The sequence below is a fragment of the Pinus tabuliformis genome, chromosome J (assembly GCF_031772625.1).
Source record: "Pinus tabuliformis cultivar Carrire ecotype Pingquan chromosome J, CPIR1, whole genome shotgun sequence".
NCBI classification, from domain to species: domain Eukaryota; kingdom Viridiplantae; phylum Streptophyta; class Pinopsida; order Pinales; family Pinaceae; genus Pinus; species Pinus tabuliformis.
In genome coordinates this window covers 1,622,353,256-1,622,425,344 of record NC_142295.1, presented here as the reverse complement: position 1 = coordinate 1,622,425,344, position 72,089 = coordinate 1,622,353,256, and the positions used below count along the sequence as shown (strand labels likewise).

General features: G+C 36.5%; 2 pseudogenes; both read right to left on the bottom strand.

The window, feature by feature from the left end:
- Window positions 1-30,729: 30,729 nt before the first annotated feature.
- Window positions 30,730-31,640, bottom strand: LOC149233689 (cell division cycle 20.1, cofactor of APC complex pseudogene; annotated as a pseudogene).
- Window positions 31,641-38,741: 7,101 nt separating this feature from the next.
- Window positions 38,742-46,880, bottom strand: LOC149233688 (cell division cycle 20.2, cofactor of APC complex-like; annotated as a pseudogene).
- Window positions 46,881-72,089: the final 25,209 nt, after the last annotated feature.

The window sequence follows — 72,089 nt, the reverse complement described above, 5'->3', positions numbered from 1 at the left end:
ATTCTCAAGACAATAGTTATGGAGTGATGAGTAGCCAGAGAGGAGATGAGATTGTACTGCGAGCTTTTTAATATGGTCATGATTCCTCTCGCCACTCCTATGACAGAGTTGGCTATGTAACTGTAATATTTAAAGAAGATTTTTTGCATTCGATGAAGGTGAGATGAATCATGTTTTGTTTCTTGAATGAGGAGGATATCAGGTTTATCGACAAGGATTCTATTTTTCAAGATTCTTTTCTTTGCAGGACCATTGCGTCCTCTTCTATACAAAGTAATGCAATTCATTGGTAAAGAGAGGGGTTTACGGCTAGACCCTTTACCTTTCCTTCATTGACGAGCTTGGCTCTCAGTTCTTGAAGAAGCTGACTGGTGGTTTTTCCCCTTATGCGGCTTGGTCCTTTTGGGTTATAACTTCCCACTGATATGTTTTCTATGATGCCTTTAGATGCATTGATGTGAGGTGGAGGATAAACTACGCTATGCTTGAGTTCCTCTTGGAGGAGATAGGCTCCTTCTATTTTTGGAGTTGGTGTTCTGGGATTGACTCCATTCCATTTGTCTTCCATTCCTCTACTATTAATGCTAGGTCTACTCCTTCCAATAATTATTCTATAGCACTTTCCTTTGGGATTTCATCCGTCAATATCTATTCCACTTCTATATCCTCTTGTGAGTTCTCATCTTCCTTATTGCTTTGATTTACACCTCTGTCTTCTTTTTCCCTATTTTCCCTGGTTTGCTTTTCCTTTCTTGCTTCATCACCTATCATGTAATTTGGAAATGACTATTCTTGCAAATTGACTAGGGCATCGATTTGGTTTTGAGTGAAAGCATGTTGTTGTTCCTTCTTTGTGTTGTTTTTCATGCTATTTTTATTTCTTGTATTGACATTGGTGAAGCCCTCGTTGTCCTTTTTCTTACTTTCTTGTTCAACATTTTGAGGGGTTTTGTTTTGAGGACTATCCCTGAAGAGATGTCCATGTATATGGCACTTCCTGCACTGAAAGGGGATGCGTTCGTAATATATGCTTTGGAGCTAGACTTCATCCCTAAAAATTAGTTTTATGTCTTATGGGAGGGCTCCAGAGACATATATATATACACACATATTCTGGCATAGGATACATAGTGTCAGCTTCTGGTGCCTTCAGACATTTTTATGTACTCTCCTAGTTGGTCTCCTATGCCTTTCAAGATCGTAGGATCCAAATAATCTGTATGCAAGGAATAGAGGTGCACCTAGAATGAGACTCTTGTGAAATCCTCCTTCTCTGGAGTGAAGTTTTCTTTCTAGAATCTCATGTGTAGTCTTGTTGAGTTGAAGAAGTAGGGACCTCATTCAAATATCCTGTCTCTATCTTGTAGGAGGTCGAATATTACTGTGAAGAACCCCTTTGAGCCTAGTTGGAGTCTGATTTCACCCCTTGGTCTCCATTTGGTTTGGATCCACCAGTCAACATGGCTTTCTCTGTGGGCCAGATGCCTATGAATGTGCAGATTACTGAAAGTTCTTGCATGTATTCTCTGTAAACAACTACTCCTGAGTCTTGGATTTCCAACTCCGGAATTTTATTGGCTTTTGGGTTACATTTACTCCTTGCTTTTGTTTCTTCTTACTGCACCTAACTCTTTGTAGTGTTAGCTTCTGTTATTGAGGGGATGGAAGAGGTGGTGCCTTTTGTTGAGTGATTTGCAACCTTTTCTCCTTTCTCCTGCCTTATATATTTGTTGTCTAGTTTCTCTCTTGAGGAGTGGGAGGTTGTGCTGGAGGCTAGCTTGGTGAAAAAAGATTGGTGAAAAAAGAGTCTTGGTTTGACAGGTGACCTATTACAATATCCTTAAAGGAGAGAGTGCCATGGCCAACATCCAGCTCCCCCATGGGAGAGGGAGGTGAGGGGGTGTAGTCAGGCCGAGACCTCGGCACACCAATGATGGTCGCCGTGGGAGCCGACGGTCCTGATTAGGTTTCCCCGTCATGGGTACATTTGCGATCATTTCGAAAAGCTTTCACCTCAGTTTGCTTAGAAACATGGTATATATCATTCCTTGCTTGTACCCACTTTTCAGTGGAAGAAAATTTCCATGCACTTTGTGGGAGGTTTACCAACAAACAATAATGGACAAACTACCTGTTAATGGTAGTTGATAGGTTAAACAAGATGTGTTTTCTAATGCCCTGTAAAAATACCATCAATAGGAAAGAAGTAGAAAACATGTTCTCTGGACACGTCTGTGTGCACTTTGGGATACCAAGGAGCATCATTTTAGACAAGGACATGAGATTCCCTAGTTCCTTTTGGACTAAATTGTGAGAGAATATGGACTCAAAGTTGAGAGGTATGTATCATTCCATCAATAGATATATGGGTGAAAATAAGTATTCAACAAGACTTTGGTGTAGCTTTTGAGGTGTTACAATTAGAAGCATCAAAATGCCTTGAATGAAACTATGGGATATATATAACACTCTATAACAAATTAGTTCTCACTTCTCATAGTAATACCCCATTTGAAATTTATTTTGGTTATTTTCCTCCTTCATCTTTGGATGCAGAATATGGACAACAAGGAGGAGTGAGGGAGGGTCTTATAGGGGATGCCTTAGGGTAAAAATATTTTTTTGAGAATATTAGAAAAATCCATATACAAGTATAGGAGACACTGTAGAAGTCACACAAAAAAAATAAGCCGGGCATGATGAATATCTAATAGAGAATTCCTTCAAGGTGGAAGACAGAGTATGGTTACAGTTAAATAAGGAGAGGCTACAAAATCTTGATAATATAATCAAGTCTTTGTAATATGTTACCTTTCAGATATTAGAAAAGGTGGGAGATAATTTTTATATACTCAATCTACTCTCATATATGCACATTTACTCAGTGGTTAATTTAGAGAATCTAAAACTCTATTATGCTTCTATGCTAAATCAAGAAGAGGAATAGGTACTCCGTTCTATAGAAGTTTTACCACAAGTTGCTCAAGTAGATTTGACAGACGATACAATATTATAGAAGAGGTCCATAACTACAAGACATGGGTAGCATGATATTTGGATTATTTGGATTAAAAGGCAACTTCTATTCAAAGCTAAATGGTACACAAGAGAGAAGGTGGAGGAAAATTTTCCTCACCTCATTTAATAGAAGCTTTTGGGGACCAAAATCCTTCCAAAAGGGGAAGTATCATGTCAACTTACATATGTCTTTTAGAAAAACTACAAAAATCCACATTTAAATGTCAATCTAGGGTTCATCTACTATTTCAAGGATATGTGCAAAATATATGTAGGAAATAGATCCCTTTCTACTACCAGTGATTCTAATGGTCATGTAGCTAGAAAATTCATACGCATATTAAATCCAACTCAAGCAATAAAAGATATGAAACCAATGCAATAGAAACTTCAATCAATTATAAGAGAATGCATAGGCTATATATAAAGGAAATTTAGTCTACAAAAGAATTCTTAACATTCATATAAAATAGAGTCGTATCTTAATAGTAATTCAATCTTCGCAAGCAATAACAATTAAACCACACTACAAGTAACAACAATTAAACACCCCACAAGTAACAACAATTACACATTTTGCAAATAACAAAAATTAAACATTCCATAAGTAACAATAATTAAACCACTCCACTCTGTAAGTAGCTACAATTAAACCATTCCACAAGTAACAATAGTTAAACACACTAAAAATAACAAGAAATAAACTACTTTTCAAGTAATATTGGTTAAACCATATTGTAAATAACAAGAAATAAATCAACCTGAAATGTCATTGTAGTAGAATCCCAATTTCAGCAAATCAACCTTCTCAAGATAACAGATGTAAAAAATAAGTTATGGAAATTAACAACTGCTCATAAAATAAAAGTATAAGGAATTACAAAACTCCTATGATAAATCTAAGTAATAAATGAAATTGTAGACCTATGATATTTCTAATTAACAAATGAAATTATAGAACCTCACTGGTGAAGGGGTCCTCCTTCACCAATCAGAGCAACTAAATCTTACCCACAAATTAATGCTTCAGATGATAGAAATTTACATACTTTATTAAAAAAATGATGCAACAATAATTTTATTGTATCATTGTTTGATGATACAACTCCTCTCTCCACTATTTCTTCCCCTAACTTAACACACCCATCCTTCTCTTTTCTCATACATTTATAAAAGGAAAGAGCCGGGGGTGAATTGGAATTAATTACCCCAAATCTGGACTATCAAATTTACAAGATATTGTGTTTTTTGTTTTTGGAAGATATTGTTTACAAAACAAGTGAATATCTGATTAAATTAGATTAATATATTATGAAACCATCTGATGATAGGATGCAAATGTTTCAATTCATAATCAGTTGTTATGTTTGGGACGTAGTCTATCAATGATTGTAATAAGAAATATGTGCCTGAAATAATTGCACATAGCTCCCAATCCATGAAATTTTGCTAGAAATTGCTCACGCGTAACCTAATTGGGAATGTTCTCAAAAAACCCCATGTCACATATTTCTAATACTCATTTTATTTTGTTTGAAAATCACATCCAAATTTTGTCATCTAATTATTCCTAGCACGAGATGTTTGAACTATAGATCATGAGATGGAGCCTAATGGAGTTTATCTAGGTACGATTTAGGTAACAAAAATCCATGTAAGCATCACCAAGAACAAAATCCATGTTTCAGTTTCCTCCCAGAGTTATGTACATATTCCAACATGGAGGTTGGTTAATGTCACTGCATGGGAACCACTGGAACAATACTAGGAAAAACATCATTAGCAAAACCAACAATAATCCTTTCTAATTTGTCAAAAATAAAGGAAAATAATCATATATAAGTACTTTAATATTTGTAAGATTAATGTGGTACATTCACAAAAAATCCTAGCAATATGGGTGATAGATGGGCAAAGTGTTGAGAAACGTAAGTAGTTTTGGTCCTCATAATTGTTGTACTCATTTCAATATGTATCCTATGTAACAAATAATAAAAATAAAAATAAAGTTATTATTATTAAAGCACGGGTTTCATGCTCATTATTGATGGTATTCTGGGTAAAAACATGTTCTTCATGGTTCTAGGATATGTTAGGTCTTAAGATTTATTTTCATTAATAAAAGGAGTCATCATCATGTTTATAATACCCTTTCAGGAAATTTGTAATTGTAAAAATAATTATTTTTTAATCTAGAAAGTATTGGAATCTCCAATAGTACATATCAGCCTTGAGATCATCAAGTCTACCTAAAGGAGGGAATTTGACCCCTTGAGAAGGATATATAAAGAGAAGTTCAACTTCATTTGAAAATACACTCACTCACAAGTTCGATCTACAAGAGAGAGTTTGATCTAAAGCTGAGAAGCTAGGAAGAAGGAGAGAAAATATCTCGAAGAACTTAGAAGGCCAAACTATATTGTATTTGGGTATCTAGGCTCTATCACTCTCACACTTGAAAAATTATGCATTTGTTGGGCTGCAATAGGAGGCCAAAATTGCAGGTTTGATTTGATGGAGGATGAAGTGCATAATCTGTAGCTGGAAGAATGTGTTAACACTCTATAATTCCTCCAGGCTGAGGAGAGGAACACGAAGGTAACCACAAACCACTTGGAAGCTGGAATCCAACCCTTCTAGCTCCAGAGAGGGCTCTCTCTATCCAATTTTAGTCACTTAGATCTTAGGCTAGGTATGATGTTTAGAGGAACATATATTTTAAAGGTTTGTTGGCAGGGGAGAAGATAGATCCATTGGTAAACATGGTCATATAAGTTGATTCTTTTCCAGTGATACGATGAAGAGAAAGAGGGATATTCTACAGGGGAAAGGTGTGGAGTATTTTTGGAGTTTTTTAGTCAAATTCATTGTAGGAGGGTGAGTAGAATATAGGTGGAAATGACATAAATAACATCAAAAAATGTGATGAATTCTAAATGCCATTCAAGAAGAAAAGATAATTTGTTTAGCAAACAAAACCATAACACTGTTAAAGAAACTTCTGAGACAAATATTTGCTTATATAAACATGAAGACCCACATTCAAAGCATGATTGATAACAAAATATAACATACAAAAAAAATAAGCACATCTCCATAGAAACTAACATAGGAATCCCTATAAAATCACACCTTTGTCTTTTCATTCACTGAAAAATATATTAGAAAAATGCAATACACAATGTCTCTTCTTCTAAAACCTGACCAACCCCTTGCTTCATCAAAATTACAACATAAATAGATAAAAAAAAAATCATTACCCACCTCTAGGAACTGAATTCCCTAATAGGAATTTTGTTTCTACTTAATGCAATGAAAATACAACCATTTTTTTGAAAACTAGGAACTGTTTGACCAAGGCTTTCCAAAATTAATTTACATGAAATTCAAAGCCTAAATAGAGCTCCAAGGTCCTTATATGCCTCATAATATTAACCAATATCATAAAAATAATTCACATAGCTTTTAGACATAAAATTCTCGGTCAAAAGGTTGATTATGTGGAAGCTCAACGTCAGCTCTCCACAACCTCCTAGTTCAACAAAAACACAGCATAGAAGTGCAACGAATCAATGGTTGATGTAGCTATGTTCACTCCCTAAGTTGCTTGATGACTGGTACATATGTGAAATGGTCTGGACAACATCAACTTCCCCACTAAAAACCTTCTTTCATCATGCAAAGCTCCCAACTTTTAAAATTCCACCTACATCAAAAGCGCAGTGCTTGTGAAAGTGCAACGAAACCTATCCTCTATGTGTTTTGACCAAAAATGAGGTCTCTGAACAATATGTACAACCTTTTGATGATTCTAACATTCCCTATATATCCCTTTTCAAACCTCCACTCACCAAAAAGATGACAAAATTACTTATTTCCATCAAAACCCTAACCCTAATGCTTGGACAAAATACAAAATTGTTGTTTGAGATGTTATTTTAATCAAAGTTTCATGTTTTCTTGAGTCTAGTTGACTGTACTCTCAAGAAATATTCAAACAGTACATTAACCCCTTATACAACCTCACTCAACCATCATTCTTGGACAAAAAATAAAAAGGCCAAAATTACTTTGATTTACCTATTCTAGCATTCAAAATTTCGCTGCTTGAACCAACAAATCCAACTTACCTCTATCCTTGTCCTGTATCTCCTTCAACTTCTTCTTGGTAGCCCTCAACTCCCTCCTCATGGTAAGGTTTAAAAGTATGTTTCCCCTCATCTATCTTTTTTTTCTTCTCTTCTTGTACTGACTTCTCTTCCCTTCCTGTATATGCAATTTTCTAGCTAAAGACCTAGTGACTCTAGCTGATGGAGCTTCTACCTCTTGAATTTCCTCTCTCACTATATTCTCCTTTCCTTTAAACTTAGTGATAGATGGTGTGGTCTTTTTCACTGGTTCTTCTTCATTAGCCTTAGCTGTCCTTTCTAGAGCAACCTTCTCCAATTCCCATTTATCATGCTGCAATTGGGAAATGTCCAAGTGTGCTTTCTTGAATTGTTCTTGCAATTCCAAAATCGCCTTGTCTCTATAACTTGGAACAATGTCCTCTAGTATAGCCTCTAAAGGTCCAGATGGTTGCTCAAGTGTTTTTTCCAAGGGTAGTTTCTTTGCAGTAGATCTAGTGAGGGGTCTTTTGGGAACCTTCACTACTTCAGGAGAAACATGCAACATTTTTCCTTTCTTCTTTTATGATGAATGAACTAAAACTGAGGACATTTTGACTGAACTTTCAACTGGTTATTGTATATCTTTTTCCACTGATGAGGGTATATCCTTCATACTCAGAGAACTAGTTGGTAAGTCACCTGCCAACTTTGAAAAATCTATAAATGACTGCCATGATTGATTTCTCCTATTTAGTTCCTCCAACACCAACAATTTAGTCAAAGAAAAGTGGAAAAGACTAGGTTCCACTTGGATTTGTTTTCTTTGTACTTTATCTTCCATATTGCTAATGCTTATGAAAAAATAGAAGGGTAAATTCAAAGGACTATTTCCTGTGAAGTGCATCAAAATCCTAAAATGATATTAATAGATCCTCCCAAATATTTCCTAATAGGTAAAGTATCTCTGGATTTCCTTCAAAAGCTTGTTATAGGGCTCAAGCAAGTATTCTCTAGGTACAATGGCTCCATACCCTTTGTTTTCGCATTTGAGTTTCAAGAAATATTTATAATTGGCTATGTCAAGAGCCATGCTCTTGAACCACTACTCTCCTTGTAGAGGAATCTCCACGGTAGCTGAGATAGTGACATCTGGCACTGGAAAAATGAGCCTTCCAAACTTAACATCTAATCCACTAAAGCTCAAGGCAAATTCTTTGGTGAGACATACATTATACCCCTAGATCTTGCAAAAAATCTAATGCAACCAACTTGTTCAAAGGAAACTCTAATTGATGGGTCTAATTTTATCAAAGTGAGGTCTTGAGGTTCAAATCTCACAATATCACCTCCCTTGTGCTTTTTCCTATCTAGGGTTGTCATGATTTTCACAACAAATATGAATTCCAAGGTTCCTTGAATGCAACTTGGTGTATATCAATTAAGTGCAACAAATGAGGTAGAAACGATGAAATGGAGCTTAGATTAAAGTTTTATGACAATTTAGAATTAAATCTATGCGTCAAAAAAACAATCAAGACAACTCATCTCCCAAACCCAAAACAATAGCTAGCGTTTGCTTGGTCATAGTGGCAGAATTAAAAACAAAGACGCAACGCATGGGGGGAAAACATGCTTCTTTGATCTCTAAGGAAATCAACAACCAGGTATGAAGTTTCAAATCATTTGAATGATATGTCAGGATTCAGTATCAAGGTGGAAAACAAACTATGTGTTTTTGGTCGGCGTAAGTGTAGGAATTTACAGGGTAAGTTCCTCAGAAAGAATACCAAAAGGACACCGCTCACAACCAGATCTCAAATCAATACACCAGTATTTTTGACGTGGTTAAAACCCTCAGAGTGCAAGGAGGGAAACAGTCCACGGCCTGTCCCAACGTGGGTACAGACAATTTATTAATCAAAGAATGAAAATTTACATAAGCTTCTCTCATGCACGGATTACCCGAACAATGACCCTCCATGCGCTTTAAATAGAACTCATGGACCAATCGGGTGTCAAGCCACGGATCAAGTGTCGGTAATACCGAGGTGAGAGTGAACCGTCGGATCACTACATATCGTGACCGTCGGATTGTAAGTTACAAAATGTACAACGGTAAAGAAACACACTTTACCTAACTCTAACCTAACTCTATACTAGACCAAGTTGAACTTAACTATATCCTATGTGTCGGAATATCCTAACATCCCCCCTTAAGAACAACTTGGGATAGGATTGAAGGATTTACAAATATGACACAATAGGAGAAGGAAGGAGGCACTAGAGCCTATCCCCCCTTAGTGACAACTTCCTGAACTCCAAGCATATATCGAAGTTTAGTGAACTTCGCCTCTGTGAGAGCCTTTGTGAAGATGTCTGCAACCTGATCATCTGTTGGACAATATTGCACTTCAAGAACATGGTCATGAATGAGCTTTCTGATGAAGTGCATGTGTAGTTCAATGTGTTTGCTGCGCTGATGCTGGACTGGATCTTTGCATAGCTGAATGGCACTTTGATTATCACACCAAAGTGTGGTTGGATGCTGCTGCTCAAAGCCAAACTCTGATAGGATCTGACGAAGCCACAAGGCTTCCTTACTAGCTTCCACGGCACCACGATACTCTGCTTCTGCTGACGAAAGAGAAATGGCAGCCTGTTTCTTACAAGCCCATGTAATAGGTCCTGAACCAAGAGTGAAGACATAACCGGCAGTAGACTTCCGATCATCAAGGTCACCAGCCCAATCAGAATCAGTGAAACCAACTAACAGAGGAGCTGCTTTGGCACTGTAATGAATCCCAAACTGTACTGTACCTCGAACATAACGAAGTATTCTTTTAGCTGCTTTCCAATGACTTTCACGGGGGTTTTGCATAAAACGAGCAACAAGGCCAACAGCAAAGGAAAGATCAGGACGAGTATGGGTTAAATACAAGAGTTTTCCGACAAGTTGACGGTATAAGGTAGCATCAACTTCAGGAGAAGTACAAGAGACTGAAAGTTTGACTCCAGACTGAAAGGGAGAAGGGGCTGGCTTACAGTCTTCCATGTGAAAATGACGAAGAATATCACAAGCATACTTGGACTGGGAAAGGAAAATACCTTCTTGGGATTGCAAGACTTGAAGACCGAGAAAATAGTGTAAGTGTCCTAAGTCTGTCATTTCAAATTTCTTTTTAAGGCTGGACTTCACATGGTTTATAAGGTTGGGATCACTACCAGTAAGAATAAGATCATCAACATAAAGAACAAGGATGATAAGAGAGTTGCCCACTTTCTTGGTGTAGACAGTATTGTCAGAATGACACCTAGAAAAGCCAGATTCTAAAAGAAAGCTATCCATTTTGGCATACCAAGCCCGAGGAGCTTGCTTGAGGCCATAAAGGGATTTCTTAAGTCGACAAACAAGGCTGGAGTCTGTTTGTATGAAGCCAATGGGTTGTTCCATATAGATTTCTTCCTGCAAGTCCCCATGCAAGAAGGCAGATTTAACATCCATTTGATGGACTTCCCATTTTAAAGAGGCAGCAAGGGAAAGAACAAGGCGGATAGAGTTCATTTTGGCAACAGGAGAGAAGGTTTCAGTGTAGTCAATGCCTTCAACCTGTGAAAAGCCCTTAGCAACTAGACGAGCTTTATGTTTATCAACTTTCCCATCTGGTCCATACTTGGTTCTGTAAACCCATTTACATCTAACAAGTTTGCGTCCCTTTGGTAGAGGAACAAGATCCCATGTATCATTTGTCATCAATGAATGATATTCTTCATTCATAGCTGCTTCCCAATGTGGATGGCCTGAAGCTTCTGCAAAAGTGTCAGGATCATGATTTACTGGAGCTTGAGCCAGTAAAGAAGAGGCTCTTTCAAACTGAGAACGTGTACGTCGCTGATCTGTAGGATCACCGGCAAGATCACCTGCTGCATCCCGAGTAGCACGGACCCATCTTGGAAGTTGAGGATCCTGAGAAGGTGGGGGAGGATTATCATCCTCGCTTTCATCATCTGAAGAAGAAATGTTTTCAAAGATAGAAGAGATAGGAAGAGGTGGCACATCCGCCGGACTAGGCTCGCAGGCCGATTTATTTTCATCAAATTTTACATCTCTTCTAATGATAACATTTTTGGACTTAAATGGAATAAGTCTATAACCTTTTACATCTTCAGAATATCCAACAAAAGTACATTTCTCACTCTTAGGTTCTAAAGCTTTATGCTTTTCATCTGGAATATGGGCCCATGCTTCACTTCCAAACACACGAAAGTGACTTACATCTGGTTTAATGGAACTCCAAGCTTCTTCTGGAGTGATATTCTCTAGAACCTTAGTAGGAGTGCGATTGATTATATAATTTGCACAATTAATTGCTTCGGCCCAAAAACTAAGACTGAGTCCTTTAGATTGCAGCATACAATTAGCCATTTCCTTTAAGGTGCGATTTTTCCTTTCAGCTACACCATTTTGTTGTGGAGTGTATGGAACAGTATGTTGCATTTGAATTCCATTTTCGGTGCAAAAGTTGATGAATGTGTTTTTAACATATTCTCCACCATTATCAGTTCTTAGCTTAAGAATTTGATGTCCAGATTGTTTTTCAACAAATGCTTTGAAGGCCAAAAAAGTGTTAAATACTTCGCTCTTGAGTTTTAAGAAGTATACCCAAGTGCGTCTGGAGAAATCATCAATGAAAGTTAAGAAGTACTTGCAGCCAGAGAATGAAGCAACAGGAAGAGGACCACATAAATCACTGTGCACAAGCTGTAAAGGGGCTGAGGCGTGCCAAGAGGCACGTTTGTCAAAACTGTCCCGATGATGTTTTCCGAGTACACATCCGGAACAAACACCATCTTTGCAAGATACCATAGGAAGACCTGTCACCATATTTTCTTTACATAGATGCTGAAGGGAGCGATAGTTTAAGTGACCAAATCGCTCATGCCAAAGTTTGCTCACTTCATCATTATGAGCAACAAATACTGAGGGAAGATGGGATGACCCAAAGTTGTGAAACTTATACAACCTTTTGGAATCATCAGCAAGACCAGTAGCTAGAATCTGTTTAGGATCTTTTAGATCCTTGATTACAACATCATGAGGTGAAAATTCAACAATTTTACCTTCACCTGAATGAGTTATCTGATAGACAGATAGAAGGTTGCAGGATAAGTTTGGAACACATAATACATCATTAAACTGACCATTGTCTAGATGAACAGTTCCAGTCCCTACAACATTAAGAGATCTATCATCACCAACATATATATTTTTGGTGTTACAATCATTTAAAGAAGAAAACATGGCTTGGTTTTTGGCCATGTGACAAGAGGCTCCAGAATCAATGAGCCACTCATGAGAATGAGAAGAAGAAGAAGATACATTTAATGCATAACCAGACTGAGATGATTGACAATGACATGCAGAAAGTGCCATTCCGGAAGTTGAAGTTGAAGTAGGCTCCACATGGATGTTATGTTTCTTCATTGCGGCTTCCAAGGCTTCCATCTTCTTAAAGCATTTAGATTCTAAGTGGCCATCTCGATTACAAAAGTTACAATGTCTATCAGTCTTCTTCCATTTGTTTTTATTGGTCTTATCATTTTGCTGAAATGATCTTTCATCTTGAGGCTGAGTTGGTTTAGGACCATTCCTTTGAGGATATGACTTCTTAGGATTCTTTGAATTTGGTTGCTGCTGGGCGGCTAACGCTTTCGTGGAAGAGTTTCCAAGATTAAGAAGACCAAGGTGTAAGAGTTTTTCTTGTTCTCTTATTAAGGAATCACAAAAGGAGTCAAAGGAAGGGGCTTGTAGTCTTTGCCTTGACAAATGAAAGCTTCCCTTGTAGAATGGAAAGTGGAAACAAATACAGAGTAGGCTGGTCCCAACTTAGTAAGGATGGAATAAATAAGGTTACCATCTTCTTTCTTAACTTTAACACCTTCCAAGAGATATCTAAGGGTCTTGAATTTGGACAAGAAATCTTCAATGCAAGAAAAATTATTAGGATCCAAAGTAAGCAACTCATTTTCAAGTTGATGGGCTCTAATTTCATTTTTAATCCCAAAAACTTTAGCAAGTTTTTCTAATGCTTCATGAGGAGTTTCAATTTCTGCAATGTGGAATCTAAGATCAGGAGAAACAGACATTCCTATCAAACCACGTGCTTGATCTTGTCTATTTTCCCATTTTTCGCCTTGTCTTCATCTTTGGTTTCTTCTCTTGGTCTGTGGCTATTCTGAAGAGACCTTTACTTCTAAGTAAATCTCCCATGTAGGCTACCCATTGGAAGTAGTTAGTGCTGTCAAGAATGACTTGGCATGGACTTTCCATTTTTTGAAAACAACTGAAGCTGAAGATGCTGAAAGTAAGTGGTCCAATGGATAGATCTCGAAAAAATAGGCGGTTTTAAAAAAAACGGCTCTGAAAAAGGCTTCCGGATGAAGAAGTTATGGTTTTTTAAAAAAAAATTGTTGACGTTGCCGGCAAAGTGCGCGAATGTGCGGGAATGAAAAAATCCGCCCCCACAAAATGGAGACTTGAACCCAAGACCTCTACTCTCTTAAAAAGTCTTTGAACCAATTGATCTATACAAAATATTTGAGAGAGAGAGAGAGAGAGAGAGAGAGAGAGAGAGAGAGAGGGGGGGGGGGGGCCTCGATTTGCGTGCTTGCCTTGGGAAGGCTCTTTTCCCCTACAAAACACAAAACACAAAACCCAACACGAATATGCAAAGAAAAACGAACCTTACGGCTCAAAGTTAGCTTTAGCCAAAAAACTAGAATTTTTTTAAAAAAAAAATCTCAAAGTTAGCTTTTACCGAAAAACTAAATATTTTTCTCAATGTTTCTGATTTTCCAAGATCACACTAAGGTGCAGGGAAAAGAGCATACGCATGAGAAAAATCCTTTCTTTCTGTTTCTGATTTGCCCAGATCGCACAGAGTCGCAGGGCAAAGAGCATACGCAGAAATGAAAGGTCCGGGAAAAAAAAGGCTAAATAAACCGAAACCGAAATAAGCAGAGAGAAAATGACAGTAAACTGCAAAAAAAACACTGTATACCTCCCGATCTGAAAAATGACGCAGCTAGGGCTACCGGAAACCTTTTCGCGTGAAACGAAAGGGGTTCCTCACTGAAACAGATGCTCCGAACGCAACAGAGCAGTCCTCTCGGCCCGAAAGCAGTCAGAAACAGCAGATCTAGGAAACGACAGCCGCATGCAGTTCTACCGGCTTCAGATTTGGATCACCAACGGACGCGGCCCTCAAATAGCTCTGATACCATGTAGGAATTTACAGGGTAAGTTCCTCAGAAAGAATACCAAAAGGACACCGCTCACAACCAGATCTCAAATCAATACACCAGTATTTTTGACGTGGTTAAAACCCTCAGAGTGCAAGGAGGGAAACAGTCCACGGCCTGTCCCAACGTGGGTACAGACAATTTATTAATCAAAGAATGAAAATTTACATAAGCTTCTCTCATGCACGGATTACCCGAACAATGACCCTCCATGCGCTTTAAATAGAACTCATGGACCAATCGGGTGTCAAGCCACGGATCAAGTGTCGATAATACCGAGGTGAGAGTGAACCGTCGGATCACTACATATCGTGACCGTCGGATTGTAAGTTACAATATGTACAACGGTAAAGAAACACACTTTACCTAACTCTAACCTAACTCTATGCTAGACCAAGTTGAACTTAACTATATCCTATGTGTCGGAATATCCTAACAGTAAGAACATGAAAACGCAACACAAAGGCAAAGCGCAGTGTATTCTCTAGGAAACACAACGAGCTAATAATTTATAAGTTTTCAGGGTTTCAATGAATTTCCTCAACACATGGGGGTAGTTTCAATGACACGAAAAACAAAGGCTTCAAGAAAATGAAGAATTGACACCTGGATAAGCAATTTGACCACTGACTTGGAAATGTAGAACTGGTATGTGAGAAAAACACCTCCCCTACCTCCGTTACGTAGTGAACCTTAATTGATGTTCAACGATCTCTAGATGGAAAAAATGAATGGATTTGTGGTGCTTTTGGAATTTAACCAAACATTTGAACTCCCAAGGTGGCTAAATTCAAATTTCAAGAATGATGATGACAATATTTGAACCTCAATCATAAAACACAGTAGCTACCAGAAGTGCAACATTATCCTCCTAACTGTTATACCAATGTGATGTCATGGCAAGTTGTGATTTGACACTCTAACTGACGCAAGTGACCTTACAAATATGTGTCAATAATGATAAGACATGACACCATGACCTTACTCATGATTTTTTGGTGAAACATGATCCTAGACTCATTTAACTCGACCTCTTAGGATATTAATGACAATTTTCATGATTCTTCACACTCATTGACATAATTACATTCACTAATGAAATTTTTATTTTATACTAAGACCAATAGCTTAATTTGTACAAGATCATAACAATACCTATGTACATTTTCCAAAATAATTTCAAAGATAAAACTTGTTTTATGACTACTATAATTATAGGATAGTAACAGAAGGGAAAACCCTTTTCTATACCTCGTTGACCTTGGGGAGTTGGCTTGCTCTAAGTAGGTCTTTGAAGTAGGTTGTATTATGGTTTCTTCTGAAGCTGCAAGGCCAAAGTTGCAGGTCAAGTAGTAGCATCGAAGTTGGTAGTTAAAGGGTGCATGAAGCAATAGTTTGGTGCAGATGTAAAGAAGGACTTGAGGAAAGGCTAACTTGGTACTAGGATAAGGAACAAGTCTAAGGGATTGGTTCTTTGTATCTTATTTGAAGCAAATTCTAAGAAGAGAAGAGTTTCCCAGTTTTCCCCTTGGAGGGTTTTTTTCACTATATGAGAGCCTATATCTGTGTCCACTTTTGTTCTTGTAGTTTCTTGGTATTTTTTGATGAAAAAATATCACTAAATAACATAAATAAGAAATGCAACAGATATAGGTTCTTGACGGAACAACATGTGATTTGGATTGGATCATTAAATTAATTTTCATCCATATTGATGATTTTAGAGTCGAAAAAGTGGAGGAATTAGTTCACATGACCATTTTTATTGGCAGGTCCCAATTTGGTGAATTGGGGTTTGAAACCTTTAAGAAGTAGTTTGAGGAATAAAGTGAAATTTTGATGGGGGTAAAACCTTATTACTTAAGAATAAAACTCCCTAGAACTATTATACACACAAATACCCTTTCAATGGTGCAAGAATTGCCTCAATAGGAGTTTGTATGCAAACATTATGCTACTCGAAAGTTAGCCTTGTTGTTTTAATCACCAAGATTTTAGAGGATGCCACGCCAACCCCTGTTATTCATGGAAAAGGGGTTAGCCACATGATCATAATGAAGAATACTAGAAACTTTTATATTGTAACTCTATTTAAGAGTTGCAAGAGTCAAACTTAACCATTAGTTGGTTATTGGGTCGTGTTATAACTAGGCCATTAGGAGGAAAAGGGGTTCCATTCTATTCAAGTGCATTTTGTTCCACAGATGAGAAGAGTAGCAAATAGTGGATAGGGGAAGAGAAAATAAAGAGAGCTTGTGCATTGTAGTATCCCATAGGACATAGGTCTTAATTATTTGTACTTGCATCCATTTTTCATTCAGAGAAATAAAGTAGAGTGGCTTTGCCTTCTAGCTAGGTTTCCTCCTGAAAGGATTTTCCAAGTTATATCTTGTGTTAATTTATAACTTTAATTTTTATTTCATTAACCTCTATTTTATACATAATTATAATTTGGATGCATATGCAATAAATACTAATCAACATATTAGGAAATATAAGGAGAAATAAACCCTCATAGTGTAGTTTTTCAAATTTTCTAATATATTTTAGTAGAGTTGTTGTGATGAATTGTATATTGGAAGATCTATGAAATTTTATGGATTGATAAAGGATGCCTTTACCAAAGGGTTGGGTTTCCCCCACTAACCATATCAAGGCACTGATACCTATAAATAATGATAAAAAAATTGTGAAAAGCTCTTTCTTGGAGGTTAAAGAGATCATATAAATGTAAGGTGTAGTGCTTCAAGGCATTGTTCATGGATTTGGATGCCTCAAATTTTTCTTTAGGACCTAAGGTATGAACATCTTCTTGAGATCATTTACAAGGCCTTGGTACACAAACTTATTGCTTAAAGCCACCTAATGGCATCAACATTTATATTAATAGTCAAATGATATATTCAAAATGTCATGCATGGTTGTTTGAGGCATCCTTCTTGGCCCTAGTGGCAAGAAACTTCCTTTAAGGTCTAACATGACTATTTCCTTCCTTACCATGTTGAGGGTCTCAGGACAAATACTGAATATTAAAAAATGTTAGTGGTTCCTATATATATAGTTAGAGGGAAATGATGTCCTTGATAGGTCATTTGTGATGGTTCAAATTGTTTTTCTTGGCCCTAGAAGCCTAAAAGATTCATTTAGGGTCTATCTCTTTGATTTTTTCTGTTAACCATATCCAAGTTTTGAAGCCTCATGTTCAATGCTCAAACACTTATAATTCTTACTATCTCCACCACAAGACTAAGAATCCACTTAAAAAATCTATTTTTCTAGATCAACATGTTGTTGATGACATTGGATGCCTACAAGATTCCTTTGGCACATTCTTGTTAGATTTATCTAGTGAATGACTAGGAAAAATGGATGTGAATGTTATAGAAATATACAGACAGTCTAAAATCAATTTGCAATTTAAAGCATTTGCATCTTTATTTTATTCAATTATTTTTGTGTAGGAGTGAAGACTTAGGCATAATTATTTGATTATTCGATTACCATGGATTTTGGTACAGAATGAAAAACTAGTGATCTGGAGTGAAAATACACCAAAACCTCCACATTTTGAATACTTCTCAATATATCTATTCTTCAGGCTCTTTTGTATAAGATATACAATCCATCATGAAACTACACATACACATGTAGAATTGACTATATAGATTCCATGTCTATATATATATATATTATTTTTCGATATACCATAATCTTAAAATACATACATTTTTTATTTTTTGCTATAACTTTTGATTGCCTTTAAGTCCTTTTAAAATTAACTATTTATTGCACCAATATAGCCTCAAAAATACACATAAAAAGATATTGTTTCATGAGAACCTTCTATCCTACATAGATGCAAGGCATTGTAATTTCAAAGCTATAATAACTTTCATAATTTTTTAAATATATATAAAACTAATATTTTAATTTTTGAGAAATAAAGTGGAAATAAATCCTTGCATAAGAACAATATGTTGTCTACAAGTCTAGAAATATTTCAAAGGAAATTAGGCATTCAACATCTCTATTAATTTAAACATATGCATTATATTTTGAATAAAAAATAACAAGAAATTAAGAACTAAAATCCTATATCAATAGAAACATAAATTATACCTTGCATAAAAAATAACTCAATACTCCTAAAAATCTAATTTTTTACATGGGCATACTATAAATAAAAAATACAAAATTGAAAAACAAATTCAATCTCACATTACATGCATGAAAAATAACAAAAAATAGATACTAAACCTATATATCAATTATAATTTTCATAAAAAATAATATAACACTTTCCAACACATAAAATTTTACATGATTATACCATAAATAAAAATTATAAATTTGAAAAGAAAATTCAATCCTATATATTAATAAAAACATAAATTATAATTTTTCATTTTTATTTTTCCAACTGCCTATCCAAATGGCTAGAATATTATTACATTAAATAAAAACAATAAACCTAATTCACTTATAACTACCTAAATGTATAATATATACTACCTAAATATATTTTTAAAAAAGAAAAAATCATTACTTTGTGGTGAGGATGAACCATATTGGTTGGTTTTCTGAAAGACATTTATCTACAATATGGATCACAAAAGTCTCGAATCATTACTTGTCGTGAGGATGAACCACACTGGTTAGTTCTGAAAGACATTTATTTACAATATGGATCACAAAAGTCTCAAATCTTAAAAAAAAAAAATCACTAACAACATTTATCTACAATATAAATCACAAAAGTCTCAAATCCACAGATTTCACGTGGACTCATGCAGAGACAAAAATAGTTTTATGCTGCCCGAATCAAGGGTTGAAGTGTCCATTTTATAAAAAATGCAGAAAGAGAAATTCAAGCACTCTGCTGGTTGGTGGGTTGGTTGGTGGGCGGGACTCCAATTTCTAAACGTCACTTTCTTTGACTTGAATGGCATTTGTAGGGATTTATAGATCAAATCGCTCTAGCCTGTAACCACAAGCAAGCTGATCAAAGGCAAAACGGCAAAACGGCCTTAGATATTGCAGAGAAGTTCAGCTAAGTAGGAAATCAATGACAGAATCAGTTTTGAGCTCTACTTTTCTTGTGTTGCTGATGCTGCTTCATCCAATAATATCACACGGTGCAGAAGATGGGCCAGAAAGTCGATGCCTGGACACTGCACAAAAAGCAGCAAATAAAAAAGAAAATATATGTATCAAGATTTGTGGGAGCAGAACAATCTCCCGAAAGGTCAGTTCACGAAATTATGTTGCAGCCATCCTTGGGCTTTATTTTGCCGTTGCAGTATTTTGGATGACATTTGGAAATCTCTGTTTGAAGTTGTTGACGATGAATTCCAGTGAAAATATGATTAACCTGGCTGCATCTCGCCACAATATTCCATCTGCCATAGATGAATTTGACGAATATGGCATCATGTCGCGAAGCAGGATTCGTAGCGGGAACGTTCAGCACCAGGCCAAGAACTACTAGAACGTGTTTTCGTCAGTTTCCTTGACAGTGTCTAGTCTGAATATTGTTATTATGTATTTTTTTATACTGTGTTTCATTAGTTAATGTACAGAGTAGTATATGCTAGGAATTATTTCAGTTTGCCTTTATTAATATTTGTGGAGCTATAGTTTTATTAATGCACTGGGCAGTATATTGGATTTAAGCAAGTCCAAAATATGTCACCAAGTCAATATTTGTGGAGCTATAAATTAGTTAATGGGCTGGGTAGTATATTAGATTTAAGCCAATACAAAATCAAATAGATGACATAATTATAGCTTCACAAATATTGGTTACATTAGTTTGCCTGCCAGGCTTACATATTATATTTTTCTCTATCTCCACCTCCAAACCAATGGCTGTGCAACGGTGTGTGAAGCCGATTTTGTAATAAGATGTCTGTAAATATTACAGTCTTACAGTAAAATTTCAATAAATTAGATGGTGTAAAATGCTCCCTCGTGTTGATAAATTTGATTGTTTTGTTTTGTATCTAAAGTAAGGTTAAAGGATTTGCATGTCTTCCCTGGTCATTTTCTTGTTTCTCAATGTTTTTCATTATTTTACCATGTTTCTCTTCTTTACATTAACCTAACATATTTTGGAGTATGTTTACATTGGCATAATTACATTAATAAATGATATGGTTGATATATCTGAAAAGTTTTATTTTTCATCATAAAAAAATTAATTCATAACAAAATATGTGAAATATTTAAGTTAAACCTAATGCTCTCGGACACCCTGAGTGGAAGAGTTTTTAATTTTCTAATGTTTTGTTTATGTAATATATTTGTTGAAATAATACGTAATAAAATTCGCTCGCCACCTATTCTTGACTCGAAACTATTTATTACGCAATGGTTTACGCATTATAGATTCCTTTTTATAATGTTCATTTACTAAGTTGGAATCGATTTATAAATGTAGTTTTATGAAACCTAAGGACGTGGTGACAGCAACAGCTGGCCTACCACTGCTACCCAGGAAAACGAAAACAGATCGGAAACTTTATTCATGCGTATCAAATTGAAAGACTATTAACAGTTCCAAAACTTTTAATAAATAATTATAACGCGTGCCACGTTGCATTAATTAATTTTTAATAAATTAAACTACAAGCATATTAAAGAAATTGAAAAACTATTTATATGGATCATGTATTTTATTAAATTTTGCTCATTTATAATTTCAAAATTTGAAATTACTCAAATCCAATTTCAATATCAATATAGTTCATTTTTGGATGTAATAATTTTAATTTAATTATGAATTTTATATAATTTTAATATAATTATTAATAATAATTAATAAATAGATGGAGGGTAGATTTAATATTCATAATAATATATATAAATCAAAGGTTGAAATTTATCTAGAAAGTAGTTACGTTCTTTTTCCCTTTTCTATTAAATTGATTAATTAAAAAAATATAATATGAACAACCATCATGAAGTGACTTATGGTTTTGGGGATATGGTGTTGATAATCCCTAGTATTATAACAAAGCCATTTTGCATATTAACCAGCCTAGATCCATCTTAACTCCGAATCTACCAGTATAGATCCATCTTAACCACGAATCTAACCAGAGCCAAGAGGGATCAAATCTCTTGATGTGCAAACCTATGTTTGCATCTCCACAAATTTGATGCCTTTGGAAGTTTGATAGATCTGTAATTAAGATATATATAAACCACTTGTAATTTTTCATTGTTTAAGTTGCATCTTTAATGTAAAAATGGATTCAACATCTTCAAAATTTACTTGGACATAAATAGTAATATATCTATATATATATATATATATATATATATATATATATATATAGATATATATATATATATATATATAGATATAGATATAGATATAGATATAGATATAGATATAGATATAGATATAGATATAGATATAGATATAGATATAGATATATATATCTATATCTATATCTATATCTATATCTATATCTATATCTATATCTATATATATATATATATTTTCAATTGCTTTATACAATGTATATATAATTATTCTTTTGTTTTTTTGAACCTTTAACAGCTAACTATTTTATTTCTCTATAAAATTGATATAAGATTTTGTTACACATAAATTGGAAACCAAATACAAACATATATTAATTGATCTCAAAGAATGATGTACATGATGTTCATATAAATACATACAAGAAACTATTGTTTCAGTTTTTGAGTTTTCTTGGATTCTAATAACCACTTATCATAATACAAACTAACCCAATCTTTAACCCCGAGGATTAGATGTCTAACATCCCCCCTTAATCCGAAGGGATGTGCCAAAGTCCATGAATGAGAGCTCAAAATGCAAAAATGCCAAGAGATGAATGTCTCCCAGAATTGATTTTTAAGGATAACCACAAACCGAACATGGTGGTTTTTAAGAGAAAACCACAAATGATACCCATGTCTGGAACCTTCATAGCAGTTCTCAGACTAATAAAAAATATCAACTTTGGAACCATCAATATAGTTCCTCAAACAATTCTGAATCTGGAAGTTCTCATTCACAAACAATTGTTCAACAAAAAACCGAAGTCTCTTTGGCTACAACTCTAGCTCTAACTAGTACATGTTGTGGCTCAGTGGATATTTGAATCAGGCTTGCTTGACATCTTCGAACCTGTAGCAAACTATCAACAATTCCCCCCTTGTCAGATACAGGGTGAGAAGTATTCCTCATCACTGCAAGGCTTGTCAACACTCGCGAACATGTTTTGTGGTATGACTTGCAAACCTTCTTTGCTGTTTTCAACTAATCCCAAGAAGCAATCCATTCGAAACTTAGTTTCTCTCTTGTAGTAGTCTTCTTTCTGGAACATCTGTTTGAGTGGTGATTTCATTTTCCATAATGCTCAGACGGGTGAAGATAAAAACATTGATCTCTCATACGTCCAACTTTGTTACACTGTCAACAATTCGAAATTGTATAGGTTTAGAAAAATCAAGAATGTGCAAAAATACATCCAGGACATCTTTGTTATAACCCAAACCAGTTATGTCTTTGTTATGTGTAATTTCTTCCCACGACCTTATAATTTTTTTGGGAATGATAGGTTGCACATCTGTATGCAAATAACTCTTGCATACACTTTCCTAAACATGACTTTCGACTACGTCTAAACTTTCTCCTAATGTGACTTCATTACTCGCCGATTGCTGTTTGGAATTAGGATCATATCACTGTACTTGAGACTCGATCTGGAGAAATTAAACTTTCTCCAATGCATAATGTAAACAAACTCTAATATCAACAAGACCTTCCTTGCTGACATTTACACTTCCGTCAGCAGTAGAACTAATGAGATTGTTTAAGATTTTCAACACATTTTTAATTTGAGCCATGGGTGTCAGTTTCAACTGAAAATACACCTGTTTTACAAAGTAATTTCAACAAAAAATTATTAGATAACAAATAATGACATGCTCAAATAAAAGTGAAATTGTTGCAGACAAAATGTCATGTTCTTATGATAACTTCCAGAAAAATACCTTCCAATTTTTTTTTCACAAAGATTTTAACTTGTGACCTTGTGATCTTTAACATACCAAATGAGCTCTTTTAACCACAATGCTTTTTCTTTCCTTGATTTTATACTAAAAAATTGTAAAACTTAAACTTCACTTGACAAACACATGAACTCACATAGTCAATTATTTCATATACCAAACAACCAAAAGATTCTTCAAACAAATCCTTTTCAAATTTTCAAATATATGAAGTACTCCTCTAAAAGAAAATATAAATCTATTTCTCCTTTTGTTTTAAATAAAAATTGGCTTATTGATTGGAAGGTGGGCTTCAAAAATGATTCAAGAGAGAACTAGGTTCAAATATCATTGTTTCCCCCTTTTTTTCTCTAAAACTCATTTCAAATCAAAACAAACTTGTCTTGAAATATTTCCACCACTTTTAACTTCAAGTTAATTAATTTCAGAATTAGCCACTTTTACTTTTACTTTCTCATTTCACCTTTCTTTAACCATTTTATTTTTCTTAAATGTAATAAAAGAAATGAGAAATATTTTTTTTAATCACAATTTTGATACAATTTCCATCCACTTGATACTCACTAACTTTTTCTCCTATTAACTTTCACATTTATGTGTTTCTTTCTCTATTCACTTTCACCTTTTTGGCTCTGCCTCTTTCTCTGTTCACTTTGACCTTTCTAGATCTTCCTATTTCTCTATTCACTTTCACCTTTCTGGCTCTGCCTACTTCCACACAAAGAAGTTGATTCTAGAAGTAATATAAACTAGCATTTGCACCAGATGTTGCAAAGGAAACGCCGTAAGGCATAAATTGAAGAACACAAATACAACAAAAGAATACTTTGATAAAGAATATGCAATCAAAAATAATTGTATAACACCCTGCAAGCATAGCATAGTCATTGAAGAAAATGCTTACCTTTGATAGATGAATCCACAGGGGTGATATTTGCATGGTTTTATTTTCCTTGTTTCTTAAATTTCATTTCCATTACATATATTTGAAACCAATTTATTTAATAAATTTCATTTACACTACCTAAATAATTTAAAGAGAATCCTTAATCTATGTGATCTTGCCATTTGAACCATCCTTATTTATGACATATTATTTGCAAGTCATAGATATTCCACAATATCACATATTCTCACCAATGACTTTGATTCTACACAATATCACACATTCCCACCAACGACTTTGACTCTACCCCACATAGCTGCATGGTCATGATTACAGAAGATGCTTTCAAATATTTTTAGCATTTTCTTACACATTCACATGTCGTTATGGACAAGAACTTACAACATTACATACATACTTAATTATGAGATAGATAAACCTGAAGGCCAACACCACTACATTATAGTTCTAACTTGGTAATGCCATAATACTTCAAGTCTACTTCTTTGCTGCATTATTCCTATTACCAAAATTAGCAGCAGCTTTGGCTGCCCTGTCAAGAACCCCAGCAACCATCAGTGCTCCTATTGCAAAATAACTACTGTTGACAGTTGCTGTTCCTGCGTTGCAAGATGCATGCCCCACTGTAATCAAATCTGCTTTTGATATCTCTCCGAAGAATTTGCCAAAATCTGCCACCTTTGCTCCAGTAGTGTCACTCCCAATGGCCACTATTTGACCATTGTTGGCATTTTCTATCACGGAGATGAGATGGTCATCGCCCAGATCCAACAGTGAGATTGGCAGCAAAGGATCTATGCGAATGGAATTTATGCCTTTGTGAATTAAATCTAGGTAGATTGCAACTCGGAGAGGCCTGGTGAGAGCCACTGGTTGAAGAATATTTCTGTAAAATTGATTCGCAATTCAACGGTTTTATTGATTACTTGTTGCATAGCCATCGGCGTCGCTGCACATAGTATTGTTGTCCATTAAGTCAATCCCAGGAGGCGTAGTATTTTTTTATATCCATCTCTCAAACATTGTGGAGATTTCTGCATTTGTGAAAGCCATTAATGGAATTAGTACAACGCTTTGCTGCCCATGAAGTCAACACCACCCGACACCTTGTGGACATTTCTGCATCTTTTGAAAAGCATTCAGGGAATTAGTATGGTGTAACATCCCATACCCAATTCGAATTACCTGTCAAGAAAGAAATCAGAGTCAGAAATGGAAATCAGCGCGGAGATTCATAAGCAGCAGAAGCTAATCATTAAACAGTCTAGGAGTGGGAAGGCGGGACAGAACTGCGGTCCAAGTACTGTGATAGAGAGCTCATAGTGTTTCCCAACCTTCGATCTGTACAACAGTATGGTGTACTACAACAGACCATATAGCAGGCTATACAGTTTTCCCTGTAGGTTGTTTCTTCTCGATTTTTGTGCAGATCTGTTTCTGAGGTGAGTTTGATTAATTGTGGAGCTGCTAGATTGTAGAGCCAAAAAACATACCATAAACTTATGCTTCTTCTTGCTGCAGTTACTCTTAAGATTCTGCATCTCCTTCTTGGGCTAATGTAGACACATATGAGTTGCTATTTTGGTTCTGTTCTCACTCATGTCAACCCTTCAATCTTGCCCTTGTGCACTCTATTCACACATGCTGAGGCACTCAACCTCCTTCAAGGGTTACATCAACATGGCTCGATCTCCTTTATTGGCCTTAGACCAAGCCCTAAACCAAACTCAACCTTGCTCTGGTGACACATTGTTGTATTGAAATTAAATCTCAATGTAGTGATGATTGCGTATGTTTTGTGGAAAAAGGTGCGAGAACCTTAATTGACATGTTAAGATCCATTTTACACAAACTGCTCCCTGTGGAAAAATGTCTACCTACTACACATTGTTGTGTTGATATAAATTCTCAATTTAGTGATCATTGCCTTTGTAGAAAGAATGTACGAATTAATCCAATAAGGCATCAATAAGTTTGAATCTCAGTATTTGAGACGGTTCATAAAGCATTGCTGGCACAGAAAGCTTTACCAATTGGAAGCTGGCTTTGGAGTGCAAGTTCCTGGGTTGATGTGATAGCCTCCTTGCACAAACTTCCTTTGTGCAATGCCATCATTGCTGGTGGATTTAATGGCATGCCTCATGGACCATCTTCAGCTTTTGATTGTGACCTATGTGATGTTATAGGGTATGTTTCCAAAATGGCATATCCCTTTGTTGAAATTATACGAACTTGTTTTATTTTGGTAATTAAAAGATGTTCTTAATACTTATTACTGATCTAAAAAATTTATTACAAAACTGGGGTGGCCAGAGCCAATCCCCCTGTTGTGGTTTGGAAGTGGCTTTTAAAGCTTTCATGCATGATATTCTAGCCATATTTACAATGGCATGATATGAATTTCTCCAATATATATTTCTGCCCTGTAACAAAATTGGCCTCCTAATGGTTGGACTAATTTGCTTTCTAGAGATCAGATTGATAGCCTTTAAGATTTTAATACCTTGGTTGTACAGATCTGTACAGCAGTATGTTGTACTACAACAGACCATATAGCAGGCTATAAAGTTTTTCCTATAGGTTGTTTCTTCTCGGTTTTTGTGCAAATATGTTTCTGAGGTGAGTTTGATTAATTGTGGAGCTGTTAGATTGTAGAGCCAAAAAACATACCATAAACTTATGCTTCTTCTTGCTGCAGTTGCTCTTAAGATTCTGCATCTCCTTCTTGGGCTAATGTAGACACAGATGAGTTTCTATTTTGGTTATGTTCTCACTCATGTAAACCCTTCCTTTCTCGTACATGCCAAATAGATATAAAGAGGTTTTCCCTCTTATTCTCAGGACAAGGCTCAAGCAATCAAAGAAAATTACAAAGCCTAGGGCTTGACAGCCGAAGGAAAGAGGAAGCATGGCATAGTCTGAACTTATAAAATTAGGTGGAAAGACACCTTAGAAACGGAACTAAAACTATGAAGCTGCACTGGATAAACAATAGAATCTGCCTTTAAAACCTGAATCTTCGAGAGAACTGGGCACGATGTTAAATTATCCAAGAATGGATGACCCAACCCTTTTGGAAGAACTCTATTGCACACTTACCTAGCACAATGTTAAGTTAAACTATCCAGGAATGGAAAATCCAACCCTTTTGGAAGAACTCCGTTGCACACTTGATTTAGAATCCCAAGCCAAATAAAAAAGCAGAGGCCATAGAAGTGCACTTTGTAATATCCACAATGCCGTAGTCTAACGAGGCCAGGGTTTCCCTAGGAATAATAGAAATTCTGGCATAATTTTAAGAAAATTTTGCAAATTTTTTAGGCAATCTGGATTACAGCTATCAACGTCGCCTGCTCCACCGTTGGTGATGAGGAGCACATTGAATGTCTTATTTCATTTTAGAGTAAGTTAATTACCCAAAATCAAGAGGTTAAGTTAATTACCCAAAATCAAGAAACCTCTATAGATGGCCAAGCATATACGAAGAATACATCTCATTCATGTGCAATACCAAATCCATCTTTTCTTTTCTTTGAGTAAAATTTCAAAAGCATGAACACATGCCATTTCATATGCACAATAAACCCAACTTCTGAAATTTCAATGCTTGGATGCATCCCATTCGTATGCTACACAGTAATCCCATATTTTCCTTAAATTTCAATCCATAAACAAATAAAAGTAGCCTTGAAACCAGATCTGGAACAGAGCTATTCATCACGGGATGATCTGGAAGAAGCTTGAACTCAGTTTTATAGTGATTGCAAAGACGTACATTTTTAATTCCACAGAGAAGGACCCATGTTGGCGAGACAGACAGGCAGGCCTACCGTTTATGGATCACTTGGTAATTGCCAATTTCTAAAACACTAATTGTAGAAGAGCGTCAAGTTGATTTCCAACAGTCAAGTTGAAGGGTGGAAAAATGTCCACTCTACTATTGGCATTTATAAATGCCAAGAAAAATAATGTGACAAACATCAATAAATATTGATCATTCATGCTAGAAACGAAGAGCTACAATCAAGTAACAGTGACAGAAGAATGCAATACAAGAACTTGAAGTTGCAAGGCAACTCATGCCATAAATGATAAAATAATATAAAAATGACACATAGATGTATCAACAAGGGCTACTTAAAAAGTCAAATGTGCTGCAAAATTGTAGTGCAATTAGCTAAGTACAGAACCAACAAACAAGCACACCATAATACAAAATGCAATGGAGGGACCATGCTAGTCTTCTCTGTATGATTCTTCTGTTGAGAGTTTGAACCCATCCATGTGCATCTTAGAATGTTGGCACGATCCCATGTTCCTTATGCCTTGCCTAGGATTTTGATTCAGAAGGATGCACTTCAATAAAACAATTATTACTGAGTAATAGAAGCAATTCATCAGCATTAGACACATATTAAATGGCTGTCTTAAGTGTCAAATAACCATGCATAACAAATTAGACAGTAGCTGAAAACTCAGCCTCTGTGATTAACTGAATTCTTCTACATTAGCTTAAAATACCTGATAGTATATCATTTAAATAGCCTAAGGAGGTACCTTTAAAAAGAGGCAAAACTAGAATTTCATCTTAATGATTTCCATTGATCCTTAACAGAATTCATTGTTGATACCTCATTATCCCCTTTATTGTTGACTAAAAGGATGAAAATTTCAAAAATCATTTGTTAGACATATGGCAAATGCAGTGCTAACTTGCTAAGTACCAATCAACCATGCATAATAAATTACAGATCATCTGCAAACTCTGAATAAAACTAAGTGACTAAATGCTGCCACATTAAATTTAAGAAACCTGACAAGTATCTCCTTTCAATTACCTTAGAACTTTACGAATAGGGAAAACAAGGTTTTCATCTGGTTATTTCTTACTCATCAATAAATGAATTCATTACCAAAATGTACTGGAAAGTGGCAATAAATAGATGAAACCATGATGGAACTTAATCTACTTTATTGGCACTGAAACCCACACTATTTGGCATAAAGAAAGGTATTGGAAAACACATGTGGGTATGTTAAATTTTAGTACTAGCAAAAATATCAGTTAGTGGGGCAGACAATATGAGAGGCCAAAACCTGACAAGGGTCCCAGAGAAAGCAGTCACAACAATTAACACAAACAACGAAGTTTCAAATCAAAGCACAGGCACCGGATGGAAATTAGACAAAACAAAAAAGCCACAACTTAAACTAATTTGGGAAGCAGATGAATATAGGATAAATATGGTTGTTTTAATAAAAAAAGATAAATATGGTTGATCAGTCCAACAGACCAATAATAGATACCAGCAAATGGGAGGAATGATATGATAGATCATCGAACCAATGAGCCTGAACAACTTTAACAAACATTCAAAATATGTAAGGTGTCAGAGGACAAAGATAACTGATCAGACCAACAGTTCCATGAGACAGGATCTTGCAACAGGGGCACAGCGAATGATGATGAATATCGCTTGTCCTAGCAGCACATTAGAAGCTCTCAATTTAGTGTCTACTCATTCATGGCTATATCATCAATACCTGGTATGCATGGAGGTCTTTAGTCAGTTTTTCAGTTCTTCTGTCGCAGTCAATATTTTTGTAAGGTTGAGAGTTGTAGCCACAAGTCAGGGTAATTCATGGAGTTCTTTCAAGTTTCAAGCACCTATGTATGTGACTATTTTTCTGATTAATGTCTATTAAAAAATGCTTTACTGATCTCTTGAATGAATATATGTGAGAGATGAATTTTGCAAGCCTAAGGAACTGAACTACGGTACAATGTAAAATATTACAAAAAAATTATACAAATGAGATAGCAATATAGATACAGAACTAAAATTCTATAGCAATATAGATATAGAATTTATCTCAGGTAAGAAATTACATAATAAGTGCGTCATAGCAAAATGAAGAAGATAAATCATTCAAGAATTACCTATAAGATTGAGTAGAGGCGTGAAGGCTTTTTGTAGAATGTTAATCATTCCATGAGTGGAGGAGGAGGTTTCTTTGTTGATGTGAATGACATACTTGCTGACACTCATAATGTATCATTTTCAAAACCTTCATTGAAGAATATGGGGCTCCAAAGACTTGCCAAAACCATTTTAATTTTTACGATGCAGCTGAAGGAGTGGTTCTTCTCTCAAAAAGCTGTTGCAACATTGTTCCATCAGGTTTCACAACAGATAAATTCAAAGTTCATGCTATACGAGAAGAAAGACAGAAGAAACTGTAGCATATTACATTGAATAAAGTGGAACATGCTCCATGGCAATCCAACAACCTGCAGAAGAGCTATGTGAAATAGAAAACAGAACATTTAATTACTACCTTGAGTTAAATATCCTCATTTCATAAATATAGAAAGATGCTTATTAGCGGATGTAAGTATGACACTTGCTGAAAGCTCCATTTTCATCTTTACTCTTCGCCCTTTTTGAGGTATCAGGAACTCCAAATACTTGCCAAAACTTGAGTGTTTCATCTGCTGCAGCTGATGCAACTATGTACCCATTAGGGCTCTGAAGAGGTAAGGCATAAGAAGGATCATGAGGACAAATCCATTCATAAAACGAAAGATGAATGCATAAGTACTCATAAAAATAAATCAATTTCCATACCTGTGCCAGATGAAGAACTCGAGAAGTATGACCTGTAAGTTCAGCAATCTTCACCATATATGGGTACTTCCATAAGGTTAACTAGTTCTGACTAAATCCATGTGAACTCAGTAACTCACGTTCATGCCTATTCCAGAGTAATGAACAAAGTTGGGAATGAGTGTCTACGGTATTTAGGCAGGCACCTCTGTGAGTATTCCAAAACTTTATAGACCTGTCTGCACTCCCTCCACCAGATGCTAAAAGATTGCTTTGGAAGGGGCACCATGCCAAGGCCTTGACTGTTGCACAGTGTTCATCTAAGCGGTGGACATATTGAGAGGTAGAATTATGGGATGCCATGCTCTGATCCCAAATGTACAGTAGATTGTCATTCCTCCCACTTGCAAGTTGTTGGCCAGAAAGAGACCATTTCAATCCACAAACTTCCTGGCCATGCCCTCTGTATGTTTGAATAATGTGCTCTCGCATACGAACATCATGATTGATTATGATCCCATCCCGTCCTCCTATCGTAAGAATAGGACCATTCCAAGCAAGGGCACCAACACGTGCATGATGACCTTTCAATGCTCTTAACTGCAATTTTATCCTGCTTTGCTGCCTAATAATGAATTTAGCTCTGGGTTATTCAGTATACCCTATTTACAACTCCATTTTTCTATACCCAGTTTACAGCTCCATTTTTCCGTTCAGAAATTTTTCGTTCAGGTGCTCAAAATTTGTTCAGTGGTTAGCGCTCTCAATACTGGGTTTTCTGATCCCTTTCTCTCTCATTTTGCTTCCACGGTTATAATCTTAGTCGAGTGTTTTGTTGTGGGTTTTTTATAGCAGGTACAGGTTAAATCAGTGTTCTGCGTAGAATAAATCAGTTTTCTGCCTTGAGCCTTGTAGGTACCAGTCCTTTCTTCAAAGTTCTTGTGTTGATTATGATATTAATGCCCAACCGGGTATTTTGAACTTTTTTGCAAGAATCTGCAGTGACTATAGGATTTTTATACTTATTAAATTGTCTATTTATCTGATGTTTTCTGAGTTGGGAACTATCGTAAATTCCTTTTTGAGGTTGAATCTCAAGTATCGTATACTAGATTTTCGGTGTTGGATTCCATTGGTAGTAATATAAGCTATATGCCTTGTGGCAAATTTTGTTGATATGTTATGGCAAGACCTATTGTGGACTGCGATTTTATTTCAGTATTTAAACTTATGTTCTATCAGAATGCTGGTAAATAAGGCCAATGGTTCGTCATATCTTATTTAGTGTACATAGCAAAATTCCCTGTTGCACTGCTAACAGGGGGCTCATGGCTGTCTGAACCTTATCTAAGCTGAATGGTGAAGGATTTTGTATTCATATAACTATTGTGTACGGACATGAGGACTGATGTATGGCCTAATGTACAGGCCCCAAAATAGAGTTAGGTGATGAGTTTATCATAAAAAATACTGTTGTAGGATAAAAACATCCTCCTCAGGCCCTACTACAACTTTCCGAGTTCATAAAAGCGAACAGTGAAGCAGAGTCTTTCCCAATTCACGACAGCATACATTGATGCAAAGATGGAGGAAAAAATACATGGGCACCTACAGGTGTTAAATAAATAATACAGATGCTCTGGTCTATTTTAATTAGTAAGGAAATCGAATTATATGCAAGTAGCCTCCATGCCTTTCCTTCTTACAACAAATACAAGGAGGGTAATCTCCTATTCACTAGATAAAAGCTTGGACTTACAATTTTACAACACACACCACTCTTAATTTTTAAGTCATTACTATCTGTGCCTGTCAGGGGTTACTTTGAATTTGTTGTTTAGTCACACTCTAGTGTTATGCCTTTTCTATCGGCCTTGTGATTTCTTGTAATTTCTATTTCTCATCATGGCCTTGTGATTTCTTGTAGTTTCTCATAAGTTGTAAATGTCTTGGGTGATGATAAATATAGGCATGTTTAATTTAATCAAGTCTGTTTGATTAAACCAAGGTCAGCTGAAACTCAGCACATGTTACCAATCAATCTTTTTTATTATAGCACACATAAAATTCACCCAGATTCATTGATAATAAAAATAACTGGCCACTAATTCCTGCAAATTCTTGTTGGAGAAAGCTTGGAGGACCCACACCAAAACTAATAGTTTGAATGATGCCCCACTCTTTCCTTTGTAATCCTTTTGACAGAAAAGAGAACACTGTCTGAAAAGCACAAACAGATTACGATTCAGCCATCAGTGAAGGTTTGTCTCTAGGTGTCCTCTGTAAAATTTTGAAAACAAATATTTACACCTGTTCTTTCTCCCCAGTGTAGCAGCAAAAGAGTGATGAAAATTGGCCTTTGCAGGGCGATGACTGACCTAATTCCAGTGAAGTGTTAGCTATTGGTTTCTTCAATTTAAATTTTAGTTGGGCTTGTGCGTTGAGATCTGCTTCCACTTGGTATTAGGTTTGTTTATCTCCTTATTTTTCCTTACAGTTGTAATAATATGCAGTGTTTTGATGGGGTAGTGCACATATCAGAGCATGTGGGAAGACAAGTTAAAAATTATTGGCATACTGTACAACTATACTATGAAAGTATTAAGTAATATTACAATATTCATAAGGACTATTAAAAGGACCACTTAAGATAATTGTTTGTTTGCAAGAAATGCTAAGGTAACAGAGGCTAAGGACTATTAAAAAGACCATTTAAGGTAATTGTTTGTTTGCAAGAGATGCTAGTGTGGCAGAGGACAATCAATTCAGAGATGGAAGAGATGTTGTAACCTAGGTTGGTTCCATTCTGCATTCTTTCCAAGATTTATGGGTTCTTCTGCTAGACTGAAATTGTACCTACCTCTTTAGTCACGGGTTAGTTTGAATTTGTTGTTTAGTCACACTATAGTGTTATGCCTTTTCTATTGGCCTTCTGATTTCTTGTAATTTCTATTTCTCATCATGGCCTTGTGATTTTTTGTAGTTTCTCTTTTCCCTTGTGGCCTTGTGATTTGTGGTAGTTTCTCATAAGATATAAATGTCTTGGGTGATGATAAGTCTAGGCATATTTAATTAAATCAAGTCTGTTTGATTAAACCAAGGTCAGCTGAAACTTAGCACATGTTGCTAATCAATTTGTTTGATTATAGTACACATAAAATTCAGCCATATTAATTGATAATAAAAATAACTGGCCACTAATACCTGCAAACTCTTGTTGGAGAGAGCTTGGAGGACCCACACCAAAACTGATAGTTTGAATGATGCCCCACTCTTTCCTTGGTAATCCTTTTGACAGAAGAGAGAACACCATCTGAAAACCACAAACAGATTACGATTCAGCCATCAGTGAAGGTTTGCCTCCAGGTGTCATCAGTCAAATTTTGAAAACAAATATTTACACCTATTCTTTCTCTCCAGTGTAGCAGCAAAAGAGTGATGAAAATTGGCCTTTGAAGGGCGATGACTGAGCTAATTCCAGTGAAGTGTTAGCTGTTGGTTTCTTCAATTTAAATTTTAGTTGGGCTTGTGCGTTGAGATCTGCTTCCACTTGGTATTAGGTTTGTTTATCTCCTTATTTTTCCTAACAGTTGTAATAAGATGCAGTGTTTTGATGGGGTAGTGCATATAGCAGAGCATGTGGGAAGAGAAGTTAAAAATTATTGGCATACTGTACATCTATACTATGAAAGTATTAAGTAATATTACAATATTCATAAGGACTATTAAAAGGACCACTTAATATAATTGTTTTTTTGCAAGAAATGCTAAGGTAACAGAGGCTAAGGAATATTAAAAAGACCATTTAAAGGTAATTGTTTTTTTGCAAGATATGCTAGTGTGACAGAGGACAATCAGTTGAGAGATGGAAGAGATGTTGTGTTATGCCTTTTCTATCGGCCTTGTGATTTCTTGTAATTTCTATTTCTCATCATGGCCTTGTGATTTTTTGTAGTTTCTCTTTTCCCTTGTGGCCTTGTGATTTGTTGTAGTTTCTCATAAGTTGTAAATGTCTTGGGTGATGATAAATCTAGGCATGTTTAATTTAATCAAGTCTGTTTGATTAAACCAAGGTCAGCTGAAACTCAGCACATGTTGCCAATCAATCTGTTTGATTATAGCACACATAAAATTCACCCAGATTCATTGATAATAAAAATAACTGGCCACTAATTCCTGCAAATTCTTGTTGGAGAAAGCTTGGAGGACCCACACCAAAACTGATAGTTTGAATGATGCCCCACTCTTTCCTTTGTAATCCTTTTGACAGAAGAGAGAACACTGTCTGAAAAGCACAAATAGATTACGATTCAGCCATCAGTGAAGGTTTGTCTCTAGGTGTACTCTGTAAAATTTTGAAAATAAATATTTACACCTGTTCCTTCTCCCCAGTGTAGCAGCAAAAGAGTGATGAAAATTGGCCTTTGCAGGGTGATGACTGACCTAATTCCAGTGAAGTCTTAGCTATTGGTTTCTTCAATTTAAATTTTAGTTGGGCTTGTGAGTTGAGATCTGCTTCCACTTGGTATTAGGTTTGTTTACCTCCTTATTTTTCCTTACAGTTGTAATAATATGTAGTGTTTTGATGGGGTAGTGCACGAATCAGAGCATGTGAAAAGACAAGTTAAAAATTATTGGCATACTGTACAACTATACTATGAAAGTATTAAGTAATATTACAATATTCATAAGGACTATTAAAAGGACCACTTAAGATAATTGTTTGTTTGCAAGAAATGCTAAGGTAACAGAGGCTAAGGACTATTAAAAAGACCATTTAAGGTAATTGTTTGTTTGCAAGAGATGCTAGTGTGGTAGAGGACAATTAGTTCAGAGATGGAAGAGATGCTGTAACCTGGGTTGGTTCCATTCTGCATTCTTTCCAAGATTTATGGGTTCTTCTGCTAGACTGAAATTGTACCTACCTCTTTGGTCAGGGGTTAGTTTGAATTTGTTGTTTAGTCACACTATAGTGTTATGCCTTTTCTATCGGCCTTCTGATTTCTTGTAATTTCTATTTCTCATCACGACCTTGTGATTTTTTGTAGTTTCTCTTTTCCCTTGTGGCCTTGTGATTTGTTGTAGTTTCTCATAAGATATAAATGTCTTGGGTGATGATAAGTCTAGGCATATTTAATTAAATCAAGTCTGTTTGATTAAACCAAGGTCAGCTGAAACTCAGCACATGTTGCTAATCAATTTGTTTGATTATAGTACACATAAAATTCAACCATATTAATTGATAATAAAAATAACTGGCCACTAATTCCTGCAAATTCTTGTTGGAGAGAGCTTGGAGGACCCACACCAAAACTGATAGTTTGAATGATGCCCCACTCTTTCCTTGGTAATCCTTTTGACAGAAGACAGAACACTATCTAAAAAGCACAAACAGATTACGATTCAGCCATCAGTGAAGGTTTGCCTCCAGGTGTCGTCAGTCAAATTTTGAAAACAAATATTTACACTTGTTCTTTCTCTCCAGTGTAGCAGCAAAAGAGTGATAAAAATTGGCCTTTGCAGGGCGATGACTAAGCTAATTCCAGTGAAGTGTTAGCTGTTGGTTTCTTCAATTTAAATTTTAGTTGGGCTTGTGCGTTGAGATCTGCTTCCACTTGGTATTAGGTTTGTTTATCTCCTTATTTTTCCTAACAGTTGTAATAAGATGCAGTGTTTTGATGGGGTAGTGCATATAGCAGAGCATGTGGGAAGAGAAGTTAAAAATTATTGGCATAATGTACATCTATACTATGAAAGTATTAAGTAATATTACAATATTCATAAGGACTATTAAAAGGACCACTTAATATAATTGTTTTTTTGCAAGAAATGTTAAGGTAACAGAGGCTAAGGAATATTAAAAAAACCATTTAAAGGTAATTGTTTTTTTGCAAGATATGCTAGTGTGACAGAGTACAATCAGTTGAGAGATGGAAGAGATGCTGTAACCTGGGTTGGTTCCATTCTGAATTCTTTCCAAGAGTTATGGGTTCTGCTAGACTGAAATTGTACTTACCTCTTTGGTCTTCTAGAGGGTTCAACCCTACTAGATACTGGAACCTTCTTCTCGATTCGTGAGGTGATGATGGGATAGCTCCCTTGTATTTTGTAATAGTTCTTATGCTACCTGCCCACAACCTCGTATATCTATTGTTTATTTATTTTTTATTTTTTTTCAAAAAGAAAAAACAGTACCATCGCTATTCCTTTAGGAAATAAAATGGTACATATAGGAAAACAAGACAAAAATTGCTTTAAAAAAACTTCGCAGAGAAATCTTAATGGAAACTGCCAAGACCCTATGGAACCAACAGTAGTATTTCGTTCGTAATTCAGGATTACTTCAGCGCCCAAACAGTGAGGATGAATGTGTTTCAATTGGCACAAGTCTCTCCAATAGAGAGTAGGGTAATTTTTTATGAATCGGAGCAAAAATGGAACGAATAACTTATTCTGGAGTCAAAATGGCTTGAAGCTTACAAGAACATAGTAGATCCTATTTGGAAGGGTGCAAGCACCTATCCTTTATTCAAAAATTTTGTAGTTAATATAGCATTAGTGCCCACCTGGGTGTTTTGTACATTTCATTTGGAAAAACGTGCAGTGACTATAGGATTTCTGTATTTATTAAATTCTCTGCCTATCTGATGTTTTCTCTGAGTTGGTGACGGTCATTAATTTCTTTTTGAAGTTGAATCTCAATTATCGTATTTTAGGTTTTCGGTGTTCAATTACATCGGCTGTAATATACACTATATTATTTATGAACAGTGGATGAAAGGTGGCCAAGTGGTTGACAGAAAACCAGGCCTCTTCTAATCAAGAAATTAAGAGACAAATTATAGAAGCTCTCAATTTAGTGTCTACTCATTCATGGCTATATCATCAATACCTAGTATGCATGGAGGTCTTTAGTCAGTTTTTCAGTTCTTCTTATGGCTATATCATCAATACCTGATATTTTTGTAAGGTTGAGAGTTGTAGCCACAAGTCAGGGTAATTCATGGAGTTCTTTCAAGTTTCAAGCACCTATGTATGTGACTATTTTTCTGATTAATGTCTATTAAAAAATGCTTTACTAATCTCTTGAATGAATATATGTGAGAGATGAATTTTGAAAGCCTAAGGAACTGAACTATGGTACAATGTAAAATATTACAAAAAAATTATACAAATGAGATAGCAATATAGATACAGAACTAAAATTCTATAGCAATATAGATATAGAATTTATCTCAGGTAAGAAATTACATAATAAGTGCGTCATAGAAAAATGAAGAAGATAAATCATTCAAGAATTACCTATAAGATTGAGTAGAGGCGTGAAGGCTTTTTGTAGAATGTGAATCATTCCATGAGTGGAGGAGGTGTGGAGGTTTCTTTGTTGATGTGAATGACATACTTGCTGACACTCATAATGTATCATTTTCAGAACCTTCATTGAAGAATATGGGGCTCCAAAGACTTGCCAAAACCATTTTAATTTTTACGATGCAGCTGAAGGAGTGGTTCTTGTCTCAAAAAGCTGTTGCAACATTGTTCCATCAGGTTTCACAAAAGATAAATTCAAAGTTCATGCTATACGAGAAGAAAGAAAGAAGAAACTGTAGCATATTACATTGAATAAAGTGGAACACGCTCCATGGCAATCCAACAGCCTGCAGAAGAGCTATGTGAAATAGAAAACAGAACATTTAATTACTACCTTGAGTTAAACATCCTCATTTCATAAATATAGAAAGATGCTTATTAGCGGATGTAAGTATGACACTCGCTGAAAGCCCCATTTTCATCTTTACTCTTTGCCCTTTTTGAGGTATCAAGAACTCCAAATACTTGCCAAAACCTGAGTGTTTCATCTGCTGCAGCTGATGCAACTATGTACCCATCAAGGCTCTGAAGAGGTAAGGCATAAGAAGGATCATGAGGACAAATCCATTCATGAAGCGAAAGATGAATGCATAAGTACTCATAAAAATAAATCAATTTCCATACCCGTGCCAGATGAAGAACTCGAGAAGTATGACCTGTAAGTTCAGTAATCTTCACCATAGATGGGCACTTCCATAAGGTTAACTGGTTCTGACTAAATCCATGTGAACTCAGTAACTCACGTTCATGCCTATTCCAGAGTAATGAACAAACTTGGGAATGAGTGTCTACGGTATTTAAGCAAGCACCTGTGTGAGTATTCCAAAACTTTATAGACCTATCTGCACTCCCTCCACCAGATGCTAAAAGATTGCTTTGGAAGGGGCACCATGCCAAGGCCTTGACTGCTGCACAGTGTTCATCTAAGCGGTGGAGATATCGAGAGGTAGAATTATGGGATGCCATGCTCTGACCCCCAAATGTACAGTAGATTGTCATTCTCCCCACTTGCAAGTTGTTGGCCAGAAAGAGACCATTTCAATCCACAAACTTCCTGGTCATGCCCTCTGTATGTTTGAACAATGTGCTCTCACATACAAACATCATGATTGATTATGATCCCATCCCGTCCTTCTGTCGTAAGAATAGGACCATTCCAAGCAAGGGCAGCAACACGTGCATGATGACCTTTCAATGCTCTTAACTGCAATTTTATCCATGTCAAAATTTGGAGATTGCCACTACATTGGAATGAAAAAAACCTTGAAGAGTCCCATAGCTGTATAACAGAACTATTCAACCCAATGGCAATGTGCCTCCCATCAGGTGTCCAGCTAACACTAGTAACAGGGCCTTCTTCATCATCTACAATCAGAAGCTCCGATATAGAACTATTTGAAGCATCCCACAGGTATACAGTATTGCCAAGGGCTATGGACAACACATTGTTCAAACTCCAGTCCAGTAGGTTCAAGTAATAATCATTCACAAGGTCTGGTGCATCCAGAGTTCTATCTGCAGACTATATTTAGAAACCCACATCAAGAAACTCTAAACAACGCTAAAGCTAGCAGATACATACAAAATCCACAAACCTTCTGTATTGAACAAGGACGATTCCAGCCTGAAACTTAGCAATGTGCAAACCATCGTCCAAACCCTTCTCCCTTCTCTTCTGTATTGAACAGGGATGATTCAAGCCTGAAACTTAGCAATGTGCAAACCCTCGTCCAAACCCTTCTCCCTTCTCTGCAGGTGCCCCGCCCTCCTCTGCAGCAACTCCGCCCTTCTCAACACCTCCGCCCTCCTCGCATCAAACGCAAATATCTGCGCGCAGGACGGGTAACTAATACATTAACATTTTAAAGGTTTTTTAATGTTTTATTACATTTTTTATTAAAGTAGACGACTGATATCTATTCAATCGTCTAACAATAGATCCGACAGCTACTATTAGGACAGAAAGGCATTTTGGGGGGTTTATTTCAAAAGGAAATGCCTTACGGTGTAAATATATAGGAAATGTATTCACCTTGTGGTCTCATATTCAATAAAATGTCTCCATATTCATATAATTTTTACAAATCCTTGTCAAAAAAATTTGTAATTTTTTTCTTTTATACTTTCACTTTCATGAACCTTGAGGTAATAGTAAAAATCAAAGAAATATATTCCTTGATCTAAAATTATTGAAAATACCTCGTATAAAATTTTAAAATTCTGTGAGTTTTCTTTTACTATTTTTACCATTTGATAAATATTTTCCACATTTTCAAGGAAGATGCTTGACAATACTGATTTTTTTCACACGCGCAACAACTCAGCCCGAGCCTACACTAACCTAGCTGTCGCTGCCCTTGTAGATCCATCTCTTGGTAGCCTCCTGCTACTGAGGCCAACCAGACCATGCAGCCCTCTGAGGAGGGAGATCCTCACTCTTCCACATAGACAAGGAATGAAGAAAATGCAGAAGCTTTCGCATCTTTAATCGCAGAGAATGGAGCTCCAAGGAACATGCCATCAGTCAATAAATTTGTCAAGAAACTTGAAAGTATCCCAGAGATTTCCCTCCCTCCAGCACTTCCAAGAAGAGCAGTCATCTCTTTGGCAGAATGTGGACTTGTTGGGTAATTCACAGGGCTGTGGCTTTCACCCAAATCAGTGCAAAAATGGGTGGAAAGAAACTGGAATGCAACCACACAGGGGAAGATAACAATATGATTCTGTGGAAGGGGTTACTACACCTTTCTCTTTGAAACAAAGGAGGACAGAGATCTGATATTTAGAAACAGACCTTACTTCATGGACTCCAGAGGTCTATACTTGAACAAGTGGATGCCAGATTTTGATTAAGAGATGGATGTCCTAAATGCAGTGCCTATGTGGGTTAGGCTCCCGCATCTTCCTCTTCACTGCTATGGAGACAAATATGTAAAGGCTATAGGAAACACAGTGGTCAAATATATTGACAGATGTGAGCCAAAAGACAACATGCATGTGTGTGCAAGAATATGTGTGGAAGTAGATCTCGGAAAAGGCCTCCCAGAAGCAATAAAGATCAAGGTCGACTAGTGGACACACATCCAACAGCTGGACTACGAGCAAATACCATTTAAATGCAAGGTATGTCATGAGTATGGTCATTTTGAAAATAGGTGTCTCGGAAAAATAGAGAATGAAAATGCAGAAGAGCAAGAACCTACATGGGAACAAGTGAAAAGGAAAAAACCAACCAATAAGCAGACTGCACCAAATATTTATCAATCCCATGAAGCAAATGAAACAACCTCCTAGCCTCCAGCGAAGGTTACTCCTCCTGACCACACAACTCTGAATCCTTTTGAGCCATTAGAAGACTCCTTTGATCCACCCTCTCCTAGATCCCCACCCTCAAACCCTATAGCTCTCATATCCACCCCCAACCCAATATCCTCCCCTCCTCCTCCCTCAGTGGACCACATTCTAACTAGAAACAAAGCCAAAGAAATCCCCAAGCCTGGGATCAACAAAAAAAAGTGGGAAGGAAATCTAATAAAGAAATCAGAGATGAGGTAGCAACTAAAGAAATGGCCCTAGGAATGCAACAGCCAATGGATTCATTCCTTGGGAAATAAACAGGAAGTCATGAAAAAACTCAGCAAAGAGGAAAAGAAGGATCACACCAGCACAACAATAAATAATGATAGTGGTCTCTTGGAATTGTCGCGGCCTTGGCACATCCTTTAAAGTCAATGCAGCTAGAGAAATTTTAGCCAAGGAACAACCAGATATATATATCTATAGATATATATATATATATATCTATATATATATATATATATATATGATCCAAGAGACCAAACTAAACAAGCAAGAAAGTCAAAAAATGATTCAAAAACAAAAAAATTATGAAGAAGTAGGTTAGAAGCCAAAGGAGCATCAGGAGGAATTAGAACCATTTGGGACAAAAGAAAATGGGAATTAATGACCCACAAAACCAGCAAACACTGGATTCGAACAAAGTTAAGGAATCTCAATACAAAGAATAGTATAACATTATAAATGTGTATTCTCTAAATCACTATAGAGAGAAAGAACAATGCTAGAAATCAGTGAAATAAGAAATAAGAGAGAGACAAAGTGGGCACTTAATCCTGGGAGGGGATTTAAATCTGATAAGGAATACAGAAGAAAAATTTGGCAAAACCTTCCACAACGATCCATCAAGAGAAGCTCTTGAAGGAATAATAGAAGATTACAAATTAATAGACATTCCGCCAAGTAATGGCAAATACACTTGGAACAACAAAAGAATTGGAAAAAACAACATAAAAGAAAGGTTGGACAAAATTCTTATTCATGAAAGCATAACAGCTGCTTACACTCTTGTGAAAAGTAAAATTGTCCACAACTCAGCTTCAGATCACAAGCCAGTGGTGCTAACATTGGGAAAGTTGGAAAATCAAGGACCCCTTCCCTTCAGATATAATCCAATTTGGGACAGTAAGGAAGATTTTGGCAAACAAATAAAGGACATTTGGAAAAATAGTGTCACAGGATCTCCTTAGTATGTTTGGGAAACTAAGCTAAAGAACCTAAGGATGCACTTAAAAAGCTGGGCAAGAGAAAATGATCTTCGAGACAAAGCTAGGAAGGTCGAATTGCAAAAAAAGATGGATAACCTTTGCAAGGAAAAAGAGAACAAGGAAGAAAGTAAGCAAGACCAAATACAAGAAAAGGAAATATATATGGAAATATATAAGCAAAATAGGCAACAAGAAGAGGAAAGCAGACTGAAATCAAGATGTCTCTAGCTAAAATCCAGAGACAAAAATACAACCTTCTTCCACAATACAATGAAAATAAGGAGGTCAAAAAATCAGATAGAACAGATTCAAGTAAATGGTCAAGAAATAAAAGGAGTAGAAGCAGTAAAAAACGCAGCACATAAACACTTCAAAGAACTCCTCTCAACAAGTGACCAGCAGGCAACTAATGAAGAAATTTTGCAGCATATAAAGAAAAAATAAGCGACCAGCAAAACAAGGAATTAGATAAAGATATTACTGAGGAATAAGTCAGAGAAGCTGTGTGGAATCTCCACCTTGATAAGGCACCAAGTCCAGACGGGTTCACAATAGCCTTTTACAGACAACATTGGGAAATTATCAAAAAATACCTAATGAGAATGCTCAAAAATGCTTTCCAAAAAAGAAGATTGGAGGAAATACAAAATCCTCCTTCCTAGCCCTCATTCCCAAAGAACCCAATCCTACAAATTTTAACAGATATATGCCAATCTCCCTATGCAACTCATCCTATAAGATTCTCACCAAAATTCTAGCAAACATAATGAAGAAATTACTTTTGAAAATAATCTCAAAAAACCATGGAGGATTTGTCCCCAAGAGGCAAATCACAGACAATGTGATAATTGTTCAGGAGGCTATCCACAACAATATCCAAAGAAAAGAGAGAGGAATGATTGTTAAGTTAGATATGGCTAATGCTTTTTATAGAGTTAATCATAACTTTCTTGTAGCAGCTCTTAAAAGGTTTGGCTTTTCAACAAATTTCATAGAGATTAGCTAGGCATGTATTTCAAATCCTTGGATAGCCCCTTTAATCAATGGTCGACCCAGTAAATTTTTCCAAAGCACTTGGGGGCTGAGGCAAGGCTGTCTGCTTCCTTCATTCTTGTACATCATCATGGCTGAATCGCTGAGTGTTATGCTGGAAAATCAGAGAAAAGAGAAAAAATTAACAGGGTTCCAAATATCGAGAGGAGTCAAAGATATAAACCATTCTCTCTTTGCAGATGATACCCTTCTCATAGGTGGGGGACCTTGCATTATAGCAAAATGATTAAAAAAAGTACTGGATGAATTTCTTCTAGCTTCAGGAGGAATCTTAAACAACTACAAATGCAGAATATACTATTGGAACACCCCATCAAAAACAATGCAGTGCATCTCTCAAATCCTGGAAATACCTTTACAAATAAATTAGAGCCACTTCACTTATCTTGGGCTACCCTTAGCAAAGGAAGTGGTAAAATCAGAAGTCTGGAACAAGCAAGTAGAGAAAATGAAGGGAAAAATTCAGAATTGGGGAGTGATGTGGCTCAATCTGGCAAGAAGAGTGACATTGATTAAAGCACTTCTCTCGGCCTTGCCTATATATCAGTATGCAATCATTATGGCTCCGGCAAGCGCCCACAAGCAAATGGAACAAATAATTAGAAGCTTTCTTTGGCAAGGAGGAAAGCAAGATAATAAAAAATTTAGCCTTGTTAAATGGGAGCAGGATACTCTTCCCTATGAAAAAGGAGGTATAGCAATACGTTTGCCAAGACTAATGAACATTGCTCTAGGGAAAAAATTTATCTGGAGAATGATAAATGGGAATGGCCTCTAGTGGTCAAAAGTACTAACAATGAAATACTTAAACTTTCATAGAACAAAATTCCTCACTAAAACTATTCCAAACAGGCCATGCACCCAAATCTGGAAATTGGTAAAAAGGATAATCCCTCTCATTAGAGACCAAATATCCAAAAACCTAGGGAATGGCAAAACAATTTCTATGTGGGAGGATAGAATAATGGGGAAAAATCCCTTAAATCAACAACAAAAGTTAAGGGGACTTTAGAGATGGATGGAAGAGCAAAGTTTTAACACTCTTTATTCTATCCCAGATTGGGATTAGAATAACTGGGTAAGATGGAAAAAGCTGGCAACACCACTAAGACTGAAAAGTAAGTGGGAAACCTTAAAAGCCCATTTGGCAGGGGCCACCCCCATCAACATAGAAGAGCAAGATGACTTTGTTTGGGATCCAAATGGAGGGGATTACACAGTGAAATCGGGGTACAACCTCCTCCAAAAACTCCACAATCAAAATGACTGGAGCCTTTGGAAGGTAGCTTGGAATTCAAAGAGTTTGCCCAAAATTAAAGTCTTCACATGGACACTTCTCAAAGGTAAAATTCTTACCTCTGAAATTTAAAAAAAAAAAAAAAAGGAATACAAGGGCCCTCAAAATGTGTCATGTGTCAAAAGGAGGAAGAATCAATCCAACACCTCTTCATTAACTGTATGGTGGTGAGAGAGTGCTGGAAATAGGCAATAAGTCCTTTGGAAATAAACATAAATCCAACAACTCAGTTGACAACTCTTCATAAAAATTGGGATAAAAGCTACCCATATACAAAGAAAAAAAAGGCAACAATAAACAAGATATGGAAGTGCCTCCCTTCAATCTTGTGTTGGCAAATTTGGTTAGCCTGTAATAAATGCATTTTCAAAGATCAAAATCCAAATCTAGGCCAGATCCTAGCAAAAACTTGGAGCCAAGTTGCAGAGATAATAAGTACAAATGGAATCTAAAAAATGGACCAGAATGATTTACAACAAAAAGAGAAAGATTGGTACAGCAAAGCAATGCTAGAAAACAAAGGAAAAGTAGCAGTTATAGCAAAAAACAAAGAATTTCACACAAACAAGAATTGGAAATTAAGACTTGATGATAAAGAATTTGCAGAATGGATAAAAGAACAGAGGAGACACATTCTCTGTTTTGATGGAGCTGCAAAAAATAACCTAGGTAAAGCAGGGGCAGGAGGAGTCATTATAGATCCAAATGGGAAAAAAATAATACCCTATAAATGGAGCCTTGTAGAAATGACAAACAACAGGGCTGAAGCATATAGCCTTGTCATAGGCACAAGGCTTTTAAACAAAAATGCAATTAAGGACCCTATAATAATAGGGGACGCGGCTATCATAATAGCAACATTGGATGCCAAAAGGGACTTCAAAAGCATATCCATCAACAAAATCTATCAAAGGATCAGAAAAAGCTTTGAAACCCTGGGAAAAATAACCATAAAGCATGAGTTGAGAAATCAAAATAAGGATGCTAATAGTCATGCCAACAAAGCAATTGATAGACCAATTAGGATTGTCAAAGAGAATAATGAAGTTTATGAAGAAAGTATACCATGATCCCACATTCAGTATGAGGATCGAGAAAGTGGATATAGATCTGAAAAATCTCACAAGAAATTTTATCAGGGGGGAAAATAAAAAAGAAGAATCAAAAGATCAACTCAAATTGAAGATTGCATGAAGAAAGCAGAGAATATAAGTCAGCAGAGGTTCTCAACTATAAACAACATTTCTTAGAGCACTCGACTCTCAAAATCCCAATATGCTACACTATATGATGAAACAACATTCCAATTGTCCTCCTCTCATGGGTGAGGTCGGCTTTGGATGTGTCACCCAAAAACGCCTGGACAGTAATGGTATTGCATGCAACAATCAGATCTCCAAGGTCGCCTATGCAAGCTCCCAGGTGACTCGAGATAGCAAGGCATTCACCAGCAGCAAGTTCCCCCTCATCCGAGACCAGATTTGCTGCAAAGAAAGTGTGAGGAGACAAAGCACAAGATCTGTTGGATCCGGAGATCAACGGATAAGGAATGCCATCAGAGGTATCGGGAGACGAACTCAATGGAGGCAGACCAAGGGTCATCGGGCACTAACTAGTGCGATACCTAGTTAAAGCGAAAAGGCAGGAATACATAGGAGCGGTTTATCAGGAGGAGATTAAGTGGTAAGTGGTTTCTGAAGGGAACCCCCCGATTCCACTCACCGTTGGACACGTAGCAAGCAGGTGGGGTGAGAATACTGCTTTATCGGGTGGGTATTCTCTGCATGGTTTGTCCACCTGAAATCATCGCTCGCCGTTGGATCTATTGCGTGGGGATAGACGACTGTGGAGAGATGTGTAGTTTAATTGATCAGCATTAGGTGGTGTCTGTCAGATTTGATGGAGGAAACCTATGGCAGAGATTAAATCTTTTAAATCCCAGTTTTGATATTTGCACCAAGTTTGTGGAATGCAGAACTATAGTCCCGTGTGTCTGTTTTATTACCCGCCTTTTCCAAAGTTAAGTGTGGGTTTTTTGTTAAGTCCGTTGTTTCAATGTTAAGTGTGGGTTTTTGTATTTTTTGAAGTTTTAAGAAACAGGGTTGTTAAAGTAGCTGTGGGGACTGCGCTCCCAGTTGTACACTACTTTGACCTAGCCCTCCTCGGATTGTACAAGGAACTAGTTTCCTTTTACCTTTTTTTGCAATATACAAAAAGTGACCGATTGTGTTAAAAAAAATAATTATTTGCCACATTTTCATCACCAATTCTATCATACCAAATATCTTTAAAATATTACTTTAAAATATCCTTTTAACCTCCAATGTCCAAAATATTTTATTAGAAACAAATTATCTCTTGAAACTCTTCAACTGCATTTTATTTATCACAATGCCTCTATGCCACACTTCCTTTTTATTTGAACATTAATAAGAATTTCATTTGATTAAAATAAGAATGCATACATTTTCTCTATGCTACAACACTGTTTCTCCATTACATACTTCGCCATGTAACAGGATCTTCTTGCTTCAACATAAACTCCACTTGTCTATTTCCCCTTTTAATTTAAAGATGCACCAAGCTCTCCACATGTTATCAGTGATCTATTTTTTTCACAATGCCATAGAAGGACTGCTCCAAAGGAGTTCAAAGTATGTGAAAAACACAGCCTTCTTCCACAATACAATGAAAATAAGGAGGTCAAAAAATCAGATAGAACAGATTCAAGTAAATGGTCAAGAAATAAAAGGAGTAGAAGCAATAAAAAACAAATCACATAAACACTTCAAAGAACTCCTCTCAACAAGTGACCAGCAGGTAGCTAATGAAGAAATTTTGCAACATATTAAAAAAAAAATAAGCGACTAGCAAAAGAAGGAATTAGATAAAGATATTACTAAGGAAGAAGTTAGAGAAGCTGTGTGGAATCTTCACCCTGATAAGGCACCAGGTCCAGACAGGTTTACAATAGCCTTTTACAGACAACATTGGGAAATTATCAAAAATGACCTAATGAGAATGCTCAAAAATGCTTTCCAAAAAAAAAAGATTGGAGGAAATACAAAATCCTCCTTCCTAGCCCCCATTCCCAAAGAACCAAATCCTACAACTTTTAACAGATATATGCCAATATCCCTATGCAACTCATCCTATAAGATTCTCACCAAAATTCTAGCAAACAAAATGAAGAAATTACTTCTGAAAATAATCTCAAAAAACCAAGGAGGAGTTGTCCCCAAGAGGCAAATCACAGACAACGTGATAATTGTTCAGGAGGCTATCCACAACAGTATCCAAAGAAAAGAGGGAGGAATGATTGTTAAGTTAGATATGGCTAATGCTTTTGATAGAGTTAATCATAACTTTCTTGCAGCAGCTCTTAAAAGGTTTGGCTTCTCAACAAATTTCATAGAGATTATCCAGGCATGTATTTCAAATCCTTGGATAGCCCCTTTAATCAATGGTCGGCCCAGTAAATTTTTCCAAAGCAGTTGGGGGTTGAGGCAAGGCTATCCGCTTCCTCCATTCTTGTACATCATCATGGCTGAATCACTCAGTGTTATGCTGGAAAATCAGAGAAAAGAGAAAAAATTAACAGGGTTCCAAATATCAAGAGGAGTCAAAGATATAAACCATTCTCTCTTTGCAGATGATACCCTTCTCATAGGCAGGGCACCTTGCATTATAGCAAAATGATTAAAAAAAGTACTAGATGAATTTCTTCTAGCTTCAGGAGGAATCTTAAACAACTCCAAATGCAGAATATACTATTGGAACACCCCATCAAAAACAATGCAGCGTATCTCTCAAATCCTGGAAATACCTTTACAAATAAATTGGAGCCACTTCACTTATCTTGGGCTACCCTTAGCAAAGGAAGTGGTAAAATCAGAAGTCTAGAACAAGCAAGTAGAGAAAATGAAGGGAAAAATTCAGAATTGGGGAGTGATGTGGCTCAACCTGGCAGGAAGAGTGACATTGATTAAAGCACTTCTCTCGGCCTTGCCTATATATCAGTATGCAATCATTATGGCTCTGGCAAGCACCCACAAGCAAATGGAACTAATAATTAGAAGCTTTCTTTGGCAAGGAGGAAAGCAAGATAATAAAAAATTCAGCCTTGTTAAATGGGAGCAAGTTACTCTTCCCTATGAAAAAGGAGGTATAGCAATATGTTTTCCAGGACTAATGAACATTGCTCTAGGGACAAAAATTATCTGGAGAATGATAAATGGGAATGGCCACTAGTGGTCAAAAGTACTAACAATGAAATACTTAAACTGTCATAGAACAAAGCTGCTCACTGAAACTATTCCAGACAGGCCATGCACCCAAATCTGGAAATTGGTAAAAAGGATAATCCCTCTCATTAGAGACCAAATATCCAAAAACCCAAGGAATGGCAAAAAAATGTCTATGTGGGAGGATAGAATAATGGGGAAAAATCCCTTAAATCAACAACAAAACTTAAGGGGACTTCAGAGATGGATGGAAGAGCAAAGTTTTAACACTCTTTATTCTATCCTAGATTGGGATTAGAATAACTGGGTAAGATGGAAAAAGCCGGCAACAGCACTAAGACTGAAAAGTAAGTGGGAAACCTTAAAAGCCCATTTGGCAGAGGCCACCCCCATCAACATAGAAGAGCAGGATGACTTTGTTTGGGATCCAAATGGAGGGGATTACACAGTGAAATTGGGGTACAACCTCCTCCAAAAACTCCACAATCAAAATGACTAGAGCCTTTGGAAGGCAGCTTGGAATTCAGAAAGTTTGCCCAAAATTAATGTCTTCACATGGACACTTCTCAAAGGTAAAATTCTTACCTTTGAAAAAAAAAAAAAAAGGAATACAAGGGCCCTCAAAATGTGTCATGTGTCAAAAGGAGGATGAATCAATCCAACACCTCTTCATTAACTGTATGGTGGTGAAAGAGTGCTGGAGAAAGGCAATAAGTCCTTTGGAAATAAACATAAATCCAACAACTTAGTTGACAACTCTTCAAAAAAATTGGGATAAAAGCTACCCATATACAAAGAAATAAAAGGAAATAATAAACAAGATATGGAAGTGCCTCCCTTCAATCCTGTGTTGGCAAATTTGGTTAGCCCGTAATAAATGCATTTTCAAAGATCAAAAGCCAAATCTAGGCAAGATCCTAGCAAAAACTTGGAGCCAAGTTGCAGAGATAATAAGTACAAATGGAATCTCAAAAATGGACCACAATGATTTACAACAAGAAGAGAAAGACTGGTACAGCAAAGCAATGCTAGAAAACAAAGCAATTGCAGCAGTTATAGCAAAAAACAAAGAATTTCACACAAACAAGAATTGGAAATTAAGACTGGATGATAAAGAATTTGCAGAATGGATAAAAGAACAGAAGAGACACATTCTCTATTTTGATGGAGCTGCAAAAAATAACCTAGGTAAAGCAGAGGCCAGAGGAGTCATTCTAGATCCAAATGGGAAAAAAATAATAACCTATGAATGGAGCCTTGGAGAAATGACAAACAACAGGGCTGAAGCATACAACCTTCTCCTAGGCACAAGGCTTTTAAACAAAAATGCAATTAAGGACCCTATAATAATAGGGGACTCGGCTATCATAATAGTAGCATTGGATGCCAAAAGGGACTTCAAAAGCATAGCCATCAACAAAATCTATCAAAGGATTAGAAAAAGCTTTGAAACCCTGGGAAAAATAACCATAAAGCATGTCTTGAGAAACCAAAATAGGGATGCTAATAGTCATGCCAATAAAGCAATTGATAGACCAATTAGGATTTTCAAAGAGAATAATGAAGTTTATGAAGAAAGTATACCATGATCCCACATTCAGTATGAGGATCGAGAAAGTGGATATAGATCTGAAAAATATCACAAGAAATTTTATGGGGGGGGGGGGGAATGAAAAATAAGAATCAAAATATCAACTCAAATTGGAGATTACATGAAGAAAGCAGAGAATATAAGTCAGCAGAGGTTCTCAACTGTAAACAGCATTTCTTAGAGCACTTGACTCTCAAAATTCCAATATGCTACACTATATGATGAAACAAGATTCCAATTGTCCTCCTCTCATGGGTGAGGTCGGCTTTAGATGTGTCACCCACAAACGCCTGGACAGTAACGGTATTGCATGCAACAATCAGATCTCCAAGGTCGCCTGTGCAAGCTCCCAGGCGACCCGAGATAGCAAGGCATTCACCAGCAGCAAGTTCCCCCTCATCCGAGACCAGATTTGCTGCAAAGAAAGTGTGAGGAGACAAAGCACAAGATCTGTTGGATCCGGAGATCAACGGATAAGGAATGCCATCAGAGGTATCAAGAGACGAACTCAATGGAGGTAGACCAAGGGTCATCGGGCACTAACTAGTGCGATACCTAATCAAAGCGAAAAGGCAGGAATACACAGGAACGGTTTATCAGGAGGACATTAAGCGGTAAGTGGTTTCTGAAGGGAACCCCCCGATTTCGCGCACCGTTGGACACGTAGCAAGCAGGTGGGGTGAGAATACTGCTTTATCGGGCGGGTATTCTCTACGTGGTTTGTCCACCTGAAATCATCGCTCGCCGTTGGATCTATTGCGTGGGGATAGACGACTGTGGAGAGATGTGTAGTTTAATTGATCGGCATTAGGTGGTGTCTGTCAAATTTGATGTAGGAAACCTATGGCGGAGATTAAATCTTTTAAATCCCATTTTTTATATTTGCGCCAAGTTTGTGGAATGCAGAACTATAGTCCCGTGTGTTTGTTTTATTGCCCGCCTTTTCCAAAGTTAAGTGTGGGTTTTTTGTTAAGTCCGTTGTTTCAATGTTAAGTGTGGGTTTTTGTATTTTTTGAAGTTTTTAAGAAACAGGGTTGTTAAAGTAGTTGTGGGGATTGTGCTCCCAGTTGTACACTACTTTGACCTAGCCCTCCTCGGATTGTACAAGGAACTAGTTTCCTTTTACCTTTTTTTGCAATATACAAAAAGTAACCGATTGTGTTAAGAAAAAAATTATTTGCCACATTTTCATCACCAATTCCAACATACCAAATATCTTTAAAATATTACTTTAAAATATTCCTATTTGATCCTATTTACTTAGCGGAACTTATTGCATTTTGACCTCTTATTTGAGCATTTCACTTTAGCAGTGATTCAAGCATGATACACTAACCCGATGTACCCGTAGTCAAAGTGGAAAATTGAAGAGTGAGAAGGAGGCCTATCAGTTCTCCATTAGTAGCCCTGGTACCCACTAAATTGGAGAGTTCAACACGCTTGCTCAAAGTGGGAACTCAGAAAATAGAGTAGTTCATGAGGCAAGCCCTTAGGGGAAGACCTAGATAATATCAGCAAGCCCGAAGGTTATATTGAGGGACAACAAGTAGAGATGTTGAAAGATAGTTTGGAACTGTTACAGAGCAGACATGTAAAGCTAGGTAGGCTTATGTTGTGTAAATTCAAGGTCAAGTTCAGCTCTGTGATTGAGCAAAAATGGGAAATTCCTCTCCTTATCAGTCGAGTCATGCTTACGCATCCTCTCCCTTTGGTCGAGTGGCAGGAGGGCAGGAGGGCAGAATGACATGTGGAAGGAATAGGGACGGGGCTTACCCCTACAGAACAGTGGTTTCTACCTCAACTGGATCAAAAGGGTATCGACTCATTTGGATAAATGGGGGGGCGTATGTAGATCTATCTATCTATCTGGGCCTCTTGCACGAACGGGTTAGTAAAAGATACGTGTTTCCTGTCTTCGCCAGTCAAAGCCAAAATAGGAAGAGAATGTTGCTGGACGTCACGCCCAGTCTCTTCAAGGCATTACACGAAATCTCATCGTTCTTGGCTTGGCATGATCGAGAAGGAACGATATCGGGGCAAAGGAATAGTGAGTGACTCCATCCCTTATGGTCGAACGATAAATCCCTCACCATATGAATAGTGAGTGACTCCGTCCCTTAAGGTCGAGCACCTAAAGGTCCTTTTGGTCGAGCACCTCTCCTCTCCTTATCAGTCGAGCCCCTATCCTTTTAACCTCCAATGTCCAAAATATTTTATTAAAAACAAATTATGTCTTGAAACTCTTCAACTACATTTTATTTATCACAATGCCTCTATGCCACACTTCCTTTTTATTTGAACATTAATAAGAATTTCATTCGATTAAAACAAGAATGCATACATTTTCTCTATGCTACAACACTGTTTCTCCATTACATACTTCGCCATGTAATAGGATCTTCTTGCTTCAACATAAAATCCACTTGTCTATTTCCCCTTTTGATTTAAAGATGCACCAAGCTCTCCACATGTTATCAGTGATCTATTTTTTCACAATGCCATAGAAGGACTGCTCCAAAGGAGTTCAAAGTATGTGAAAAGAGGAAGGCCACAAAACAAGTGTCTCAACAAAACAAAATGGATAAACCTTCGCCTCTAATACCACTATAAGACACACAGTATTGGAAACCAAATACAAATCTATAGTAATTGATATCAAAGAATAATGTACATGATGTACATATAAATACATATAAGAGACTTTTGTTTCAATTTTTGGGGCTTCTTGGACTCTAATAACCACTTACCATAATACAAGCTAACCCAATATTTAACCCTGAGAATTAGCTGTTTAAAAATTTCATTATCGAAATATTTTATTTATGGTTGAGATGTGAGTAAAATATATTTACCACTTCTCGTGACTATATCCAATGAGAGAGAGTGTATTGATGTTTTATAATATTTTTAATAAAACAAACCAAACTGATTTGATTTCTTTATTTTTTATTATATGCTTGAGATTGAGAGTGAAATATTTTTACCACTTCTCCTTAGTATGGTCACTAAGAGTGATGTTATTGATATTTTATAATACTTCTAATCAAACAAACCATAGAGCCATATTCGTTTTTGTTTTTTTTATTATATCCAATAATTTCTTTTAAGAATTTACATATATATATCTATCTATATATATATATATATATATCTATATCTATATATATATATATATATATATATATATATATATATATATATATATATATATATATATATATATATATATATATATATATATATATAAAGGGACATGTGGCAACTCCAAGTTGAGCACATAAATAATTACACATCTCCCTCCTACTTTGTTATAGAATAAGCTTCTCAGCTCAGCGAAGCGCCAAGAGGGATCAAATCTCTTTTCACTTTAAAAGAGGTTTGTATCTCAGGAGATTTGATCCCCCTAGGTGCTTGGTAGATCCGGAGTTAGGATAGATCTAGGCTAGTTGTATCTATGTGTCCCTTTCTTATTCCCTCTCTATATCTCTCCCCCAAACATACACACTCTCTCTCCCTCCCTCTCCCTTTCAATATCTTTCCCTTCTCTCTCTCTTCCCTTCCACACTCCTCTATCCCTTACCCTCTCTCCATCTCTCCTTTGTCATTCCCTCTCTCTCTCCACCTTTCTCCCTCTATGTATTTTTTATTCCCTCCCTCTCTCCCCCCCCTCCAACTCCATATCTCTCTCCCTCTCGCTCTCTCCTCTCTCTTCCTTCCAACTCTGTCACTATCTCCTTCCCTCTCTCCTCCTCTATCTCCCATCCATCTCTCTCTCTCTCTCTCTCTCTCTCTCTCTCTCTCTCTCTATATATATATATATATATATCCTCTAGCTCTGTCACTATCTCTCTCTCCCCCCACCCCCCCTCTTAAATTTGATCTCATTATATTGTGTTTAAGAAAGTATCTAAATTATAAAAACTCAATTGGTTGTAAAATATTAAACTTATATTTTGGATCAATCATGTCAAAGAAAATACAATAATGAAAAACTTAAAAGAATCATGCACTATCTTTCCTCTATTATTGTTAGTCACTTTGTTTGTTCTCATAGCTTGGATCCTTGGTTAAAATGGATATATGTTGGTTCTTAATAATATTATTCATGTTACATCAATTTCACATTATATATAAAATTATTTTCATTTTTTATTTTATTAAAACCTTGATTTAATTCCTCAATAGAATTGGTCTAAATTCAATTATTATTTCTGATTCATTTTATTTAACTTTTACCCATTCCCTAACGACTAATATTTCCTTTCTCCTATATTAAATGTTTTCTTTCTCCTATATTAAGGTTTTCCAACCCTCCTTCACTCATGATGGATGGAGTAACCATCCGAAATGTTTTATTTTTTATTTTTAATCTTATCTTGGACGGACTATAAATCTATTACACTTTTCTCCTCCTGAAATTTCTAATAATAAAATATTTTGATTATGAAATAGGTTACGGTTTTTGGGCATGTGGTATTGATAAGCCATGATAGTGATGGTATTGTAACGAAGCCTATTCTCAAATTAATAACAAAATGAAAATATAATAAATTGAAATTTATTATTTTTATTACTTTAACTTTTTATTATTAATTGAGCCAATTTTTAAATGTTTACACACCACCGATATTGTTATATTACTTTTAAATTTTTATTAGTAATCCAGAATGACACTCATCCCCAATATGACTTTTAACTTTTTATTATTTTTTAATTGTTTGCATACTTACATCATACCTACACATAATTTAAAATCATTTACATACTTACATTACACTTACATATCTACCTTATTCTGGGATGTAGAGCGCCTCCTAGCTCAATGACCTCCATGGGTAAATCTTCATAGTTAATAATATTGATTCATTCATGTATAGTTTAATTAGTTTTTATGAATTTTTAATTTTAACAATATAAGACGTATCATGTAAGCGTTGTAATGTAATTTATATAAGTTATATTAATATTATTAAGATGATAGATTAAACTTTCAACTAAAAAAAGTATTTTTAAAAATGATATCATTCTTTTATTATTCCTTGCCACTCAAGGGATGTTTCAAACTAAATGTTAAAATGGATTTTACTTTGAATTATTTTGTATTTTTAACAAGTAGTTTGTCTTTTTTTAATAAAATTTTGTTATATATAGAAATATAAATAATTTTCTTTATTTTCTTGTTGAATATTTATGGTTGATTTCCTCACCTTTTTCATGTAATCTTGTTTTATGTGATTTATTTTGTAGCAATTTGCTTTCATCAATATGTGATGTGATTTACTTTTCTTTTAAAGTGCATTGTAATCTGACTTATGATTTTGCAAATGATTTTATAACACATTGATTTGCATAAAACCCTACACATAGAATGCACATACCATATACAATGCATGGTAATTCACATTTAAAAGGTCCATCATTATTGGATCATTGTAGCGGAGATATTAAAGGAGTAACAATACTTTTGCAATGGTTTTTGATTGAAAAGAAATATCTTTTATATGTGTAGGAAGAAAATGTAAATGGGCACAAAAGAAATGAATATTGTAACACATAGAAATCTAGTGTAATTTTATTGTAATTCTCTTATTCTACTATGTAGCATCCTTTCACTAATTTTAACAAAACATGTGATAATTTGCATGGTTGATATGGTTACATCACCCAGGGAAATAGATGTCTCACATTATGTAATTATCATATCACATGCAGGAATTTGTAGGGTTGAGTCAACTGCATTGTTTAAGAAAATAGATTTTTTTGCATTTGCACAATATTACATGTTTCCACGTTTGTGCAATATAATTCGTTAGTTGATTTTAGGATAACACATGGTATGGGGACTTGTAGGGTTGTGTTTGCATAACAATGTATCTAGTGTTTATTTTTGTTTTTGCATTAGGTAATATATAAGCATGGATTAAACAATATCCACAATAGATTTGGGGATTTGCATTGATTGAATTTTCTTATAGTGTATACTATGTTATGAAGGTCATATATAAGCATGTATCATTGCACGATCGATTAAGAGCTTGCATGATTTTTCACTCTCTTTGATTTCTAATCATATAAACAAATGGATCAAAGTTATTAAATAATGTTGTAGTATAGTAAGAACCACCCACAATGCTAATCCCTTTATAGGAAAATTGGTAAATCAAGAAAAACATTAGTAAATGAAATTCCACTCTTCTTCCTCTACTCTTTATAAGGACCTTCTCTTTTATGGAATTTTTCTTCCTTAACTTTCCATTTTCACTTCACTACTACACCCCTTTAATATTCTCATTTTTGTGTATTTCTCATTCTCATCATCTAAAAATACCAATTTCATATTCCTCCTTTCTCTGTCCCTCCTTTTCCAGCCAGTTACCCATTATTATTTTCGATAATATATAACCATTGATTTTATATACCATACACTTATTCTCTTTTTTCTTGGGAAAATGCATGCTAAATCAATGTTTAATATGTTAATGGTTATATTACTTTTAGAAGCATCATTTTTTTAAAGCTAGTATTACAGAAGAGGATTGCTAAAGGAAGTCTAAGAAGAGCTTATAGCAAGGTTACAAAAAATCTATAGGAAATCTATAATAGGGACATGGGGCACTCATAACGAGACTACATAACCATACAACACAACTACAAAACTATTCAAACCATCAATCATGAACAACTAATCTTGAGTTTTGGGATGAAACTTTGGAAGCTATGTATGGCATGAAGCAATGGACTATTTTGAAAGTCTTGTTTTTAATAAATTTAAAAAATATATGTGACTTATTATTACACAATTGGTAGCTTTACAAGTCATAGTTTTATTGTTGGGGCATGAATACGAGAACAATGAATTGTATGTATTCCACATTTTGTATTCTTGGTCAATCAGAATTTTGGTATGTTGAAAAATTATACTAGGAAATAGACACCCATGAAAAGTTTCATGTATCCAAATCATATTTTAAGAGATATGACTTTTTATCATATTTGTAGCAAGTTTCTATAGAACCTCTAGAAATTTAGTTTTTCAATGGCTATATATTATTCATGAAAAACAAGGGATTATAGAAACATTCTAGGTGATCATTAAATATATTGGTTTTTTTAATCCTGAAACAAACTCTCTACTTATGTGAAAAAAGAAGCCAACATTATGCGTAGCTTTTTTTAATGAATCCTCTAAACATAAAGTTGGGATAGTCAACATTTTTGGGACTAAATGAGGAATTTATAAAAACATGTTTCTAAGGAGAATATTCCTTAAAATATAGTTTAGAACCCAATTTGAATCACTTCAGTTTGATCTCATATGAGAAATTTATATCCAAATTAATGATTGTTTGTTCTAAAATCGGCATTGTCAAAATTTGGCACATCAAATAATCATATTTTCAAAATTTGTTTGTAGTGGAGATATAAAATTGAATATAATTTCATATTTGATTACAATAATGTTAATATAAGATCATAGGAGAACATTATGTTCATTGTTCAAATTAATGATTATTGGTTTATGTTGTGAAACAAAAACTACCTTGTCATGTATATTATTCATCAATATATTTATAATGTAAATTTTTCATATATTAAAAACCTAGTTCAATGGTGTGCGTATGTGTTCATGTCTAACTAGAATTTTATCAATCCAATATCATATGAAAAATTGATATGAAAATTACACATTGCATGTTTCAAAATATGTACTTCTAAACAATCTGCATCCTATATTATTATTACCTTATATAACATATAAATTATTAACATTCCAAACATATTAACATTCCAAACTATTTATATGGTGAATATATAAATAAATAAACAATAATCTCCCATGAGAATCATGTAGATATGATATTACAAGAAAAGATTATGTCTAAAATAGTGGTTGTTGGTCCAAGCAAAGATACAAAAATAACTCTACTATGTAAGTTCTTTCTCACGAGATTTGACATATCATTCCAAGGAATTTTAAGATCATATTTATATAGGAGGTAGCTCTATGAATATACCTTAGTATGACTTTGAAATTAGTCAAGTCTAACATCAATTAAAAAGGTTATGATGAAAACATTGTTGGGTAGTAAGCTAGCCACCTCTCTTTAGCATGTTGAGAATGAAAGTTAATTATATATATTTTTACATATAAATTATATGTAATATTTTCATTGCAAGGATAAATTTTGTATATCTCTCGTATCCCATTATCAACATTTATTGTAGACAAGTGCTAGTGTTTTACTGGTTACAAAATATAAAAAAGGTCAACCATCCATATAGGAATGGTTTTTGAAAACTAATTTAAATGGAAAACGTGCATACCACCAAGTTGTCCATGGAAAATAAAGTTCAGTACCATGTGATGCCATGTTTATTTTCACCAAGGTGAGGTTTTGTAGTCCACAATCTAGCCACCAAAATGCTATAGGAATCCCATAGCTAGTTGCAGGAGAGTCCCACAGTTGGACTATTTACGGGTTGTAGAAATATACAAGAATCCTATAGCCAAACTATTGGTTGGATATCAGAAATATATAATGATCTACAACCTGAGTATTAGATGATTATGAAAAATTTGTAGAAAATTCATAGCCAAACTATGAGAAAGTTACAAGAAATCTATAGTGAATTTGAAGTTAAAACTATTAGCTAGCTATGAAAAAATCACGTAGGTAAACTATTGATAAGACATAGGAAAATCCCATAGCTAAACTATTGATAAGTGAACGGGGGTATAATCAGCTTGAAAGTGTCGTCACCCACAACCTTGGTGATGGCCTATGATCCATATTGACGTGGTTGAAGCTTCCATTGGGCTCCTGCAAGGTGTTCCTTTTGCAAATGCAACCAAATATTGTTTACCAATTGAAGGTTATGTGGCACCCAATGTTGATCATGACATTCTTTGTACTTAGTATTGGCCTTATTCAGGATATCATGAATCTATTGGTGGATGTGTTGAATGCATTCAATAAAATTTATGTCTTCGTTAGCTTCAGATTGAACATGTGTAGATTTTACTCGAGTAGTGCAAGATTGATCGGACACAATGGTTAAAATACTAGGCCCACCTCAAAGGGGCTATCAGTAATTGAGCTATGGAGAGATTTTTCGTAGTTGTGTTGGACATAGGGCATACTCTCATCCCATGTTTGTGGATTCTTGGATTTTTACATTTGCAATATGTGTAAGATCATCCTGTTGATGAGCTATGTCATGCCATCAGTCTGAGGGTGGAAGGCAGTTGACATGGTGAGTTTAGTGTTAAATAATGACCATAGGCTCGACCAAATTTCTCTTAGTAATCTACTAACCCTATATGATATAGTGGTCTTTGGAATCCCCAAATATACACACACCCATACAAACAAGATCTTGTCAGTGGCTTCTATTGTGATACTGTTCCTGTAGGCAACAATAATGGTCATCTTAGAAAATGTATCAATGAAAAGAAAGACAAATTCATTACCATGCTTGATAGAAGTAAATCCAAACATATATTCCATCGAAATAGACTCCCAAGGCATGTTAGGTGTAGGAACATGAGTGTATATGCCTTTCTTCTTAATGCTTGGTTTGGCAATGGCACAGGAAGTGCATGATTTGATATATTTTCCAACATCCTATTAAAGTTTTGACCAATAAAAATACTTTTGTAGTACTGCCATTATCTTATCCATACTAAAATTTCCTAGGGCCTAGTTGTAATGCACTTCTAAAATCAGCTTGAAATGCTCACTTGAAGGAACACAAAGATATCCTAGATAGCACAAAAATCCATCCTAAAGGTGAAAGTTTAGAACAGGCTTCCTAGTCACCAACATATTTTAGGTGGTAGTGAATTTTGAGACATTGTCAATAATGGGAGTCAAAAGAACCTTATCTCAATAGAGGCCATTAAGTGGTTGACTCTTACTAATTTCTATCAAAGATTTGTGTTGGGTTTATCTCATATCACTTGGACCTTAAGTCCAAAGTGAAGGAATGGAATGAAATGTAGATTTAAAATAAAAACACAAAGATACAATGAAACTGAACTTCAATTAATAAATAGAAATGTTGAAACTATTTACATGGAGAAAGAAATTTTAAAGTAGCTTGAGCAATGGTAGCTTATCTCTGAGAAGGGATATGATGGCTATGTGTCGTTTGAACTATGTTACAATGAGGCTCTGAGGCCTTTTTAACATGAAGAAATAATTAGAAACCCTAAATATCCAAAACCCTAACGCTAGGGGATGAAGTGCCAGAGGCTTGTGGGCCCCACTGGGGTAAGTTGGAACATCAACTTCCTAAGACCGTAACTTTGGAAAAAAAATATCCATTTGACATGCACAATAGTCCCTTAAAAAGGTTTATCCAAGGAAAACAAATTTCAATTACAAATGTAGCCATTGAATTCTTTTCATCTATTTCACCAAAAAATGTCGTTTAGGGCCTCAAAACGGCTTCAAAAGTTTAGGACCTAAAGACTGACAAAAATAAAAAACTACTAAATAAGAAAATTGTGCTGAAAAGTAGGAAAATGATAGTAAATTATGTTGTGATCTAGGTGGAATAAATGGGTGGCCATCAATATCCAATTGGATTATAAAGGAACCAATTTGGATAGTAAATCTGAGAGGTACATCTTTATTGAGTATAAATATGGTTTAAAAGGTTACAAGCTTTGGAACCCAGAAACAAAGATAGTAGTGTACAATCGAGGTGTGGTTTTTAGCGAAGTGAAGGATGTCATGAAACAGGAAGTCCTATGAAGGGAAAAGGAACTAGAGAAGATAGTGTTTGATTTGAATGCTGAATAATTAGACTCCATAGAAGAAGATGAATCAGAAAAAGAAGAACCGCATACTCTAGTTATGAGGAGATCAGTTCAGGAAAGAAGGCAACTAGAGAGGTATAGTCCATCTAATTTACATTAAAAATTTTCCTTATCCATTACTAATGATGATCCTAGAACTATTAAGGAGGAAATGGACTCATAGGATGGAAACTCTAGAAAAAGGTCATGGTTGAAGAAATGGAAGCATTGGACAAAAATGAGGCTTGCAATCTGGTAGAGTTACTGACTAGAAGAAAACCCATTGATAGAAAATGGGTGTTCAGGAAGAAGATGAACACGGAAGGAAAAGTGGAGAAATACAAAGCATGGTTATCAGTGAAAGGTTATTCTTGGGTGTAGGGAATTGATTTTGGTGATTTTATTTTGTTTTCTCTTGTTGCCAAGTTAGCTTCTATTGTATTACTTTTATTTGTTGTTGTTGATTTTGATTTTGAGGTAGAACAGATGGATGTGACGACAACATCCCTACATGGGGATCTAGAAGAATAGATCTACATGAAGCAGCCGAAAGGATTTTAGTGAAGTGTACGAAAGAACTAGTGTGCAAGTTAAAGAAGTCTCTCCATGGGTTAAAGAAATCACAAAGGATATGGTATCAAAAAGTTAATACATATATACAGGGACTTGGCTTCACGAGGAAAAAAGAATATTACTATGTGTATTATAAATTAGTTGGTGATTTTGTTATTTATTTGTTCTTGTACGTGGATGATATGTTGCTGATTGGAAATGATAGAGATATTATCTAGGATATGAAGACCCAATTATCCTCTAAATTTGAGATGAAGGATTTTGATGTTGCAAACTTCATTTTGGGCATGGAAATTAAATGAGATTAGGGAAACAAAAGCTCTAGTTAAACCAGAGGAAGTATGTTGATACAATACTAAAGAGGATTAATATGCAATATAGGAAAATGGTGAAGGTTCCTATTCCTATAGGATAAAGTTATATGTTGAATAGTGTCCCAAGACATAGGAAGAGGAAGATGACATGTCTTATGTTCCATATGCCACTGCAGTTGGTTGTTTGATGTTTGCAATGGTTTGTATGAGACCAAACATTACACATTTAGTGGGAATATTGAGCAAGTTTACGTCAAACCAGGGAAGGAGCATTGGACAACAGTAAAGCAGGTTTTCAAGTATGTATGTGGCACTAGTGATTATAGTTTGTGTTACCAAGGAAGACCAAGATTGGACAGAGTGTTGGACATACATGGCTTTGTTGATGTATATTGGGTTGGAAATATGGACCAAAGAAGGTCTACAAGTTAGTATGTCTTTCACATATTTGGAGGAGAAGTCAGTTGGATGAGTAGGAGACAATATCTTGAGGCACTTTCAACTGCAGATGATGAATACATGGTAGCCACTCATGCAATCAAGGAATAATTTTGGTTGCAAAGATAGTGTTTAGGCAAGGGGTTGGTAAAATGAGCTATAATGATAGATTGTGATAGCCAAGTGCAATTTTCTTGGCAAAGAACCATGTTTATCATTCAAAGACAAAGCATATTGATGTTCAGTATCACTCTGTGAGGAATATGGTTGCAGACATAAAGGTGTTGTTGGTAAAGGTGGAAATCCTAAAGAATGTTGTGTATGCATTGACAATATCAGTGAGCACTGAGAATTTTTCTTGGTGTAGAGAAATAATGGGTGTTGTAGACCTAGGTAGATGACTATGTATTCTTGTAAACCCTTGTGTGTAAATAAATAAATAAAAGTGGGATATTGTTGGGTATTGATAGGAATGGAAAATGGCATCTACCCATGGTATTCATCCACCCATGGAATTTACCCATGGTGTTGTAAGTGGCATCCACCCATGGTATTTATCCAACCATGGTATTGTACGTGACATCCACCCATGGTATTCATTCACCCATGGTTTTTTCCCATGGTATTGTGACATACGCGCATGGTATTCATTCACCCATGGAATTTACCCATGGTATTGTAATCAAAAAATACTATAAGTAACAAGTTTCATTTTGTAAAACGATAGATTGTCCGCCACAAGTATTTTTCGGTTACAATACCATAGGTAAATTCCATGGGTGAATGAATACCATGGGTGGATGTTACTTACAATACCATGGGTGGATGCCACTTACAATACCATGGGTAAATTCCATGGGTGGATGAATAACATGGGTGGATGAATACCATGGGTTGATGCCAGCTTCCATTCGGATCAGGTATGTGTTATATTCTTTGCATAACTAGACCTAGGGAACATTACATTGCATTAGGCACAATGAGGATGTTGTAGGGAAGGCAACAACCCCTCATGTGAAGGGTTAATGTCCCCAGTGCATGGGGTTCAAGGTAGTGCCTTGGATTTTTTTTTAGGTAGACCCAAGGATGGGGATAGACCCACCCATGGTTTTGTGCATGGTTTTACACATGATGGTTTTTCTAATGGTATTTTGTAGATTTAGTCATGGGAACTATGGTTATGTTATAATTCATGATTAATGGATTGGGGGTTTACGAATGCTTCAACATGTATATAATGTATTGTAACATTGAAAGGAATATAATGAAAAATCAATCCGGTTTACCTAGTTTTGGGTTCCAAGTGAAACTTTCTTTTGTATATTTTCTGTTTTTTCCATTGTATTTTTCCTTCTTTTTTTTTAAGAATTTATTTGTAGGTAATTTTTATACAAGGATTAAACCTTCAAAGATTGCCCAACTTTCAACTACCACAACTCCTTTTCCCTGTCAACTTACATTCTATCCATAGAGAAAATAGAAAAATCCCACTCAAGCTCTCACTCGATTTAATAATGGAATGTGAAATACCATAATCCAACTCTGTTAGATGATGGATGTATCAATATATACTAATATCGAGAATCTACAATAGAATTTATTTTCTACATCATCGATTCTTGACACCTAATACTTTTATATCCTGATACTCTCACCATTCAATTATCATCCTTCATCTACAAGAATTAATCCCCATTAGATGATAGATGTTTGGGCTCTATTAGTATTGGATTTCACAATGGAAGTTAACATGTGTTCTTCTAAGACCTGACACTTAATAGTCCATTAGATTAATATCTTGCCCACAATACATAATATCCTTTGGTTGAAGGGAAATTACCCCTAGGGTCCTTTGGGCTAAGACTCTACCAGACTGAAAATTGCTTATACAAAGAAACACACACACACAGCCATCTTTTTTACTTTTAAGCAAATTCTAATGTTTAGGGTACATACCTAAGGTCCTACGTTCGAGAAGACCGTTAGGGTGCAAACCCTTCTTGGAGTTCCCTTCTTCTTTCTCTGACCTGCAAGACAAACAAATCAAAGAACACAACAGTACATGTATAGAAGTTTATGTATAAATCATCTTTATGCTATAAAGTTAGTTATAAAAAATCTTTAAGTAACTACTTTCATAAGAGTTCAACACAAGAATCTCATAAGCATAAAGAAAGATTATTCGGGAACAAAGACGTGTTTCTTTATATATAAAGGCAAATAAAGTACATATATCGGAAAGATATCACCTGAACACCTTCAGCAGGCTCCAAGCAAGCTTCCTTCCGGATTCGTTCCAGCCTCCAGCCTCCAACAAGAGCTCCTTCCAAGTCTTACTCAATGATGATGTCAAGGATGAATGATCACCAATACACATGGAAACAAGGGTTTCCTATGCAAAATGGGGGAAGTGCAGAATGCACCAAGGACTTCAGACCTGGTCTAAGGGAAAAATCTCAGCATAATAATCTTGCTCTCCTTTCTCTCTCCCCTTGGCCTTCCCTTTGATGTCTTTTTATACCCTCTCCAAAGTAGTTTTTTAGTTAGGAGTTGGTTGGGAACAGTTGGGCCACGGGCACTAACAGGTGATCCAGCAGGTAAACCCGCGATCACCGCCCGAAAAAGAGGAAATTATATTTTTTTTAAGTGTTTTAATAGATACACGCGGGTTGGGTATGACATACCCGCGTGTACACGCGTTTAACACAGGGCAAAGTCGCGTATAGGGAATAAAACACTGTTTTTTAAATTTTTGGACCAGGTCTGGAAGGAGGGGTTGCCCTAGGCCATAAGTGCAGCATCACAAACCATAAGAGTGAGATTTGGAGCTATAACAGATGCCCCCTAATGTATGAGGTCAGAAGGGGAACATGATGGCCGAAATACATTAAGTAAGTACAAGGAAAGGAACTCTGCCGAAAAACCGAGGAGGACTTCACCAGAATTCAGCCTGCCAAGCCACCGAAAGGAGATCAGAAAGAAACACTGTCTGAGGCGGGCATACCCATGCTCAGGAAAAGTAAAGCATGTCCGCATATCAAGTACAAGCGGATCCACTAAGTATACAAGTATAAATGACTGTAAAATACATAATGGATCATCTGATCATAATGAGTAAGTACATGTCTGAATATCACATATAAAACTGTCAATGATGCTGAAAGATGCAACGGATCACTGAAATCAAAGACTGATCCCATAAGGTACCAACTGAACATGATGGAATAGGATGGTACTACACTGCAAACTCAGGTGCCAGCATATAGAATGTCGCCATGACTGACTGCAACATATAAGGTGGAGTGGTATCAACTAGCAGCAACAGGAGCAACCAATGAATGCTGATACAACCTGAGGTCTTCACCGACCGCCGTGGTACATTTCTACACCATGGGAATAAATGATCTGAAGTCGACCATGTGAGAAATCGTTTGATTACCGGTCATTGATGTATACCGTAAACAAACGCGAGACTACCCACCGATAATGATAATGAGCGTCAAGGTACCCAGTACAATCTAACAAGTGTGAATAGATGAGCTGAAGTCGAACACCTGTAAGAATCTATCAATCAGGAGACAATGATGGTTTCCCACTGTCGATAGCGAGGAATCTGCCACTAATGACTGCAAACCCCAAGGTACTGCCAAATGGACTCTAGATCTTTGCCCCAGAGCAATGAGTCGGAGTCGATAGGGAAAGATCCGCTAGAAGGAAGGCATTAAGGCATCCTCCATCAATCTAGCGCGAGTGTAACCCGTAGGCCAATAATGTGGAAGGAATCGGACGAAAAAGATGTAGTAACCCAACCGAAGTACGTTTCCGGCGTACACAAGATGTGGCTAGCGCACGGCAGAAACCCTCTGAACCAACCAATAATGAAAGCTGACACAGAGGCGAGGTATCTACCAATAGGGTCAAATGGAAACCAAGGTACTGCACGAATCCCAATGTGTGATAATGTATGCTGATGTCGAACACAAGGGAAACCACTCAGTCAAAGACCCATGATACTGATCGATGCTGAGCACAAGGTGACCTATCAATAATGAAAATAGGGCCAGGGTGCGGTCTCTAGGTCTGCCCTCAGAGCAATGTGTCGTCGTCGATAAGGACAAGACCCGCCAGCAAGAAGTCAATGGGGACCTTCTCAAACCGGCACGAGTGAAGGACCAATATAACTGATGTGATGATAGACATGACACTGACAACCAGGGATGGCCGACTGAAAAATGAGTCAAGAGACACCGCAGAAAGGCCGACTCAGGCTAACTTCCCTTGAACAAAAGCACGACTCAATGTGACTATGTGGCAGCATATAATGAATCTGTATAAGTTCGTCATGCAGGAGGCACGAACGAACCCTCCATATGATTGGAAGAGATAACCAATCGGGGGAGAACTGACTCGATAACAAGGTTATGGCTTACCTAAGTCAAACTAAATCCCACCCATGCGGAGGAGACTTTGTTTTGAGTGCTTTGTTCAAGGGCGACACGACTGACTCTAGCTGCCAACAATAAATGGAAGTAATGTCCCTGTTCCCGCTCTTTTTGGAATATTTAATTTTTTGTCTTTTTCTGATAAGCCGGAAAAAGAATAAAAGAATGCTATGGTACAGTGGAAAGAACGAGTGTCGGTGAAACAGATGATCTAGTTCCTGGGAAAGGAACGTTCCTATGCTCAATGCAGGGAGGTGAAAAAACTGGTCAGTGACACTCAGAGGTATGTCCCTTCCACGGATCTGGGTATGTCAAGCTGCAGAGGTCAAGGGTATGCAAGGTTGATTTTTGCAGACGTCATGGTCAAAAGTGGGCTTAAACACGAGTCCAAGTGAAGCCGGCTATAGGCCAAAAGGTGCAAATGGTCAACATGCAATGCAGAAGTACAACTCAACACACATAGGAGTCTCTAGGGTATAAGGCCAGAACGAAGCGAAGAAGCAAAGAAGAATGAGTCTTCAACGCATAAGTCATGGCGGGACTACAGAGGACTCCCGAGCCTACTCAAAACGAAGCAGCATGGGCAACAAATGTCAGTGAGGTGCTAACTAGGATGCCCATGTAAAAGGATGGCTCTACCATCATGTCATGATTTAAAGAATCGGCGAGTGAAAATGGCTTGCGAACCATAACATGATGGGGTCGACCCTATGGCAGATGTATCGGTCAAATGGAGGCTAGTATGCATAATGCAACGGAAAAATGGTGTCCCTAACCTATATGCCAGTGAGAACACGATACCTGCCATGACGGGTCAGCAGTCATGGAACCGTCTCGAACCGTCGAAAAATGTCCAAAATGTCCTGAAAAACAACTCAATCTCGACATTCCAAGCTCCCAAGTTAAAAGTGACATGAAACCAAACAAAATAAAATTTTGAAAAAATTTTGCATTTTCAAAACTTATAAAAAGAAATTTTGGACTTACCATTTTCACCGTTTGACTTGGAGAGCAAATTGTGGAGCAAAAGGAGCAAACTTTCCCCGTGACTTATTCAACCGTTCAAACTTGCCGAAAACTTCCAGGTAAGCACTAAACTTGTCTTGCAATCAATTGTGATAGTTTTTAGGAAGTTTAATTAATGTTTCACCGTTAGATTTTTGCAAAAAATTGCTCTGCGGCGTACACGCGGGTTGGATGTATATAAATCGCGTATACGACGGCCCTACACGCGACTGTGTATAGGGTAAACCGCGTGTGCGCAGCGAAAATTTTTTATACAAAAAACTAATGGATGAAAATGATTTTTTCTTCCAGGATGACTCTCACATGGCGTGAAAGAGAGCACTCAGCTGTAGATAATGAAGTTATGGACAATGATGAGGCATTAGATGCCTTACGGGGATGCGGATTGTTAAAATTCTTCAAGTTACCGAATATGAAAGCAAATGTGCGTCTGCTCGAGAGACTTATTGATTATTGGGATGTCGAGGAAGAAGCTTTTATGATTGATCAAATGCCACTCAGGATAGAAGTGGAAGATATATATTTCATCACGGGCCTTTCCCGAAGGGGAGAGGTAGTCCACTCCCGGGGCAGGACCCGGAATAGTCTCAGCGTGGATGACTATGTACAACTTTACTGCCCAGGTCATCGGAAGGTCGGGAGTCAGATCTCGATCCCACACGTGGCGAGTTTGTCACTGCGGATAATCCTGTTCACCATAGCTCGAGTGAACGGGTCATCTTCGCTACATCAGGCATCACGAGTAAACATGAGCGTAGCAGTAGACTGTCTCACCACGGTGTTTGACTGGTGCACTCCTCTACTTGCCAACATGAAGGAGCAGCTTGCTTCTATCAGGAAGGGACAGACCAAGAACTTTGGGTATGGAACCATTTTATGCACATTTTTCTTCGAGAAGGTTCCTGCACTCCGCCCCAGGGTAGCTGTTCCCATCAGTAGTCCATGTGATCCACGTATGGGCCGGTGGGCTGACTTGATGAAACGTCTGGGGGGTGGGGAAGTGCCCAGGAATGCATTCGACGACGACTTTTTTGCTTGGTGGGAGCAACAGATCATCGCCATAGACGACTACCCCTATGCTGGATTGGATTTCCGAGGAGATCCTGACCTAGTGTTACCACCAGACGCAGCATGGGGCGAGATCGGTAAGATTTTTTTTTTGATTTTTATGATTTTATGATTTTTAGGATTTTTCAAGCATAATGATGAACTTTGAAAAATATATTTTTTTGATGAGATTCAAATGACTGATATGATGATCATGTTCCAGACATTGGGCCTGTGCGACCAGATGGATTCCCACGGCACGGACGGCGTGGCCGAGGAGCTGAAGAGGCGGTTGCGGATGCGGAAAGGACCCTCGCCAACGTCCAGCGACACTTGGCGAGATTGAGCTATCAAGTACCGATGGCCGAGATAGAGGACCTTCCTCCAGATATGCAACGTCATGTGGTTGGGATGCCACGTGACTGGGTTCGCATTTTTCGGCGCGTGGCCAATGCTATAGTTAGTTATTTAGCTGCTCATCCAGAGCCGAGGCATTAAATATGCCTGACATGATTATGGGCATTTGAGTCCCAATGTTGTATATTTTTGGACACACATATGTACACTCGAGACGCTTTGCGATATATATATATATACAGTTTGACTTTTTGATGCATGATTTTATGATGATGAATGATTGATATGCCAGTCTAATGCTTGATTAGCGATAGAATCAGCTAACCAATTTTGAGATCTTGGAATGTGCAAATAATTAATGTAAATAAATGATCTTTGCAACAACCTCACCCTTAAATATTGGCGATATAATGATGGATCTCTAACCTGATAAATGTTATTTAACTGAGACACTATCAATTGAGAATCAAGATACACTACCAACGAGTCGATCCCATAAGAGATTGCCTCGGATAATAAATTGATAACAGCTGTATACTCGGCCATATTGTTTGAAGCAGGACCGATACACACGCCTCTCGATGTCATCAACTGACCAGTTGGGTAATAAAGTACCCAAGCTGCGGAAGCAAGATTCCGAGTGTGCCGACTAGCACCATCGGCGAATCCAAAATAAACCAAATCATCCATCAACACCTGTCAAAGCAGACCAAAAGTGCTGATATCAGAAAACGCTCGATAAGATATGTACAAATATACATAAAATACAAAGAAGCCATTGCCTGGCCAAAGCTAAGCAAAGCACTTCCTGAGGTAGAGCCCGTCAGGGGGCTCCGCCAACTGACTCCTAGGGATGTTTATAGGTATGACGATCGAACCAATCAATATACTCTCTTCGGCAAATAAATGTGTCGGAGCCAAAGGGACCGTACAAACATCACTAGTCGAACTGGAGGACCGAGATTCTACTTCATGCACAGGGGAATGAAAGTATAACCGACGATGTAAATCTTCCAAAGGTCGATCTACGGCCGTCATTGCTTCGAATATCGCTTCATCCGATGGAAAAACAATATCCGAGGAATCCGATGCAGAGGTGGAATCAGGGGTCCGAAAATGAGCCACATCACCATCTATTTCTTTCCCAGAGGAAATAGTAGAATGGTTATCTACAGAGTTATCGATAGATTCACATCTAGGTTCTGCTGCAGACATAAGAGATTCTATTTCACCCACCTTGTCGTCACCTGATGTGGTCACAGATGAAGCTAAGGTTCCAGGATTCGAAGAATAAAGAGTTTGGACAAACTCTCTCCGTAAAGGATCCCTGGAGGATGAAATTGTATCTATACCAGCTGTAGGAGGGGGAAGGTTAAACGTACCCATCAATGAAGAATACATCCCGACTCCTAGACTCTCAATAGGCGGACGGGGGTTACCCACTAAAGGAATGGTAGAGTCAGAGTTTGCTTGAGGATCAGCTGGACAATAGTCCAATTGGTCAACCTTAACGATTTTCCCCTCATAAGGAAAGCAAATGACACGAAATAGAGTCGAAACAACGGCTTCCATCTCGTATACCCAGTTCCTTCCTAATAGGAGATTATAATCTAGGTTAGCGTCTATGACTTCTACTTCAATATTAACGACCTTTCCTCCAACACATATAGGAAAAGCCGGGATAATCCCGTACGGTCTATGAGAGTGACCATCAAATGCTGTCAATAGGGTGGGTGAAGGAACAACCGTCGGTGATCCAATGGCCTTCCAACATGACATAGACATGACACACGTGGAAGCTCCCTCATCTACAACCGTCCGGAAAATATTCGTTTTCTGGTAGGTAGACTTTATCTGGAAAGCCATGTGATGAGGAAGTCTCTTGTTGACATTACTCATATCAAAAGAGAGAGCTAAGGAATTACTTGGATCTATTGCCCCCATTGCCAATAGCAAGGCACTTCGTTGAGTAGGA